The 59,985-nt window shown below is 38.8% G+C and overlaps 1 protein-coding gene across 3 annotated transcripts; it reads left to right on the top strand.

Annotated features, from left to right (window-relative positions):
* The first annotated feature begins 2,018 nt into the window (after positions 1-2,018).
* Positions 2,019-55,131, top strand: SPECC1L (sperm antigen with calponin homology and coiled-coil domains 1 like). Of its 3 annotated transcripts, none has more exons than XM_041488559.1 (16): positions 2,019-2,038; positions 5,604-5,793; positions 11,091-11,250; positions 11,973-13,606; positions 15,056-15,263; positions 20,966-21,039; positions 21,516-21,691; positions 22,904-23,070; positions 24,701-24,792; positions 29,473-29,563; positions 31,461-31,544; positions 32,728-32,884; positions 36,254-36,356; positions 45,578-45,694; positions 46,228-46,287; positions 48,017-55,131. In XM_041488559.1, the coding sequence occupies exons 2-16, from the start codon at positions 5,641-5,643 to the stop codon at positions 48,104-48,106; spliced, it is 3,366 nt and encodes a 1,121-aa protein (XP_041344493.1). In that variant the 5' UTR covers positions 2,019-2,038; positions 5,604-5,640; the 3' UTR covers positions 48,107-55,131. The 3 variants fall into 3 exon arrangements, with proteins under 3 accessions (XP_041344493.1, XP_041344494.1, XP_041344492.1); XM_041488560.1 differs by lacking the exon at positions 2,019-2,038 and adding an exon at positions 3,178-3,246; XM_041488558.1 differs by lacking the exon at positions 2,019-2,038 and adding an exon at positions 4,625-4,713.
* The last annotated feature ends 4,854 nt before the right edge of the window (positions 55,132-59,985 follow it).

Raw genomic sequence — 59,985 nt, 5'->3', positions numbered from 1 at the left:
CTGCAATGCACAGTTGTGTATTTTTTGCAGCACAACAATGTAGCAGACACTGCCCACACTGGCACAGGGATCCAGCCCACCTGGAGCTCCATCCCACCTGCAGCTGTGGGCAGATGCCTTAGGAAAGAACCCAAACCCAAATTCTTCCCTCCTACCCTAACTGCTCTCCCACCTTGTAATTAGTTTTGGCTCAGAGGGGTTTCTGAGCCCTTTGTGCTCAGATATTTAACAGCCATTAGGAAATTTCTGTACCTTGTTCGTGGCCAATCTCCCCATCTCTTCACACAATATACATTAAACATACAGCTCACTTTTTTTTTTTTTTAATTTAGAATCTGGCTTTAAATTAATTTGCTGGTCTTTAGTTTTAGTTTTTTACTGGAAGAGATGATTAACAGCCACTCCCAGTTCTGCCTTCTCGATGCCATTCTAGATTTGATAGGCTTTTGTCATGTTCCTTGTGAGATGTCTCATGGGAGCTATTATATACCTTTGATCTTATTTTTGCCTCTTGCTTGATCATTTTAAGATCTGTAAGATTTTTTTTTGAGGTTGAGAAAAGAACTGCACATAGCAATTAAAGTGTGGGTAGATGGGCAAAAAATTGATTTGTTGAGTGTGATATTAGTGTTTTGTGGTTCATCCTCTGTTCCTTTTTTAATAATTTCTGGAATTGCTTTGCTTTTTTACTTTTATTCCAAACGCTGCACTGGTAGTTTAATGAAGCTGTGAATCAGAGTGCTGTATTCTTGCTGAGCAGTAATGATACACTGAGAGCACATTTATATTTGAAGCTGAGCTTGCTTTCCCTCAAGAGATAGATGTGTTTGTGTTTACCTATATTTAATTTGTTTGCCGTTTTTATTGTCCACTTAGTCTCATAAGGGTCCTTGTGATTCCATGGACTCTCTTGTTATCCTTGGTGTCTTAAATTACCCAGTAGCATCAGCAAACTTTCAAGTCACTAAAACTGATGTCTTGATCTTAAGCAATAAAAGAAATGTACTATTTGCTCTGGGCTGTTGGAATCCAGTGGTTTATATATCATGTTTTTGGAATTATTGAGCAAGAGACATTGTTGTAGAGCGCTTGTGCAGCTTGCAGGCTGAAAGTTCTAGATATAGAGAGCTGTGTCTCTTTCTAGGTAGCTTATTTCATATTCCAGATATGAAGCTTTTTGGTGTCTGTGCTGTCTTGTCTGCAGAGACTTGGGAAAATTCTGTATCTGTGTTTTACAGGGGGTTGATGAGGCTGTATTTTATAATCTCTTTGCTTTTCTGCCTTTTGGGACTGTGTAAGTGACCTGAAAACGTCATTCCCTAATTATTTGGGCAAAGTTGTCAGCCTAAATACATCAAAACCAAAGAATTTGCACAAATAGAGGGTGAAAGTGTACTGACTCTATGGCTCTTAGATGTGAGCAATTTCTTCTGTAACTTGGGTATTCGATTTTCCAAAAGTGCTCCTCAGATTTGAGGGATTGCTTGCTTTTTTTTTTTTTTTTTCCCTCTTAAAAGATAATTCTAAGATTATTTATAATTTTCTTAATAATTAATGATTTTTAGTAGGTAGCATTGCTTAATGCCTCTCAAAAATACTTTTGTTGCTTAACCCTCTGTTGTCTTCCAGGCACAAGAAACTATATTCTGTATTCTTGTAACTACTACTCTTTACTTTTGTGACAGCAATATTAGCATAAACAAGCATATTAAATAATGGATGAGATTAAAATAATCACAGTAAGGAATCATCCCCTCCCTGCCCTGCTTCAGTGCTCAGGGTTCTGAAGAGTAATGCTGAAAGCATTGCATGTTGGCTGGCTGGATGTATCATATCAGTTTACAGTCAGGAGCAGAGCCATGCTATTGGGCAAAACAGTTTTAAATTATTATTTATGCAGTTGTGTTTGCAGCTGGTATAAAGTGCAGGACTGGTTTCACATGCCTCCACCAGAGCAGGGAGAGCACTGCTGAGCAAGTTCTCCTGTTTCCTGGACTATGTGTGCTGTGGAAAGAGAGACGCCTGGGAAAGGATACAGGTTAGAGGGAATAGTTACAGTTTAGTTTAGGAATGCAGTCTTTCTATCTGATATTTTGGTGTTGTTTTGGCTTTTTTCCATTTTGATTAATTGATACTGTTTGTGCTATCATTAATCAAATGTTTTCCAGTAATGTCTTCTGCCTGTTGATGAGTGTTTTCTTTAGTAGTGGCTTTTTTTCCTTCTTTTTTTTTTTTTTTTTTTGAGGAAGTGTGTGTAAAGGGAAAGGAAGTCTTCAGTAATTCTTCCTTTCTCCCTAGGGCAAAATATAAAATACAGTCCTATATGCAGTATTTTCTTTTTAAAACAATAGTGAAATAATATTTTAGTTCTCGTTTGAGTTGTTAATGCTGTATGTTACTCTTCAGAAAGCTTCCTTTGGTTAGAGAGTGTTTTATTTCTTATTTTAAAATTTCTTGTTAAATTTTCTTGTTAAAAAGAAAGACAAGATTATTGTTGAGTCTTAATGCTGTTTCTTTCTAAGGAATGTAGTTGTGTTCTTCAGAAGCACAAAAGTAGTTTTTGTCTGCCATACCTGCCTTTTGAGAAACTGGGTGAAACAAGGCTTTTTCTACTTCCAGTCACACAATATTGATGTCTTCTGTCTTCAGTGCTGAAGCCCCATCTTCTTTTTACTTCCTGCAGAAAGCAGGAGGGGAGAAAGTGGCACAGAGAGGCCATAAATTCACTTTAGGAGTCTTAGTAAGCAGTTGCTTTTAGAACCTGTAATGCTGATTGATGTCTTGTTCTTACTTTGTGTGACCCATTTGTATATTTTTCTCAGTTTTTAAACTCTAATGATGTAAACTTCTTTAATTAGGAAAGTAACTACTGAGGTTTAGTTTCTTTGGAATTAAAACAGGAACAGTGGTCTCTAAGCCTTCTTGTCCTGTATGTATCTTTAAAATTTGTGGAAATGTGGTTCTACCTTTGAATTTCAGTGAATTAAAAATACTGGTCTTAAGTGTCAAATATATGGATATTTTAAAGTAATGCTGTGATGAAACATGAAGATTATACTTAACTGACATTGTTGAGTTTTGCTTGCTTCCATCACTGCTTTGCAGTTGCTGTTCTTCAAGCAAGCACTGTGGCGTGTTTTCAGGAACACTTCTCATGGATGAGAAACATTTGAGTTCACAGAATCTTGTCACTGCTAACCCCCTGAAATACCTTGATACCAGTAAAAATGGTTTGTTCTGTCAAAGGTAGTGTTAGCCTGCATCTCTTTGAGGCCATCCATCTATTGGGTTATGTTATTCTTACTTGCTGTAATAAACAGATTCAGCTGTGTTTACTGTGCATGCAAAGCTCGTGTGTGCTGTGTCTGGCTTTGCAAGGTGTGTCAGGCCTGATGAATGTGCTCTGCAGACGTGAAAAATGTGCACTGCAAGCAGCCAGTGCTGGGTGTCTCCATGCCAGCCACTGCTTAATCTGCATTGCCAGCCGAGGTTGTCAGGCTTTGCCCAAATGTATCACAGTCATTTCACTGGCAGTGCCCTAACCCTCCTGGGAGCACTGCCTTCTCACTCTGTGAGCTGTCAAAAAGGGATGGTTCTGACTAATGGATTTATCACAGGTGTGTAGTTTTCCTTTGGGATAATTTTTTAAATGCAGTCAGCTTCGCTACAAACTGCACTCTGAAAATTGATTTGGTTATTCCTCTGGTGTGCTATGGGCAATTTATTTATGTCTGTAAAACATCAGAAATACCACTCAATAATAAAGATGCCAGTTCTACTAAAGAACTCTATCCTCTTTAGTATTTTTCAGTTTTAGTTTTCAGTTGAATAAAATCAAAAGCACAAGTAAGTGACTCATAAACATGAAAAAGGCAAGAAATAGAAGTGTGTCAACTTAGATGGTAACCACTGTCACTATCTGCTTCTGGAATCTAGTAGGCAATTGTAGCACTTAATATTACGTGTGTATAGCAAACATATTATCTTCACGGGGCTTCTCTAGTTTGGCTTTTGGTTTTTTAAGGAGCCTCTCATTTCAAATTATCTCAGTTATTTAGTCTACTGTGAAAGTGTTCTGATTACTTGTAGCTATGTGGCAGGACTGGTGCATTTTTGACATTGTGATGATGAAACTGCAACAGCAAACAAAGTTTTCTGTGTCTGTTCATGGCAGCTTTCAGAGCTAAAGGGAATCTGGAAGCTATAAACAAATATTTTCAGTGTTTTAAGATGAAGCTTCCTGTTGCTTCTGTTAACAGTACTTAGGGATCTGAGGAGGCAAAACTCCTGCAGTTTTACTGACTTTTATCAAAGTGAGAATTGAAATATACTTGTGTGCAGCTGATGTGGTGCTCAGAAGGAAGGAGTGTGTGTAAGGGTATGGTGTTAATTTTGTTAGCTAAAATTATTTAGTACTTTTGATCACTGTGTTGTTATGTCAAATGTCTCATGCACACAGTCATCAGTCTGCTTTTTGTGCCTTTGAAATGCTTCAGTTTTTAAGAGATGGAAATGACTGGACGTGTTTCATGTTTCCAGTCAGCTGTGAGATATTTGGCTCACATAAACCTGATCACTTACTTCCACCTGGATTCCCTGATACTGACAGTGGAGTGGAGATGTCCTCTTAATCTTCCATCCCATGACATCTGACTCAGGGGTGATGAGGAAAACAGCTGCCAACTCTCACTCTTGCAGGAGGAGAAGATCCTGGTGTGTCTAGTCTTTCTGGTAGTCCATGCTTCAAGTTATGGCTGTTCTGTGGCTGTTCTGTTAGTCTGTGCTTCCTTGGAATCAGCTGCTGTTGTAATACCTACAGTTTTCTGCTGTGGCTGCTCCTCGTTTGGATAAAGCCAGCTTTGTTTTCTGGGCTTTCATCTGTGCTTGTGGTGGAATGGCAGTGCTGGCAGTTCTCTGCTGTCAGAGACAGCAGGCTGGGCCAGGCTGCAGGAGCGTCCTCACTGCGGGCCATGGAACCCAGGCAGCTGCTTCTGGTTCCTTCCTGCAGATAATCCTCAGAATCACACGACTCTTGTTAAATTTTGTAAAGTTTCATGTGTTTATTATTGTGATTTTTAATAACTGGTTTGAGGGAATATGAATTTTTCAACTACTTTGGATATTTTGTACAGTAAGTTTTTCTCCACAACCGCTGTTTTACCAAGCTGGTGGTAATCTTTTCTCAGATCCAGTATTGTTGATGGTTAAGCTGTTGCTTGAATACTCCCACAGTGTTTTCCTTCCCACAGTCAGAAATAAAGGACATTGCTCCCTAATAAGCCTTTCTTTTGCTGGCTAACAAGTGAACTCAGCAACATGGGTCACTTATAAAATATCCTCAGTTCAATGCCATTTGTGGAACAAGAAAAAAAAATTTAAAAAAAATTACAGTTTGGAGTGGAGCTGTAGCAAGTGCTTAGTCCTTAGCAAAAATCTCTTTTAAAAAAAGTCAAAAACCATTGGTCAGTCACATGATTTTGTTTGGCTCTAATTTGTGGTCTTTGCTGCTCTTCTGGATTTCTGGTCTTAAATAGAGCATTATAAAAAAGACATTGCTTTTCATCTGTATTTTATGTTTAAAGTCTCTTTCTTTCTGCTTGTAGATTTGTTTGTAAATGCATCATAAACAGACAGCCCAGAATGAAGAAAGCAAGCAGGAGTGTTGGCTCAGTGCCCAAAGTGCCTGGAGTAAATAAAGCTCAAACCAGTGAAAAAGCCAAACCAGAAAACGGCTCCTCAGTGTCTGCAGTAACAAAACTCTCCAAAACTGGGACATCAGCATCTCTTTTGAAGGTAATAACCAGTAGAACGTTCTGATTATTTGTATTTTTTGCACTAAAGCTTTAAAAGGGGTAGAATTTACAGGCTTGTCTTTAGTGCAGCTTAGACTGGAGGTTGCATGGTAGCAGGAGGGAATCTGGGTAGTTACAGAGCACTGGGCAGGGTGACAGGATCTGGTGTGTCATTCATGCTGTACTTTCATTCTGGAGCAGGATATGGAGAGCAATGTGCTGTGCAGGGCTTGGCTGTTGTGCAGAAGGAGCAGAGTGGAAGTTGTGTTCTGACCAATGTTATTTGTTTGGTGTTATGCTTGAATGGTGTCAGTGGCTAATAGGATTTGATAAGAGTTATTTACTAATTCTGAAAAAATAACTAATAACTACTTCTCATTTGAATGAGAAGTATCTGTCATGAGAACTTTTTTTACATCAGTGATCTGTGTCGGGTCAGTGCAGCTGAGTTCTTCTGGCTGTTTTGGCCTTTGCTTTGTGTTGAAGTACTGCTTGAGCTGAATTTTCACAAGTTGATTCTTGCTCCCAGAACAAGTTCAAAGGTAGAGGTTTTCTCTTACAGTAGAAAAACAGGGCAGTATATGGAGGAGTATATGGCTTCCAACAAACAATCAGACACACTGAGGTGTGCTGCTGTGGAGTTTTCACCTGGGAGCAACCACATCTGGGCTGGATGGATGGAATGAGTCTGCCTGGTCTGCTTCCTTTTCCTGGCACGGAGTCGTGGCTGGATCCAGCTCCTTTTGCTCTCTGCAGCCCAGTGTGCAGTGCTGTGCTGCTGCTGCCCTGGAACAAATGAACAAAGCAAGGAACAGGGTGTCCAGCAGGGACCTGAACCACTGTCACTGACACACAGGAAGCCACAAAGGCCATTTAAGTAACTGGCAAATAAAGATCCGAAATTAAAGAAGTGTAAGAGTTGAGGTTTCTCTGTAATAGCCCTGCAGGGTTACTGAAGTCAAAAGGTGTGTTCTCTTTCTCTTCTTCCTTTTCTTGTATGGAAGAATGGTTAGTACTTTTGCTGATGAACTTGCAAGCCAAGTTTCATGGAGGTTTTCTCCCACTCCCCCTCCTTTCTTCCATCACCCAATGCATCTTGCAGTTTTCTCAGCTTTAAATAATCTTTTGATGCTTGTTGACACTACATACTTTATATTTCTAGAAACCTCTCAAAGCAACTAAAGTCCTTTGTAGTTTACTTATCAAGTTTCTTATGTCATACCTTCCAGGGAGATAAAGGAGGAGGATGATGTAACACTGAACATATTTGACCCAGTATGCTTTCACAATTTTACTTATATTAGTAACACTTCTGGCTATGTTTTGTTGTGGGATTAGAATTCATGACAATTTATGAGTTTCATGCACAATGAAAATTTTCTTTTGATTACTAAGGCTTATCTCAGGTTTATGTTCAACCAGGCTTACTCATACAGTTGGATGTCTTTTACTTGTTATGGTGCTGTTGTGCCAACTGTGTGACTTAATGGTAGTGAAGAATCTTATTTGAGTGTTCTGTACTTCCATAAGAAAGTTAGTTGTTTGTGGTTTTTTTTTGTTTACTGGTACTGACAAATCATATGATTTCTCTATTGAAGTATCAATAGAAGTTGCATTTTTAAAAATATTTTTAATATTATTTTATATTGTTGATGAAACATTTGGCATATTGTTTTCCTCAGAGGTTGTGGGATAATCTCTTAGAGTTGAATTGGTGTGTGTGTGTGTGTGTGTGTGTGTGTGTGTGTTCTGAATTTCTTTGAATATTCTTTGACCAAAAAAAAAGCTGGCATTAAATAACTTTATTGCAGTGTTTACTAATTTATTCAGTCCTTTGAGTTGGATGTTGAGTGAAAGACCTCTATTAAGGAGTAGAAATACAGTACTACAACAATCTTGGTTCAGTCAGTAATAATGCTGCAAAATGGAAAATTATTTTGTAGTTATAGCATCCCCTTCATGATATAACTATAGGCCAGCATTCAGCTTTGGGAGGGCTTCTTTAACTGCATTGTTCCATACATTTGTCCTTTCTTGTGGAGTTTTCAAAACGTGTGGACAATGAGCACAGGAAGAAACTGTGGGCCCCACCCTTCAGCAGAACTGAGCCTGTCCCAGGGTCTTTCCCAATGCCCTTGGTTGGTTCCTTCTCTGTGGTTTGTCTCCCACTTTGCCCAGCATTTGTGTAAATGTTCAGCACCCCACACACTTTATTACTACAGAAATTTAACTCCCAACCACTTTTAATCTATCAAAAAATACTCTACAAATAATGTATTCTTATTTTTAAGATCATTATTTTTTGGCTTCTTCAGTTAATGAGCTTGTGATCGTGCTAGCACTCCCAGCTGTAACTAGACAGCAGCTGTACTTCAGACGAATTGCAAAATCCAGTGTCCCTGAAAAGCCAGGACTTGGAAACCAATATTTGAATATTAAAAATTAGAGTGTGTTTTCAGTATTCATGTGTCTAGGCTTCTATTCTGTTTGCAAAATGCAGTAACTTAATTACAGATTGTTGTGAAGTTTGATGTTTGAAAAACTCAAATACAATCAAAGAAAATCTTAGGTAGGAATAATTATATATATATAAAGGGATTTGAATGAGATGCAGTAAATAGGGTATACCTGTTGAGAAACTAAGATGAAATTAGTTGATGAAATTGGTCATTATTCAAGTTTCGTTGCACTGAAAGAAGGTGGTGAGAGGAAAACAGAATATGAATTGTATAATTATAAAGTGGTTTTTTATACAGAAAAACAAAATAGGTCTGGATGAGCATTTCTAATTATGGGATTTTCTAATTTTTTATATTTTAATGTAGGAGTTTTTATGCTAAGCAGGATGGCACAGCTCTTAGTAAATGGGAAAAAGCTGTTTGATAAATACACACTATTGCTTTTGCTTCAATTAAAAAGATATGCTACAAAAATACTTTAAAAGTTCTGAACGGTTGCCATTGTGGAACATTAAAAAGAGAGCTGCTGGTTTGTAATTTTTCCAAAGCTTTGCTAAATAGTTGTCTTTGCCAAGAGTATAATGTTACAACTTTGAGAAACTGTTTACTAATTGGCTGCAGAGGAGGCAGTGCCTTCCAACCTAGACCAGAAATAGTTTATGGTAAGTCAGAAGAAGAATGGCTGTCTTAAATTCCTTTGTTCAGCAAGGACTGCAGATGAGTAATGTCTGAACGTGTGTATTTTACTTAGAGTTTTTTTCCTTCAAGCTGAGTCACATTTTGACCTATTTGGCTTGATAACATGTGCTTGTACTCTTAAGTGTCTAAAAGCTTAATCTAATTTCCCCGGTCTTTCAGCAGGGTAAAGATGCTGACAGCTCATAGTCTGTTTGAACGATCACGTTTGCAGGAGGGTGGGCAGATCCAGCAGCAAAGCAGAAAATCACTATTCTATGCCTTTTTGTGGTACCTTGGTTTAGGCAATAGTTGCACAGGGTTGTTTCCCACCCCCTGTGCCCCCATGCCCCCAGAATGAGCTTCAATTAGATACAAAATCTAATCAGATCACAGGTATACCAGGATTGTTGTACACCAGTAGTTTGTCCTCCCCGTATGAGTTGGGTGGGCTTTATGGCTTTGGTAGCCCTCTGATATTTTTGCTTTCCTATTTATATTTCCATTACCTGTGCCTGTTTGCATGGCTGTGTGACATGGCAGATCAAGGAGCTGGTCTGACTCCTGGGAGGAAGGAGCCCTTGGAAAAGCTTTGTTTGCACAGCAAACAACAATGGCATTTTCAAAGCAGAAAAGTCAGCTTTAGATGCACATCAGACTAGATCCTTGGAGTGATGTGTTTTCTTCCAGCCTTTTATAAACTTTCTCAGAAGGCTACACCATTTCTTTTTACATGATTCAATAAAAACATGCTTGTCCTAGAGGATTTTACACTTAAAAATATCTGTAAATATTCTATTCTATCTGTAAATTTTCTATATTTCTATCAATTGCACGCAGCAAATGTGTTCTCCTCCCAAAGATCCCATTTGTATTGTAGCTGTTCTTTGTAAATGGCACAGATCCCATCCAGGCTCTTCCCACAGTGCTGTGATCAGTGTTCCTAGCTGTTCTGGAATTGGCATTTGCAAAAAGAGACTGTAGAGAATAGTGTGACGTGCAACTATTTTTTTAATTAAGCAAGTGTACCTTTATTCTAACTGTATAGAATTGTAATGCCTGCAATATAGTTTTTAACATGGATGTGTGTGGGAGCTGTAAGTTACAAACTTGCAGACATGATAGAAAGCAACTGGTTAACTCCTAAGCAGTACCTTTTAGCTGGGATGTTGGAGGAGGGTTCAAATGTGTTATCCAGCTGAATAATACACTTGCTCAAGGAATGCTGCTACCACAGCTGTTTCCTTTTAATTTTGTTTCTCCTATAAAGGGAAAAATGTTGAGCACATTTTGATTTTCACCATTTGAAAAATTGTATTTTAAAGAGTATAAAGTGTGCCAATTAATGCTTAAGAGCTTAGTATTTCTAGACTTTGCTTTATTCTGAAAGATGTATTCTCTGTTTGGGAGTCTGGCTGTTGAGAATCCTGTGCTTGCTGCCTTGTCACATTCCAGGCAGCTTTTGTGGCTAGCAGTAGTTTCAGGAACAATCATATGAGGTTAGACAAAAAGTCCATCAAACAAATACCCCATGTCTTAAAATTCCCTAGAAAAGAGCTTGAAAGCAAGGCAAGGATATATGGTGAGGGTGGCTTTTCCCCTGCCTCTGTCCTAGTTTTTAGTGGTCTGTAGCTTAGTATTTTGATCTAGAAATTGTATTTTGATAATGTTGGATTGATTTTTGTTCTCTTTTGATTTGAGCTTTTTGTTGTGAATTTGTTCACCAGAAAATATTTTATCACACTCTATTGAAGGATATTATACTAACTTCCTGGTATTTGGTGTTTTAATTATCTAAGAATTGCCTTAATTTTTATGCATAAGCAACCTTCCAGTCAAAATTGAAAAGTTTTACACTGTGATGTTTTACTGTGCTTTAAATGAATTTTTTTTTTTTTATTCCTTGGTACTGAAAGATTAAGAATTTTTGAGGGCAGAGAGAGGTTTCAATGCTTATTTTCCTTATATGTAAGGAGTTACAGTTCCATTTCAGTTTACTGACTCTGCACAGTGCAGTGTGCTTACACTTTTCAGCATTCTTGCATAGACACATGACTTGTCAAATATGTACTTTTTAAACTGAAGGAATCTTTAACAGTAGAAATGTTGGCTGTGCAGACTTCTGGGCCAGCTGTTTTAAAGCTGCTTCTTCCCTTTCTTTCAGACTAAGAGTAACGATGACCTCTTAGCAGGGATGGCTGGTGGCGGCGGAGTGACAATGACCAATGGTGTCAAGGCCAAGAAGAACTCTTGTGTATCAACAGCATCTTCAGCTCCAGGGACAACCATGAGCAGTCTGGAAAACAAACCCAAAACTATTGCAGGTAAATGAATATATTGATTCTTAAAGGTTGGAGGCTTTTTATGTTCATTTAAAGTATTGCGGAGCCAGGCTGCCTACTGAAGTGCTCAGTAATGCCATGGTCAAATCACACACTTTCTGAACTATTTTCCTGTTTTTAATAATGTGATTGCTTCTTTGGAGGGTGTTCCTTTTAGTTTTTTTTTCAGTACTGACTATGCAACTATTATATAAGATGAAATAATATAATTAATTTAGAGAATCATAGATTTTTCTAAACTTGTCTGTTTAAAAAACCCATTACACAAGCACTAAATCTCTAAGATGAATTGTTACAATGAACATTTTGGATGTTTTGTATTGCTTTATAGAAATAAAGTGAGAGGGCTTTCAGAAACTGTTCAAAAAAGTGAAATCATTTAGCGTGTTATCGATATGGATTGATATGGAAATAGGTCTTGCCTTCCATTGCTGTGTTTTGATTCAGTAATGCTTGCAAAGCTGTAAAGCATCTGGAAATAAAGGAGTAATGATCTATCTTTATTTTTATGCAATGAGATGAAAATGCAGAAAATAGAAAATGCTGAATGTTGGGTTAATGCTTACTTCCAGTATTTTCCATTAAATGTATTTAGCAGAGTGTGATTCAGAAAATCAGCCACTGTTGCTGATGCAAAGCACACAGCCTGCTGTGACAGATACAGTATTTTAAATTCATGTTCCTAACTTTCCAAAAACATACAGGTACAAGTTCCACAGCTAAGCGTAGCACTTCATCTGGAAATAAAGAGTCAAGCTCTTCTAGAGAGAGGATCCGGGACCGTTCCCGTTTGAGCCAGAGCAAGAAGCTGCCTCTGGCAGGGCAGGGGCCCAGTGACGCGGTGCTGGCAAAGCGCTCCCGCAGCCGCACCAATCCCGAGTCCGATATCCGCATGAGCAAGTCCAAGTCAGACAACCAGATCAGTGACAGAGCTGCTCTGGAAGCAAAGGTGAATGATCTTCTGACATTAGCAAAAACTAAAGATGTGGAAATCTTGCATCTGAGAAATGAATTGAGGGACATGCGTGCTCAGCTGGGACTCAACGAAGATCATCTTGAGGGGGATGAAAAATCTGAAGAGAAAGAAGCCATTGTTGTCCATCAGCCAACTGATGTAGAGTCTACACTGCTCCAGTTACAGGAACAAAACACTGCCATCAGAGAAGAGCTCAACCAGCTGAAGAATGAGAATCGAATGTTAAAAGACAGACTAAATGCTTTAGGCTTTTCTTTGGAACAAAGGCTGGACAACTCTGAAAAGCTCTTTGGCTATCAGTCTTTGAGTCCAGAGATTACAGCTGGCAACCACAGCGATGGTGGGGGCACTCTGACATCTTCAGTGGAAGGTTCTGCTCCTGGATCAATGGAAGACTTGTTAAGTCAGGATGAAAACACTCTCATGGACAACCAACACAGTAATTCCATGGATAATTTAGACAGCGAGTGCAGTGAAGTTTATCAGCCACTGACATCAAGTGATGATGCCTTAGATGCTCCATCGTCTTCAGAATCTGAAGGAGTACCAAGTATAGAAAGATCTAGGAAGGGAAGCAGTGGCAATGCAAGTGAAGTGTCCGTAGCTTGCCTGACAGAACGGATACATCAGATGGAAGAGAATCAGCACAGTACAGCTGAGGAGCTCCAAGCCACACTTCAAGAGCTTGCAGATCTGCAACAAATAACACAAGAGCTGAACAGTGAGAATGAAAGACTTGGAGAGGAAAAAGTAATCCTGATGGAGTCTTTGTGCCAGCAGAGTGACAAGCTGGAACACTTCAGCCGTCAGATCGAGTATTTCCGGTCCCTTTTGGATGAGCACCATATTTCCTATGGAATTGATGAGGACATGAAGAGTGGGCGCTACATGGAGCTGGAGCAGCGCTACATGGAGCTGGCGGAGAACGCGCGCTTCGAGCGGGAGCAGCTGCTGGGGGTTCAGCAGCACTTGAGCAACACTTTGAAAATGGCAGAACAAGACAACAAGGAGGCCCAAGAAATGATAGGGGCGTTAAAAGAAAGGAATCACCACATGGAACGGATTATTGAGTCAGAGCAGAAAAGCAAAACAGCTCTGGCATCTACCTTAGAGGAGTACAAGGCCACAGTAGCCAGTGACCAGATTGAGATGAACAGGCTGAAAGCTCAGCTGGAGCATGAAAAGCAGAGAGTGGCTGAGTTGTATTCCATACACAACTCTGGAGATAAATCAGATATACAAGACCTGCTGGAGAGTGTCAGGCTGGATAAGGAAAAAGCAGAGACCTTGGCCAGTGGTCTGCAGGAAGAGCTGGCACACACCCGCAATGATGCCAATCGATTGCAAGATGCCATTGCTAAGGTAGTGCTTAAAATACCAATTCTAACATCCCAGGTGCACAATGACCTATTGGCCTCTGTAGTTCTTTCAGAAGTAAAAGATTAATTATGAGTTTAATTGGATTGCAGTAGTGTTAGGACTGATTACTTTCTCTTGACTTTTGTTATGAAAATGATGTCAGCATTTGAAAAAATTAGATGGTTTCACTGAGCTACAGGGTGACTGCATTTAAACTCCACAACATATTTCAGTGTCCAAACTTAAACAGTATTTAAGATACTGTACTAATTTAGTGATTAAATTGCACACCTTCTGCAAGACTTTACGTGCTGATTACGTTTCGGATCAAAATGTTTATTTCCAGTTCTGTTTTGACCAAAATATTTCTAATTCATGCAGTATGAATGAATAGCTATGTCCAGTAAAAGTATTTACCATAATTTAATATAAAAGCAAGAATCACACAATTTATTTACTCACTTTATATATGCATTTAAAGGTATATCTTCCCGAAGAGACGATTTCTGCCAAATGTAATGTGTGAACTATATATTAGCTGCAAATCAACATGTTAGTCATGATCACAAGCCTGTTAGAATCAACCTTAATTTGGGGTGAAAAATATACTAAGCTGTTTTTAATAATTAAAGTTGGAGAGTACTATTAAAATAAAAACCACTGAAGCAGATGACTTAAAAGTGCAGGGTATTTTGTCTATTAAACTTGGTGCCTGCCAGCATTGCCCACCCTAAGCCACAACCTATTTTCTCTTGTTTTTCTGATGCCCTGTTTTTGCTGTTGGGTTAATGTTCCTGTGCCACTGTTTCCAGCCTGTTACTTATGTTTCAGTTTTATGAGGCAGGATAAAAAAGCCTCTTCCCCTGCTTCTGAAAGAGAGAAGTCAACCACTTCTTCCCTTCACTGTTTTGTTTTGTTTTTTTTTTTTTTTGAATTAATTCTTTGACAAACTCCTGAGAACTGCTTCAACTCACTAACACGCCTCACACACAAATGTCACACTTGCTTAAGGAAATCACTCTTCACACAGGTCCAGCAAGCACTAAAACTGATGCACAAGAGACCAGGCTTTTTCTCTTTTGGCAAGAGAAATGAAGGGTTTAACACTGAAATTAAGTTTTAACATTTCCCCTCCACCCTGTCCCTTTTTTATGGCAGCTGGATGTTAAATTGGATCAGCTGCTCATGAAACCTCAGCCTTGGTACAATGGTGGTGTTGCTTCACTTGTATGCAGGGCATTGCTCCGAGAGTAGCTGGGAATGCTCATATATCCAACTTGGGAATAAAAGAAGTTTAACTTTGCCCCAGGAAAAGAGTTGCACTAGAACCATGTATAGTCAAAGGCTTACATTTTGTGCTGCATTTTTCTGGTTGCAGAAATAGATTGTAAGCGTGGTAGTTACAAAACAAAAAATATGTTTAATATGCAACAGAGATATACTCTTCTTTAGGTTGAAGATGAATATCGAGTGTTCCAAGAAGAAGCCAAGAAACAAATTGAGGATCTCAATGTGACTCTAGAAAAGCTTCGGACAGAACTGGATGAAAAAGAGACTGAGAGGAGTGACATGAAAGAAACCATCTTTGAGCTGGAGGATGAAGTGGAGCAGCACCGTGCTGTGAAGCTTCATGACAATCTTATCATATCTGATTTGGAGAGTAAGTATTATGCATTTCTCTTGAGAGAAAGGATAATTTAAGGAAAACTCAAGTAGAACACTGTAATATTGAAAGTATTTTTACTTGTCTTTTGTATGTCTGAATTCAAGTCAGACTAGATTTTGCAGAATCCTTACACACAGGGGAAGAAAAAAATCAAGTTGGCTTAGCTTTTCCAGACCCACTTAGTAGTTGGTGTGGGAATAAAACTGTGAATAGAGAACAAATATGAAATCTACTAATACTGTTTTCAAGTTGTTCTTCAAAGTAGAAAAACATGTGGTGGAAAACATGTTTACTGTCTGCCTGTCTAGCTGTCTGTGCCTTAGTTCCCTCTCTGATCTTGGAGACCTGCTCAGACATTCCTACCACGGGCTGGAATTCTGCAATTAGTCTCCAGCTCATTAAGAACACGGGCAACTCTACCCTGGCAAGGTGTATTTGCACAGTGCTACTTAGAGGATTCAAATACCTGTTAGTCTTCCATGTTATTCAAAGATGAAACAAGATAGCAGAAAAACCAAAGCATGATTCCTTCTAACAACAAGGGAAATATTCACAGAAAGGGTTTTTAATTGGTCTGCTATCAAGAAAAGTTGATATCTTAAGCAAGCTAAATTGTTTATTCAAGCTCAGTATCTTCAGACATGGTTGTGAATGTTGTTTCCCTAAGCAACCCTTTTTTATCTTGAAAGGCAATCACTACTTCTCTTTACAAAATATAATATAATTCTAATTTTTTTTCCCTTTCTATGATAAAAGACAGTAATTTTGGAGCAAAAACTCAAAAAGGTTGAACAGTTTTGTTTTGTGCATTAACTGAAATACACTCCTGCAGGGAACAGCACTGTGGTCAAGTAGATATTTGGTATCTGCCTAGCAATACCTCATTACAAGGTGGCTCTGATTTTTAGATACTTCCGCTTTGTGGGTACAAACCAGCTGTCAGATATTTAATTTCGACTGGTGAAAATTCAGGCAGACAACCCTCTGCCAGGGGAAAAATTCTCAACAAAAATTTTAATAGTCTTTATTATTCATTGGTCTTGGAAAATTCCTGTGGACCAGCCAATGTCCTGACGTGATCCTTTGGGGGAAGCAAACTGTTGTTCTAGTTATATGCTGGAAGCAGAGTGGCATCTAGTGGCAGTAAGAGAGGATGGCACCCCAAGAGTTGTATAAACTTGAAAAAGTGCATTTTTACTGACAACTTGAAAACTCTTGATTTTGGGTTCATAGTTAAACCTCTTACAGAAATTTTTTCGTGGTAGTCTCTAAGTAGTGACAGCAGAAAACTTTGTGAAAAATCTCGGACTTAGAGGTAGTGCATTTAAAAGATAGAATAGTGCAGCATTTAAAAGATAGAATTTTAAATACAAAATGGAAAATTATAATTTAAAAATTTTACTAAAGACAGACTTTACACTTAGGAGAAAGATGCCTCATAGATGAGGTGGTGAGTGTTCATTCCATTTAATGATTAATCAACACAAATAGTAATGTAGAAATGGGAAACACTCTAAGCACTTAGGGCATGCTTCACTGTGGGCCTTTCAAACACCAAAAAGAGGCACAAGGAACGTACAATGGATCATTTTTCACAGTAATCTGAGTACTGAACTGTCACATTTGAGCTGTTAATATGTCTGCCTGCAGAAACAGGGATCTCTTTGATGTGTGCAGCAGGATGCAAATTGCATTGATGAAAAGCACACAGTGTGTTGCTGACATGCATCCAGATGTGGTGAGAGCTGCAGTCACTGCAGCTGAGCTGGTTTCTGCTGGGATGAGGAGTTTTAAGCACAGTGCTTAAAGGGCCTGGAGGGGAAACCTAGTGGGGAGCAGCTGAGGGCATCTGGTTTCTTCAGCTGGAGGATGCTGAGGGGAGACCTCACTGTGGTCTTCAGTCCCTGCTCTCTGTGACTGGTGACAGGACTTGAGGAAATGGCTGGAGCTAAGTCAGGGCAGGTTTAGGTTGGATAGCAGGAAAAGTTTCTTCACCCTGAGAGTGGTTGGACCTCGGAACAGGATCCCAGGACAGTGGTCACAACCCCAAGGCTGCCAGAGCTCAAGGAGTGTTTGGACAATGCCCTCAGGCACAGGGTGGGATTGTTGGGGTGACCTGTGCAGGGCGGGATTGTGATTGACTTCATGATCCTGATAGATCCCTTCCAACTGAGGATATTCTATGATTCTATTGCATGTAAAAAGTCTAAAAATTATTAAAACAATCTGTGTTTTATATCCTCCCTGCTGTGCTGAGCTGAAACAGGCAGTGGGGAAGGAAGGACAGTGGGGAAGGCTGACACTGCACTAGATGGCGTGTTCCCTCTGGGTTTTACTTCTGACTCCCAAAAACTTGCAGTAGTCAGGTAGCCCAGCTGTCACATTAGTCATCTGCAGTAACTAATTGGGAAACAGAAACCTGTTATTCTCCCAAGCAGTTAATAAGAGTTTGTGGGGAATTTTTTTCCAGAAAAGTTTGACTCCTGATGTGCAGAAAATGCGTATCTGTAGGTTAGCTTACCGCTTCTCAAAGGTTTCTTCTGAAGCACAAAAGTAATCATTGCTTGTTCTCAGCACAGGTACATGTAGGTTCTCCTAGTCTGTAACTAAAGTCAGTAAATTTTTAGGACGAGTGTAGGTGAGTTAGAAGGTGGATATTTTTAATGTTCAGTGAATAGTTCTTTTATGGAGCTGACAGTGTTAGTTTTAATTCTGCTATATTTCATTTGAAAAGGATCTTGACAGCAGTTATGAAATGAAATGTTTGCTTTACCATATTTAGGCCTTTTCTAACAAAGTGTTGGAAAAGTCAATGGGATGTTCATTTTTTGTACTTTTTTTTTTTTTTTTTTTTTTTACATTTTTAGTTGGGGTTTTTTTGTGGCTAATGGTGGACCCTTAAAAAGTCACCTTTCTTGCTGTGTAGCTATATTGTCTGACATGATAAGTTCAAAAACAAGATTGGTCTGCAAATTACCTGAGCTTCGGTATTTGTACCCAGTGCCTCTTCCTTACAGAAGGAAGCTGTAGATCTTATACCACTCTGTGTATTTGCGGTTGTGTTGGGATAGCCATTTCTATGCTAGAATCAAGATGCTCTCCCAGTATAAGGCATGCCTGTGTAACCAGTACAAAAACTGTAAGAGTGTCCATTGTGGAACTGCCTGTGTCAGAATGACTTGATTTAGTGTCCCTTCCCAGGAATTGTCATGTCATTTATTCTGAAATTACTGCACGTGTCTGAATATTGTTAGTATTTTTCCCCAGAAACTGTTGAAATTATACAATTGGATGTTGGTACTCATTTTTGTTTCATAGTGATAAATTCTAACTGCTAGTTATATTATAAGTAAAAATTGCAGATACAGAACATGGTGATACCTTTTCTCTGGTAGCCTTACAAAAGTCTTCCTCTCACCCCCAGCCCTAGCTGTAAAGGTTTTCTTTATCATTTGTAGTCTGCACGTTCCATAATTTATTTTTTTTCTGCCTCTTAGGTAGAGGCAAGGCCTTGTCAAACTCTGGCTTAAATCAATATAATTTTCTGAAATGTAGATGTACTTGATCCTGCAGTCAAACACGAGTTTGCTGATTTGCCATTTTTAATTATCCTGTTCATTCATCAGAAGAGTCTCCTTGTTCTTCATTTACCCTAACGTGTAGTTACTTTTTCTTTTACCTCAGTCTTCTTTGTTGTCTGTGATCATTACAGAAGGAGGCTGGATAATGGTAGAAGTACCTGTCCTACCATACGGAAAATTCAGGCAGTGAAGGTGGAAAGGGTTTATGTGTGTTAGAGAAGAATGTGGAGTTTGCAGGGATGCAGAAAGGAAAGGTGCTGCATGGCAGCCTCTACCTATTTTGACCACTTGAATTTTCAGGCTGTAGTTGGTGGGAGAGGTGAAATCACTTATTTTAGTCATAATTTCTCACTGCATTTCAAATGCAGTTGCAGTTTGGTGGGGGGTATTTTTAGTCTCCTTGGTTGATTGGGGAGGAGAGAGAGAGCACTGTTTCCAACAACTGCTGTAAACTGCTCTGTATTATTTATGTACCTGCAGAATATTCAGACCATTGTGTTTTACTTCAAAGCATAAATACACTAAAATTTAATGGTGCGTTTCATAACTCACAGAAGCTCAAAACAATGGCACTACACAAGCTTTAACTGTGGGTGCTTTTATGGTTTCTGGTTTGTGGTTATTTTTAGATAGCTTGCTTTTAGTAGTACTGCAAATTCTGGTTTTAAAAACATTTTTTCTTTGAACTGTTTTAAAAGTGAAAATGAACATCAGCTTGATTTGTTCCAAAATGTATTTAAAGGAAAAGGTGAGGGGAGCAAGTTTTATAACTTTGGCCTAAAGCTGGCCTCCTAGTCCTGAATTTAGATCAAACAAGTTGTGTATTAAGAGACAAGCTAAAAATTGGAGGGCTTTGCTTAAGTATTATGGTAGCACGAGATTTGAGTGGCCCACCCTGCAGGCTTATCTTCAAAGCTTAAAGATCAGCTGGGTGCAACTTAAAATGGGCAGTCTTACAAGGAGGAGATAAATACAGAAGTATTTGTCTATTTTTTATATTCCAGCTTTTCCAAGTTTGAAAGGTTATCATGTTTTCAGCCCAGATGGGGTTTATATGATTCTTGTTAAGAAATTAACTGTGACTTAAAAAGTCCTTGTACCTGGGGCTGTTGAGGAAGGTTTTGTGTATTGAACAGCCTAAATGTATTAGGCACCTTCAGTCATGTTGTGGAAAGAGCATTGCTAATATACAGGAAAAATGTTTGTTTCCAGCAGGTGTTGGGATAATGAACCTGAACAAAAAAATGCATTTAATCAGTTTCTCCATCATTTTTACAGTTTTTACAGCCACACAATGCTGTAGAAATAAAACATCCTAGAATCCAAGGATTGGTGAAGTGACACACTGATTGGAAATTTATGCTGCTTCATTAGTTGCTTAGTTTTAAGAATGGAGTAATCAATCACATTGTCCTTGTGTATTGAATAAAGTCACAAATGAGTAATAATTGCAGTAGCCAGTCTGTCAGACGCCACACACACTGCTGCTGGTCGGGCTGTGCACCCTGCTGTGTTCCTGCTGACAGATTTAGGCACCCTCTCTCTCCTAACACGAGCTCACAGGCTGTTTGGCCTTTTGCTGTAAATATAGTTTGCTTTGACCTCAAATAGTAGCTTGGTAGACAAGAATGTCAGATCTTGGGGACATGAGTTCAGTTTTATCCCTGTGGAAGGCAGGGCTGAGAGTGTTATGTCAGCTGCTTAGTGGCAGGAATGAAACTGTGAATCAAAAGACTTCCTGTAGCTGCAGCTTATGTCTGAGGAGGAGAAACCCCCAGACATCCATGTTTTTAGGGTCCTTTCATGTTAAATTGTCTACCTTGTTTACTTGCTCTTTGTTATTGCTTTGTCGTTTTAGTATTGTGATTTGGGATTTGTATAAGAATTGAGTTTGCTTATGGTGCTCCCCTTGCCAGTCACAGAGGAGAGTGTACCTATTAACATCCTCTGGCAAGTTATTCCTTCTCATACTATATTTTTTCAGATGTCTTTGGTTATAAAAATGTCTTCTCTGAGTAAGTCTTCAAAAACATTTGCAGGTCTTTTCAGTTACTCATTTTTAAGTAAATAAATCCCCGACTAAGATATTACGGGAAAATTAACTTTTTTTTCCAGATACAGTTAAAAAACTTCAGGATCAAAAGCATGACATGGAAAGAGAGATCAAGAATCTTCACAGGAGACTCCGGGTAGGTAAAAACCGAAAAAGTCAATAAATTGTCAGCTTAGAATGTCATAAGACCAGCTTATGAAATTGTGAAAAGATAATATCATTAGATACAATGCCAATAAAATAATTATTTCTGAAATACAGGCATCATGGGAATATATATTTACTAACCTACAGACACTAAACAATACTAAAAATTTCTCAGTGTCACAAAGCTATTATGTTGGACTTAGGAGAAAATATCCCTGTGTATTTTGATGTGGAGTTTAATATTTTTCTCCTCCACTTTCAACATTTTATTTGTCTCCAGAAAAGAAATTCATGACTTCCAATGTCTAGTTATTTCCAGCAAAACCTCTTCAATTTATCTTGTGAGTTAGGTTGTGCCTAACAAATGCCTCTGTCGTTTCTGTAAATCGTTTCCTTTAACAGCATAGGACAACTATGAATAATAAGGATAACTTTTATTTTTAACTTCCAAATTCGTGCTTCCAGGAGGAGTCAGCAGAATGGCGTCAGTTCCAGGCAGACCTGCAGACTGCAGTGGTCATCGCCAACGATATCAAGTCCGAGGCCCAGGAGGAGATTGGGGACCTGAAGCGCAGATTGCACGAGGCGCAGGAGAAAAATGAGAAGCTCACTAAGGAGCTGGAGGAGATCAAGTCACGCAAGTATGTCAGTGACAGCAGGGATATGTGGTCTCTTTTGCAGGGGAGGTGCAGTTTTGGAAATACAGTTTCTTATTTATTGAGGCTCCAGAAGTTTGTAAATCCTCTCACTGTGGGGATCTGTGTTTCAGCAAGCTGCTTTATGCTGCTTTCGGCATTTTACAACAGCAATATTTGTTTCTTTATACTGTATACTTAATCCACCCAGGGTCTTACAAAACCAAGTTGAAGTGGAGGATTTTTCCAGTTTAACAGCTAAAAATGATTTGGCTTCCCACAGTGTGAAAAACAAGCAATGTTGGCTTTTCTGTACCATCATTAATATTTCTTTATTAGCAGTCAAGGCTTTTGGTGTGGTTAAAAATACAGCTGGGTTTTACCTGAGAAGGAACCTTCATCTAGTTCCACATGTAACTTATACTGTTTTCTTTCCACTGATAATTAAAGGTGCTTTCTACATAAAAACAAAAATAATCCAAATTGTGTTGTGTTGTGGCTTGAATGAGGTGCTCCAGATATTTAGAAGCTGAGTTATATGTCTTTCAGAAGTAATAAAGTCCTCAAATAGGAACATCTTGGACAGCACCATTTGAATCCTGACTACATTGTCTCTAGGTCAGATCTGTATATAGCTTACAGTAATAATGCTTGTGATGTGTATATATAAAACAATTGTTTTCTGCATGGATGGGAATTTGGTGAGATTTACATTGCATTTAGCCCAGCATCTAGTAGGATAGGAGATCCTTTCACAGACTGGGAAACATGGGGAAAAGCTAATGCTCCCTAGAGATGTGTACCAGAAACATATTCTTACCTCCGTAGTATTAAATTGTTTTCCATTTATTCAGGTGGAAAAATATTCTCCCCTCTGAGATGATTATTTTCATGTGGAATGATGAAATCCTTAAGTTTCAATTTTTTCCATCCATGTGTGTGAGATAGGAGTAGGAATTAAGCCTGGTACCAAATACTGATTTGACAGACTTTTTTTACCAGATGCTGAGCTCTGTTGTTGACAAGCTGTAAGAAATTACAGTGAAAATTTGGGTTGATAACCTATTTCTGAATTACAGTGGAAAGAAAACTAGTTTAATGTAATGACCCATTTGGACCATAGATTTTAATTCAACTTCCATTTGTGTTGATTTTTTTAAGCCTTCACATCTTAAAATGTTTTTTAAATACCCTAAATGAGCAGCACATTGACTTCAGGCAGGAAGAAGAACGCGGTCGAGTGTACAATTACATGAATGCAGTAGAGAGAGATTTGGCAGCTCTGAGACAAGGCATGGGCCTGAGTCGCAGATCCTCCACCTCCTCAGAGCCAACTCCCACTGTGAAAACACTCATCAAGTCCTTTGACAGTGCCTCCTCCCAAGGTGAGTCCCAGCAGCCAGGGCAGCAGCTGCACCAGGCTGCCCCTCTGCCTCTGGTCATCTGATGGCTCAGAGGCAAACTGCTTTATCCTGTCCTGACCTCCGAGTGATGGCTGAAACAAACCAACCCAAACTGGATTGCAGAACAGATTGTTCATTGCAGTTAAGTGCAAGCATCCTTTTTTGTCTTGTCTTTATTTTTCTCTTTGCTGTCGCATTGCCAGTGACTCATATGCTGGATGCTTTGATTCAGTGCTCCTGTATATTAGAAATACATAAACACATATGACACACGTAATTATAGCTGGGAGCACAGCTGATTTCAGCCTGATTATTAAAATGTGAACTTAATGTTCCAAATTAAGCATTTTAAAAGCCATGTAATAGCTAGAGCTGAGTTTATTTCTTTTAATAACTTATATCTTATACTCAGAGCTCTGATGACAGTTAAAAGTAAGATCCAGCCAGTATCACCTATTGAAATATATGAGAGATATTTTCTAAAATAAAAGGAGTCTCACTCTTGATACAATGGACTTTGCTATGATTCTGATTGTGGGAAGAAGTGGTGTTCTTCTTAGTAGGTGGCCAGAATAAGGAGTCCGAGTAATTATTCTGAAATGTGAAACACTTGGGTTTCACCTTTAACTGCATATGAAACCTTGTGTGGATTAAAGTACTTCCCTTGCCAGGTCTTTGGGTTTTGACTTTCATGTCCAACATAGTCACAGTAAGTTTCATGTAAAAAGGCTTGGTCTGAAGCAGACTAAGTTAGCAGAGCCAGTACAGTACTGTGCACAGCAAAGCTGCTTTCCACTGCTTAGAACCAGGAAGTTTAAGACACAGAACCATCTCTGTTATTTAACCATTCTGTAAATGCTTCTATTTCCACGCTTGCTCGTTTTCTTCACAGGTATTTACAGTTTTTTACTTTTCTAGTGTTAATTTAGAAGGTTTTTTTAGTATGTTACTGTAGGAAGGTACTTTCTTGCCAGAGTTAGTTTAGTTAAATGATAAAACCCCTCTCCCTTCTTTGGAATCTTTTATTTCAAGCTAATATCTGCCTTGTACCTCAGCATTCATGTCTAATCATGTTGTTAAATCATCAGATCACTGATTCACCAGTTTAGAATTTTTCTGTTTTCATACATTTGTAAAAGTGTTACTTGTTTAATCCCAAAATTTAAGATGTATAATAATCTAGTGCTCGTGGACTTGGATTAGAAGCAAGAAAGGAGAAGCAGGTGATGTAGCTTATCTTTCTTGTGTTACTAGCAGTGCCAGGAGCCTGCTGCTATCTCTTTAATTGTCTGAAGATCAGAGAACAAGTAATGCCATGATTTACATCTGCCAAGGTAATAGTATCCTGCACCTTAGCCTTGTCCACCCCCAGCCAACTCAGGCTTTTACCATGGATGATAGAAAGACAGCAAATGAAGGTAATTGCAGGGGAGTAAATGTGTAGGCATACTTTCAAATGACTTTTCAGTCAATTGCTAATTGAAATTCTGAGAGTGTGATCTGGTAAAACTGGTAATGTAAAGTACAAGGTGAGGGTTGGCTTTAGCAGTCTCCTGTTGCACTGCAGAGCAATGTCATGCTCACCATGGCTTCCTCTCCATGTTCCTCCTAGTTCCAAGCCCTGCTGCTGCCACAATTCCTCGCACTCCCCTGAGCCCAAGTCCCATGAAAACTCCCCCAGCTGCTGCTGTATCCCCTATGCAGGTGGGTGTTTTATGACTGCACTTAATCCTTTTCTCTGAAGATTGTGTGAAACTACAGGTGGTAACATAGAAATATTGGCTGACTTGCTGGGGAAATAATGATAAAATGTTGCCTTAAGTAAGTAATTACTAAACTGTTCAGTCTAACAAGTCTTTCACTGAGAACCACGTTGGAAACTTAGAAATTCTTGTTAAAGATTCGCAATCATTGCTATTCCTGTGCTATTAAAAAGCGTGAGAGGAAGACTTTATTTGCATTCCTTCATTTTAGAGTTCAGTTTGTCAGTTCTTAGTCCTGTGCCTGGCAGGGAAAGAGCAGTAATCCCCTATGGCAGTGGACTAAGGACTGTGCAGAATCTCTCATCAATCAGCAGTGTAAATGGATCTTTCAAAAATGCAGGCCTTACAGGGAGGATTGAAATAATTGCAAATTGTGCTCTTTGTTAATTTTGCACTGGAAGAGTTTGGCCAGTGGGTGATGGTGCTGTGTGTTTTGTGCTGTCCCTTCTGAAGCTTTGTCCTTTTGCTCAGTTGGTGCAGCAGCCTGGGTGCACTGAGATGGGATTGTCAGGACTCTGTTGTTCAGCTTTGTAGATCTTTGCTGGTTTTATTCTCTCGCTATGTGAAGTGAGATTTTGGCAGAAGGCAACAAGTTTAAGGACAAAGCAGATGGGACCAGATTCATAAAGACAAGTAAAAGAATGTATGTTGTTTTACTCCTTTAATATCCATAATTCTCCTGTTGCCCTCAGGATATTGCTATCCAAAAGTTCCAAAACTTGATTTTCACTGTAGGTCAGTGTAATGATTTGGTAATACATTCTCTCTGCCTGAACTGAGGACTCTATAGCTATATTAGCTTTTAATCCTCAAGGAACAATACCTGGAACAGACTGACTGTTCTCCCGTTCTCAGGCTAGTGCAGCTTTTATTCATTTAAGAGTGAATTTCATGAAACAAATAGATAGCCTTAAAGTAAAGGGAAAGAATTAAATGGTTTCTTGGGAGAGCTTCTGCTTCTTGTGGTTCAGTCACTCTTGACAGCAGTTTTCTAAATTAGTTAAATGTGACGAGTTCGCTGACAGATGCTTTGTTCTTATTGATCTGGCTTTATATTTCTGTTTATTTCTGCACTCTTTTAGGAAGAGGCAGACTTAATCTCGTGTTCCAATGGGCTGAACCAGACCTTTGGCAGACAGAAGACTTTTTGGTTGAAGCCTAAGGCTTATCTCACTTTGTTTACCTGTAAATTAACCATGAACCAAAGTAATCTCGTAGAATGCTGCAAAGCTGCTCAGGTTTACAGCTCTTGTTTGATGTTCTTGATCTGCCAGAATTACTTGAATTTTGAATTCAGCTTCTGGTACAGACCCAAGTCATTAACAGCTGGATACTCATTAGTGGGAAACATTGCCTGAAAAACAAAGGGAAGGGTGTGTAAATGAAAACAGCTTCTATTGTCTTTCTGAAGATAGGTGGTTTTCTTCAAAGTGCTTGTAATTATCCAGAAGGCAGTTGGGTTTCATGACCTCAGTTATGTGAATACTTTCTGCTCAAGAGAGAAGGGGCTTGAGTTTTCTTTATTTTCATATTGCTGCCTCATTTTCTACTGTTGCATTCTATGTAATTTTTTTAAACATCTTTTGTTTATTCTCTCTTGCAGTTGAAAGGCAAGATTTTAATAACTAATCACTATTAATTACTGACCTATTGAGTTCCCACCTGAGCTAACCTATTGGCTCCCACCTTATGAAAGTCATCTATGGTTTAAGGTCTTCGAGGAAAGGTGGATCTCTGTATGGGTGATGGAGTGTTTATTATCATTAATTTCAGTTGCTCTTAAATGTTATCATAGGGGAAATGCTTACATGGGCACCTACTAAGAAACTGGCACAGTGTTGATACTTCCATAGGATGGATTGGTTGCAAAAAACATTGTCCAAGTACAGATGCATCAGTCATGTGCTTTGTCTTTGGACTATCAAATGAATTTCCTCAGTCTTGAAGAGTTTTTGTTTGCTTAATTTGTTTTTCTTTACAGCTGTGTGTATATATAATGAGATAGATTCTTGGATCTATTTTGCAACTCAAAACAAACAAACAAACAAAACCCTTTCTGGCTTCAGGTCCAAGCCTGCAGTGGAACATAGCTGTGTTTTACTATGGCTCTTAGAAGTACTGCAAAGCAATTTGGGAGGAGAGGTATGAAGAGAATCCTCTTCAGAATGTGAAAACAGCCCTGCTGGGCTAGCCCAGAGCTTAGCTGGTCTGGTATGCCACTGGGAGTGACCAAAGCAGATGCCTAGGGAGGACTATAAGGACAAGAGAGTATATCTTCTGCTCTTCCTGGGTACTTCCATTTTCTGTTTTGTAGCTGGAGGAGTCGCTGAAACAGGCGTGGTTTCAGATTTACAGGTTACCTTTGAATGTCCTGTTTTGCTTTGAGCATATAAACTTCCAGGGTCCAAGCAATTTAGTGTCAAAGCCTTCCTATATCTTAACTGGTCAATATGTGAAGAACTGTTTGTTCTGCAATTGCCACTGCAATTCATGCAGGTGCACTGGCATGAAGTGCAAAGTGATCAGGAAGAGGTACCTGGATAGTGGTGATGGTCACATTTCCTTCCATAGCTGACAACAGACACAAGGATGACAAGTCAGAAGCTTGAAGTGATTAGTTCATCCTGCCATAGTTCTGTTTCTAATTTAAAGCATATCCCAGACACCTGTGCACTGCTACATAGATGAAGGCAGGTGAAAATAGATAAGCATCAGTTGGTCCATGTTCCTCTGGTTTGCAGTGCATCAGTCCCTGTGTTACTGCTTATAGCTGTGAGATTTGGAATTAGGAACTAAACAGTGCAAGGGAGCCCTGTCTGCAGTGCCAACAGGAGCAAAGAGACAGCCAGTTTGTTTTATTGCAAAGAGACAAGACCAATATACAGCAAGTTATCAGCTTTCTGACAATACAGCCACCTTCTGACAATTCCCACAAAGGATGTTTGCTTTTAAGGGATAAAGGTATATGGTTATCCAGCTCTGTACATACCTGTGTTTCTTGGCTGAAACTCTGTACTCCTCTGTGTCTGTAGTGCCAGTCCCAAAGCTAACCAAAATTAAATATTTTTATTTTAGCCTCATATTTTAGCTGTTTCCTGGGGTGGGAGATGCAATGAAATGGCTCACTTTGGTACAGTTCATGTCCTTTAGTTAGGAAATGTTTGGACGTTTTTTAAGTAGGTGATGTAAGTGTGAAATGGCAGCTCTTAGGGGAAGCTGTTATGGGCATTTCTGTGCATGGTTCACAGTCACTTTCACCTGCACATTTAAAGGTATAATCTTTGTGTGTGTGTGCAGGACATTGGGTATACGAAGTGATGAACTTCTTCATGCTGTACTTTGACAGTTGTTCTCTCCATTTGATTTCTAGCAGAAAAGCATAACTCTAGTTTGACTCTAGCTGATGAATACGTAGCCCTGTAATCCTGCCTGTGCTATGGGGTGCTGTAAAGTATATACTGTTAACTTATTTTAATCACAATTCTGCATTTGTCTGTCTTGCCTACATAATTTGGCGTGAGAAACATCTGACCTTTAGTATTTTGTGAAGATAAGACTCATTTAACCTTGGGCCAGATGGAGAAAGAGTTTTCAGGATAAACACATTAGTGGACTGATTATGATTAAATATTGGAATCTAATAGAAAGGACAGGGTGAATAAAGAATGAACTATAATTTGCAATAGGCTCTTTGAAATGATTAATTTGAAATAATTGTGGGTGATCCTCCATGAGCCTTCAACAACTGAATCTGTTTCAGTAACTATGAGGGTAATTATTGCTTTGTACAATTCACTGTGTGAGACTAAAGTGCTTATTTTAGTCCTTTTCAGTGCTTACTGCATTGTGTGTACAAGTCTGAACACAGCTGTGATCGTGTGCTTGCTAAAAGCCATATATTGCTAAATATTTATATAAAACTTGAAAACTAAATGCTCAATTCATAGCTCTTTAGAGGAGAACAAAAATTGAAGTGACTTGAGAAGGAAAAAAAAATTGTGTTTTATTCTATCTTTGACAAATAGTAAAATATGTCTCTCTGTTCCCAGAGCATCTCAGTTAAATATGTGGGAACAAAAGCACTTGACATTCTGAGTAAACCCAATTTTTTTAGTGGTGTTTTTCTTAGCAAAGAGTGCTTTGGGTCACTGTACCCATTGCACCATTCTCCCAACTTTCCAGGAAGAGGCACAAAGCTATAAAGGCTTATGCTAATAACACAGATCATGCACTAAAACCTTGGCTTTGTATAGGGGGTTCTGTTGGTTTAAATAAACACATCAAGTTTAACCAGAACAGGGTTGTTCAAACAAAATATAAATGAAGGTGAGAATTAATACAAAAACTGCAGCAGCATTCACAGCCTTAATTTTTAACATTGGTCTGAGGAACAGGTCTCAGCTTAAAGAAGTAAATGTTACAGGATCAAGGCATAGTCAGATTGGCAAAAGTGAAGGTTTTTAAAGTAAAGAAGGAAAATTTTTCAAAGGTTTCTTTATTTTTGTAGTTCTTTAAAATTACTAATAATATCATATCTGAATTTCTAAAGCTTATTCTGTAATTCCACATTTGATTTTTTTACCTTCTTGTTTTGTCTGACACAAGTATTTTTCCATTTCAGAGGCATTCCATAAGTGGACCAATCTCAGCTTCAAAACCCCTTGCTACACTGACAGACAAAAGACCAAGCTATGCAGAAATTCCTGTTCAAGGTACTGATTCAAGTTCATTTAAATTTTGGTTTTAGCACTGCTATTAATAGTTTTTAAAAAATATTTAGTATCCAAAGTATTATCATGTTACATACTTTTTATTATCTAAATATCTTAGTAGATTCATAGGCTATCTCATGTTTAAGTTCTTTCTACTTGTGTTTCATCACATGTGGTGATATAACATAAAGATGCTTTTTTGAATTTCCAACAGAACCACAATTGCATGCTGATAACTTGGTACTATTCTGACAAGTTTTAGTGTGTGCATAAACTAAGATCACTTGTAAAATCAAGATAAGATAATTTCAGGGACGTATCTTGCAGCTGTCCCAGATATTAAAAAAAACCCAACCTCTGGGGTTACAGGTTTTTTAACCCCCCAAAATGAAACAAAGGTGATGGTTGGCATTGTATTGCATATGAACAATAAAATAAACTTATTACATATTGAACCATCAGGAGTCAGATGAAAAATTGAATGGAATTGAGTGTTGATTTATCTATTTCCCAATATTCCCCTGTTCTGTGAACTTTGTTTTGTCTCTCAAAACACTGTTCACAATGTGCTCTTCCTGTGAGAATGAATGGCTATCATGTGTTGGGTGTAGTTCTCTGATTTATGCCTGCTTTAGGGGCTTTTTGTGTGTAGATGTTTCTCAAGATAATCCCCATATGACTCCAGGCTGAATATTTCCTCTCAATTGGTATTCCTGAGGTCTGCTGTTTTCTAAAGGGTTGGGGTTTTTTTTTTTTTTCTGTTGCACTTCATAATAGTCTGTATGTGCCAGATTTCCTTCTTGCTTTTGTTGAATCCATATTGAGGCTATTTGTACAATGCAGCTGCAGTTTTAATTTTAGAAACTTTGATATTTTTAGGAATATTGAAATGCCTTTCCAAGAAGATAATACAGATTATTTAATTGTTACAGAGTTCAGGGTAAGACATAAGGGTTAGACATAAGCTTAAACACAAAATGAATGGTATGTTTTACATGGCTTTGGTGTTTTTTTTCAAATCAGTGAATGCAGGAGCAGGACTGTGTTCCAGGAGTGAGGGTGCCAGACACAATTCCTGTTTACAGCCATACAGATATATTTTTAATGTATCTCCAGCAATGTATGAAAATGTCACATTTTCAGTTAATAAATGGGTTTCACTTTTCTTAATTCTTGTTTCCATGAGGTTTTATATTCAAATTACTGTCATCTAAGTGTTTCTATGTAGGAGTATGTAAACCTTTTGTTTGCAGTTTTTACTTGAAGGAATATTTCATAATGGGAAATAGCTTTGATTTGTTGCTATAGAAAATTAATTTTGTCATAATTTTTTTTACTCATTTGCATTAGACAGAGCTGATCTTTCAATACAATATGTAAAGGCACATTTTAGACTTTACTGCATGGAGGAAGAAAGGAAAAAATGTGTAGTTTTATCTAATAATAAAATGAAAAAAACCCCCAAAACCCAAAAAATGTCAGTCCAACAAACCAGAGAGGAGGAAAAAAGAAGTCACCTGAGGGGTAAAGCAGTCCACTGGAAAAAAGAAAAAAGCTTTACCACTGAACATTGTGAAAGACATATTGAATATTTTTGGCCATGTCTGAATGGGGATTCCTTTCTCAGCCTTTTGGTGTAAGGATGTTTTTATGACCAGGGCAAGTGGATTAGCAAGAGGCTTTAGGGCAAAAGGATCAAGGTGCTCATGGTGCTCCTGGTGCACTTCATTGGCAGTAGGCAATTTTAGGGCTCTTCTATCTTCCAGATAGAATCACCTGCCTTCCCTAAAAGAGCCAAACTCAGGCACTGGTGGGCAATATTGGTGACTCAGACCTGACTGTTTACACTTGACTGGAACCCCCAGTAAGGATGACTCCCTCCCTTCTCTTTGTCCAGAGCATTTGTTGAGAACATCCTCCACCAGCCGGCCGGCGTCTCTGCCCAGAGTCCCTGCCATGGAAAGCGCCAAATCCATTTCAGGTAACACCACGGCTTTGGGTGCTCAGGAACATGAGGAGCTCTCATTTCAGTCATGTACTTACAGGTCTGCTTTGTGCCTGGCATAACCCACAAATACTCTTCAGTATTACTGATGGTAGTTGCTGGACATTTGATGTTAACTTTGGATTTAAAAAATGCCAGACTTGCTAAATAGAAGTTTATGCAGAGTGTTAGTTTACTATCAAGCTGTATATACTGATGTCTCAGTATCAGCAGGGGCTTCTAAAACCAAATCTTTATGAATTATAGTACAAATAGTGTGATACTGTGAAAATGATGCTTTGTATAATCTGGGCAGAATTTATTTTAGATCAATATTTTTTTTAAACCCCTATATTTGAGTAAATGCTTACAAGTTTTAGATAGTTTTTGTTTGCATAAGAACCCAAACTTCTTGTGTCTGGTATTTATAAAATAATGTACTTTCCCCCAGGTCATTAGAAAATATGTCCCTGATTGATGTAGAGAGTTGAATCTTAGATTTGCACAAACATGAACAATGGAGACTATTTAAGTGTAAAGGCAAACATCATACTTTTAACTGGAAACTCTTCCATGTAGAGAATATGTAACAATTCCAAATTTGGTTTTACAGAGTACAATGCTTGTGCTTTCATTTGAAAGAAAAATCATTTCCTTTGATAAAATGAGCAAGCTCTGTGGAATGTGGCTGATTGGTCTCAGGTCAACATTTGATATTCTTGTTGATGATATTTAATTAATGTCCAGAGCATCACATACATGCCAATTCTTCATTAAAATTAAATGGAAATAAAACAGCTGTCATCCCTAAACTGATTTGGTTTTCTTTTTCCTTAACTACTTGAAGCTTTGCAGTGTAATTATATGGGCTAGAGGAAAATAAATGTTTTGATGTTGAAATTCCTTCTCATTCATTAAATCCTTCAAATGGAAGTAGTCATATTCCATTAAGATGCATCCATCAAACTTTCTTTGCTTCAAAATACAGGCTTGATCATAAATGTTTCTAGTGCAGTCTAAATCCTTCATATTTCCAAAGTGGAAAGCATCAAGAATAATGTTAACACCTACTATTAGATATAGGTTTCTGTGCTTGGTTTTTGAACTAATGCTTGTCTGAGAGCAAGTTTGAAAGTTGTATGTTTGCAAATGATAAATGCCTGGGTGATTCCCTCCTTAGTGTCTCGAAGAAGTAGTGAGGAAATCAAGCGGGACATCAGCGCACCCGATGGAGCATCCCCAGCATCCCTCATGGCAATGGGCACCACCTCACCACAGCTGTCCCTCTCATCTTCTCCTACAGCATCAGTCACCCCTACAACCAGAAGCAGAATAAGGTAACAATGCTTTATTGGGGTTAATTCCACAGCTCTCTGCCTGCATACCTCTAGTATATAATATTGCTGCTGAGACTGCAGACCCCACACAGTAATGATCTTCAGTAATCTGTAAGAGCTTCAGAAAGGTTTTTCTGCAGCTCAGTGTTTGTTTTAAAAGTTAGACTAAAAGTTAAGCTTTTTAAAGCTTATGAGTTAATAGCAGACTTCATACTCCACTAGAAAAGCAAGCTTAAGTCATGTCACTAAATAATAATAGCAGTTCAAAATACCACGAAGCCAAATTCAGGAAGTGAGCTTGCAGCACATGGAGCAGATCATGCAGACTGGCTTGGACCCAGGGAGACCATGATAAATCTTAACTTTTGTAATCCCAGTTGAAGACAAAAAGCAGCATGCCCAGATCTTAATCCCAGACACTGGCAGGTCTTTTTAATAACCATGAGTGAATGGACCTGGGTTTTTTTGTCCCACAGATGGAGTCATAGTGCAAGTCTGAGCAACAAATGGCCAGAGAACCTCCTTTGATTAGTAAGACAAAAGATAAGTCTGTGGTAAATATAAAACTTTTCCTCTCTGTTGTGTTATCAGTCAGAGGACTTCAAAGTATTTAATCCTCATGTTATCCAAGTGAAGTATGTCCTCAGCTCTGCTTCATAGATTGGGAAATTTTCAGACAAAGGTTAAATAACTCTGTCAAGACCATTTCTCACAGAGCTTCCTGATAAGGCTTTTGTACAGCAGAAGTATTAAACCCTTAATGGTCAGACACACTTGCAATATGTATAAAATTCTAAGGTGTTCACAGCTGTGGGTGCTTTTGAAAGTGATTTTTCTGAAATCAGCTGAGACAGGCCTCAGTGCCACCCTCCTTTTATTGTGCAGAAATTAAACTGAGTTTAATTGTGGGTACTTTACTATCAGCAATTAATGTGTATGTTAGCACCTAAATTTAAACTGAGTACATCCAGAAATAAGTTTTAAAAAAACCCGAAAAGCATCTGTGTATGAACTTAGAACTGGTAACATTGAGCTGTATTGGTGTCAGTCTGCAGACTGGGGCAAATAGTGTGGCATTCCAGGGTGAAAGTGTAGTTATAATTATGAAATCATTACTGTGCTCCCAACCATTGCCTGCAGTGTTCAGTGCTACAAAAGACTTAATGGGCTGTGCAGCACTGGGTGTGTGGTGATGAGTGTGGCTTTGGAGATCAGATTCCTCTGTTCCCCTACCTTTTTCTGAAAGTTATTGGAAGATAAACAGTTATTGGTGTACCTCACTAGAACAAATACTTACAGTTTACTGTTCTCTGTTCTAATTGAAACTTCATTAGCTCTTTGATTTGGAATGCAGTTGACCTAATATGTGAACATGTAAGATTTGTATGTTAAACCATTTCTCGTTGTCTCCATACAACTTAATTCTAATTTATTTTTTTCAGCAGTGTTTTCATAACTGTGAGAACCTGATATAAACCATGTGCTCTTGCTGGAATTTGAGAACAGGCTGTACAGCTCCCTCATGGCTAAACAGTATGTTTAGCGTAAAGAGAGAGGGATATTTTTATTTGAGTTCTATTGTTGCCCCAGATCTCTGTTCTTCAGTTCTCATAGTGTTGCATAACCCTCATTATAGATTGAATATGCAATCCCATTGTTACTTATTTCAATCACCAAAGAAGAAAATCACCAGTGTAAGTTGTTGATATTTGTACTGATTTAAGAACTGAAATACAGAATTTCTTGAAGCATCATTCTGGCTATGTGGTGCCTATGAAGTTCTGGTACAGTGACCTATTCAGATAATTTATTTCATATTTTAAATGCACAATTATTGACTTCTTTGTCATGTTAAATCAAGATGAGCAGTGAGGTTTGAAGGCTCAGCATCAAGGATAGCAGTTACTGTTTTGTGTTTACTGTCCTGCTGGGCATAAATTTTCATGGCTATTTCAACTGTTATCTCTAAGTAACTTGGAGATCCTGCCCATCCATATGTCAGTGAAGACTGGCCAAGAAAACTGCAATACATGTACTTAAGATCAGTGCCTTGAAACATTTGCTTGTGTGTTGGGCCACGTTCTCTCTTGTGCATTGACCAAGAGATGCTGGTACATGGAACAGTCTCTGGTGTTCTGTTTATAGCACGCACACAGGAAGATACTCACATTCCAAGGATGCTTTCTTTTCCCTTAGCAGGAGCTGGAGAGTTGCTACCTGTAAATCTGCAGCAGAGAATCCACTGGTGCTATTATTTACTTACACATTCCACCCCTCTGTCCAGTCATCATATAGGCTGTAAAGAACAAAGAGTTGAAGATTTGAGAGTGAATGTATACAATCCCAATGTCTTTTGGGAAATATTCAGAAAGAGTAACTTAGGGTATAATTTTGATGAATTTTGTGAAAACTTTGCTTACATCTGATAGAACTCTTTAAAAATGGCAGATGGGGAAGTCTTTGAAGTTCACTGATAGCTGTCTTGTTTTAATTTTCCAAATGGAGATTATTAAAAACAAGAACAATCGCTGTCACACTTCCGGTGTGGTAACTAGTATCCATAATGGTGGTACTTGCTCCTTTTGTCAAAGACTGTTCATTATAATATCTATAGAAATACTAAGTCATGTAACCAGGCCACTAAAGAAGTATTAGCCTCTATAATATATATTTTTTAATCTAAGAATTAATTTTTGAAGTCTGGTAAAGAGATACTTGTAATGTAAGACTCATGAAAAAATGGCCAATTTAGTTAGGTTGTTCTTTTCTTTCCCAATCTTTTCTTTAGGAAAAAATTACTTAAGATAGCTTGACAAACTGGAATTGAAATTAATTGACTGCTTTTATTGTGCTAATACATCAAATGGCAGATCAGCCTACATAGATCTCCCCCTTCTTTTTTGAGAACTCCAGGTCTCAGGCAAACGTTCTGTTAATAACACCATGCTGCTCATATGCAAACTTGTTGTTTCAAGGTGACATTTGTAATCAGCCATGAGATGCAAAAGAGATAGCATCAGTTTATATTCTTTCTAAATAAGAAATAAAGTCACTTGAGTTAGCTTAATGGTTCAGGCTGGAACTTACTATGTTGTGAGTTTAATTTTTCAAACTCTTAGAAAGAAATATATCATTGAGGTGGAAAGATCTAGTAAAAAAGCTTAAAGGAAAAAGAAGGATTATTTTTTAATGAAAGAATTACTCCAAACTAACTCAAAAGTCTTTTGCAGGTATTCCTGGGTGTTCTGTTTTTCAGTTATAAGTGTCGTATCCTGCTACTTCCAGCGTGCCAAGAATTTGTCCTTCTATTTGAGCCTTTATAAATACCTATTTCTGTTGTGTTATAAGCTCTTCTGGCCTTGTTCCTAGGGAAGAGAGGAAAGATCCCTTGTCTGCCCTTGCAAGAGAATATGGAGGCTCCAAGAGGAACGCCCTGCTGAAGTGGTGCCAGAAGAAAACAGAGGGCTACCAGGTACCTGCATTGCTGGCTGACTGTGTGCAGTGGTGCCAGGCTGCTCCACACCTGACTGCATGGACTGAGTGCCCTGGCATGCCCTGTTCCCTCCCCCTGGAACGTGTGCTCCTGGTGCTGCTCCAGCACCAGCAGCTCCTCAGTCACTTGGCTCCACAGCTTTTTCTTAAGGGGGCAGCTGCCCTCCCACTGGGGTGCTTGAAATCAGCCTTTCACAGGTTGCACTTGTGAAACTGGAGCTGAAACTTTATCAACTTAATGTTTAAGTTAATGTTTCCCAAATGCAGCTAGAGTACGATTTCTCAGATTTCAGAGATTTCTTTTTTATAGGTAATTATCATAGGGTTTTCTTTGGGTCTTTGAATGCACTCCCATTTGCCCTCTTAGGGACAGTTTGTTTTGTGAAGGTGGCATTGTCTTGCCTTTTGAACTTGGCTTTCCACTGTGGTTGCAGACTTTTTTTTTTTTTTCACTTGGTCCAAATGTTATCAGAAGCCAAAAAAACTAACAAGATAACTGTCCAGAGTTCTCCTGATTACATTATTTTTTCAAAAGAATAGTGGCTTCAGCAAACTAAACCAGGATGTTAATAGTCTGACCATGATGTATTTGTTTGGTTAACTTGTATTGAAAGTGTTTGGAGTTCCCAACACAATCCTCAGTTTAAGAACTTTACTCTTTCCATGACTTGATCCTCACAATGCAGGAGGAAGTTGAGAGCCACATAACAGGATGGTGGCCCATCCATAGGAAAAGTCCTCCTCCAGCACAATGGACAGGCTGGGATATAACCCTCCCCCTCTTCCTGTGGCACGTCTGATACTCAACTGTGCTATTTCTGAGGAGAAGCAGCTTTGTGGAAAGAGCCTTTCTCCTTCCCCACATTTTAAAAAAGGCAGGATGTTACATTGCTTTATAAATCCTAGAACTAAGTGCAAAAATATTTTCCCATATTGTCTTGACATGAAAGATGAATTTGACAGCTTCGTTAATCTGGTTAGGAAAAGTGATAGAAATTATTCCAAACTTCACTCTGTAGTTGTGTGCACATTCAAGAATACCCTTCTGATTCTACAGATTGCTGCTTCTAATTCCTGGAGTTTTATAAACACTGCTAAAAGGATAGCTTTTGAAACTTTCTGTACTTGGTTCAGAACCTGCAGCATGGTACTGAGAAAGCACAGAGCATCTGCAGAGCCACTGCAATGCCTTCATTGAAATGGTAAGATAGTATCAGCAGGTTATATTAAGTAGTTCTGGGAGAAGAATGGCTTTTGCTTTAGGCACACTCATTTTTCATTTCTTTGTTGTGCAGAATTTGATTATTTTCAGCATCCCCTGAAATTCAGTTCTGGTTGAACGCTGTGTTGGTGGTATTCTAATGTTTTAAACATACCCAGCGCTGTATTCATTGTGAACAGTGCTTATCCAGATTGCTGGCATCTCACTGTTATCAATAACAGATAAGGATCTTTTTTTATTTTCAATGAATCTCTGCTTCATTTATTTTAAAACTATGTGTGTTCAAAACTGACAAACAGGAGACAAGCATCAGGTTAATGAACATCTCCCTTCCTCATTCAGTCTTGCTGAAGGTACTCAGCTCTTCTTCCTTCCCTGTCATCCAAGCATGGACAGGGTACCCCCTTTACCTCCAGCTCTTCCTGGTGTCTCACACTCTGCCACTGCTCCCTTTTCTCCCCTGACAGCATTTCCTGTCATCAGAACCCCTACTTTTCCTCTGTACCACTGTTGTTTTGTTTGCTTTAGCACCTGGGTGAGAGCCAGCACAAGCTTTCTGAGCTGCAGGTACATGCTGGCTGCCCAGCCCTCCTCTGTCTCTGAGCTGCTGCAGGAGCCTCACAGAACACAAGTCCTAAATATCCCAACTTTTTCCTTTAGGAAGGGCAGTAGGTCACCTTTATCCAGTCACCAATTTCTATCCAATATTAGCTGTAAATAAGGCAGGCTAAAGGAAGGATATGAGATGGAGTCTGTAACAAGTTCTAAAATCACCTGAACGATTGTAACCATCATTTGGAAACAAGCAAAAGAAAAGAAAGACCTTTTGTTTCAGAATAATTATTTTCTTAATTTTGTCCTATTCATTTTAAACTACCAATACTTAGGTAAAACCCTGTAAGCCAGTATTTTTCAAGATGTGTTTAAATCACAACTAATTCATCCACTGCCAACAGTAATCACTTTTTTTGTCTTGTTTTCTCCCTCTCACCTGGAGGTGATGTCTCACAGCTGCAGGTCTTTATGCATAAATGCATGTAAGGTATTTATAGAAAATTATTTCAGCTGTTGGTGTTTCACAGGGAAGATGGAGCCATGCACCTTGAGTTAAAGCTCCTTTTATAACAGAGACATGTTTGCTCCTGGTATTGTTTTGTCTTTCATCTCTGGTGTTATATTTCACACTGGATAGTGGAAAGTAGCTAACAAATACTAAAAAACAGTAATCACACAAATAAGATACAAATTTTAATTTCTAGAATTTTTTTGAAGGTGTATAGAGTTCTAGGTGAGCTGCCAGTGGTTTAGCCTGTTAAACACCAGGTGTGAGGTGTGGTGGAGTTGGTTTGTCCTTTTCAGCAGGGTAAAATACTGCTGATATTTATTTTATTTAATAAAATAAATTTCTTTAAATAGAAAAAATAAATCCAAAAAAACCCACACCAAAGTCTGTCCTGTTTCAAAGAGAGAAGGTTTTCTTTACTCACAAGATACTTGTGGAGAACACAGCCCTAAAGAATTGTCTGGTATAACTGGTATGGTGTTTTTGTCAGCTCAAGTAAAATGGAAGAGAAATACCTCCTGCTTTCCTATCCCTTCTAGAAAATTGCTTTCAAGCTTTTGATTAAAAGTCTTAGGTACTTATTTCTGCCTTAGAAGCTTGAAACTTTGTGAATGCTAAATAATTAAAATATGATAGTGTGGTGAAGCTCTTCATTTCAGTCCATTATAGTGGAATAAACCCTGTTAAAAAACACTGTAAATAACTTCATTGTATACTTTTCTTGATCTATTCAAGCGAATTTGGAGGGGAATAAATAAATAGTCACCGTTAAATGTAGTTGTTAATATTTAACTGTGTTCCAAATGTTTCTTCAAGACCGCAGTAAAAAAATCAGGTTGATACAGCCAATGAAAATAAGAGAAGTTTCTGGTGTAAAAACCTGAATTACTTCATCTCTTACTATATTGTAGCTTTTGACATGCTGCCCGAGTGTTGTTTGCAGGCAGATTTCTCCTTGGAGCTCAGGTTTGGAGGATGGTGATCTGCAGAAGGTCAGTGCAGGACTAGCAGAGGCAGGTTCTCTATTAACTTCCACCCAGAGCCTCCAGTCCTGACACAATTGCACACACAAGTTACTGAGCTGCATTGAATTCTGGGCTGAGCAGATCTCTAAGCCATGAGAGAGGAGAGCTGCTCCCAAGATAAGCATTTAGATAAAAGAGGAACAAATCACCTTTAGTTTTCAGATCAACAGGCACAAAATAGTTGAAATTTCATCATGTGTTAGCTTTGCTCAGGATCTGACACTGCTGCAGAGTACAGAGCCAAGTGCTGCATTTTTCAGAGGAGAGATTCCTCCTGGCTCCTCTAAAATATGTGCTGTGTCATAAAACTGTCATAAATTCCAGATATCTTCAAAGCATAAAGTAATCCCATCCAGCTGTTACGGAGCATTTACCCTGGCTGGAGCACAGCGACTTTCATTTTGAGTACACAGCTAATAAAAGTCCCAAAAAGGATGTGAGCATGCATGTTTCATGTTAAAAGAGGACCAACAAACAGGATACACACATCCTTACCCATTCTTATCTCTACCAGTATTTCAATTTATTTTCCATTTTTGTCAGCATTCTGAAAGATAATTCACTTCCAGAAGTCTGACACCAAAAAAGCAATTGTCACAAAACTGCAACAAGAATAGACTATTTTTTTTTTTCAATTTTCTTTAAGATTTACACTTTCTAGCTACAGATACACTTAGTGTAGCCATGTCCTCTTGTACTCTATTTCATGCAATGCTGCTTTCTGGAAAGACTTCTGCTGCAAAGACCTAATTTTTACCTCCTGTACAGATCAAAGCTACATGTCTTGCAAAAAATTGAATGCTATGCTCAATGCTCCTTGGAATCAAGCAATGCTTTCATTTGTGCTTGGCCAATAAGTGTGGAATAACAAAACTAGAAGTAAAAAATTGTTCAGGTTCCTTTTTTTTTTAGACTTATTAACACTGAGCTAGGCCATATTCTATTGAAAGTACTATATTGATTTTAAAAATGCACAAGAAAAGGACACGACTGTGCTTATGCAAGCCTGTGTTCAAATACTGACTGCAGGGTGTGCATTCTGTGCTCTCTGGTTGATTCATCAGAACAGTCAGGATGCCAAAAACACTTCTCTCCTTGGTTTAAGTTGATGCTTTAGCCAAAAATGGTTGAGTTATGGAAAGACATGCTTCCTTTTTGTGTTTGGATTGGATTCTGATAATAGAAAAATGTCAACTTGTTAGACTTAATTATGACAAAATTTAGAATAAATTATGAAGCTGTCTGTACCTCTAAGTGTTTTAGACACTAATGTCTGAAGCTATTACTGGATTTTGTGAGAATGACTGCTTCTTTTATGGTTCTTCTTTGTGCCCAAAGTGAAAAATAACATGTGTTTGGTATGGAAAGAAACATTACCAGTCAGTGTTTAAGGATTTTGTTGGTCTGTATTTGCCACTTACTGCCTTTCCAGAAGCTGGGATTGAGGAGGCAGTAGTTGGGACTGCTGCTAAGTCTATTCCAGAAATACTTTCATGTTCTCACCCACTGCCAGAAGCAGATAGCCACAGCTTTATTCCATGATTTGAGAGTCAGTGAATCCTGATTCAATGGAGCATGGATGGCAGTTGTGTTGTAGTTAACCTTTGTAATCTTCTGTAATGGATACTCTTTTCTTTTGTGCACGTAGCTTTAAAACCTTTTAAAAGCATTTTACTAGTAATTTTCTGCCATGGGAAGAAGCCTGCTAAGGTCTGCACACTAAAACTTCAAATCTTGTTTTAAGACTTTAATATATTATAGCACAGAATCATATTAATGGTTTTGCTTTCTCAACCCACTTATTTAATTAACTAATACAAGAGAGACACAGACACATGCTTTTATTTTCTTCATGTCCTGACTCTTTTGAGAGCCAAACCAAGTTTGGATATGGGAGTGTCTCCTCCTTGTGCAGAACAAGGGGTGGAGAAATAGCTGCTGTGCAGGATGCTCCTCTGCTGGAGTTCTGGTGTCCACAATTCAGGGAGATTGAAGATGGGGATGTGTCTTAAAAAGTCATTAAAATTGCTTTGTTCTTAACTTGTAACTGCAAGTTAGAAACTGTGTTTTCTGTAGTTGGGTTTCTTGATGTTTGTGGGGTTTTTTAGCTGCGAAAGTTTTCTGGGGGGATAAAAAAAAATTAAGGAGTTACTGGGTTATAATAGTTAACATCTGTTTCTTGGTTTTCAAAGAAAAAAGTATTTTCACTGACTTTAGATCCTCTATTAATTTAGAATTATTGCAAAAATCAATAGGAGAAAATTTTAAAATTAGCAGTATGGTGGTTAAAACCATTCTAAAATGGTAAGTTTTAGAATAGCCATAGGTTTGCAGAGATTGATAGACTGATGTTATGCAGAGCCCAGTCTGTTAAGCAGTGTAGATAGCTTCATGGGATATACTGGTTTTGGTATTTTTTGTCTATGTGAGCTCAAGGGAATCCTCATTTTGTGGTGGCTGCTCCTACTCTGCAGTTTCCTGTTCAGCAGGGGCTGGAGTCATGCTTGAAATGCTGCTTGGTTGTGGATCTACCAAGTTGTTCTAATACCATCTATTTTTCACTTTATATTTTTATATTCTGTCTTCAGAAAGTCTTACAAATTTTTAACTCTGTTGTTTACTCCTGGCTGGAAAGTGTCTTCCTTTTTTTGACAATGGTCTGTTACTTAACTTTTGTAAAAATCACCTTTTTAAAAACCACCTACCCCAAATACAGAGGTGACTTCACTCCCATCCTGTCTATTAATCATTAATAGACAAGGGATGATAAATGCCCTTCTAGTTCATTTATCTCCAGAAAAGCTTTTTCCTCATTTGACAATTTATCTGAAAGTATGTCCTTCAGTTGCTTTAATACTTTGTGGTCTGAAGAATAATTCTGGAAGAATAATTCTAGATTAGATTCCAGCAGAATTCTCTTAATAGAGCCAATTACTTAATAAAAGCAATAACAAAGAAGAAATTATGGCAGAGATTTTAGGCTGATGTTCTGTTTACCATCAATTCTTTGAGAAATAAGAGTTTAATGCAAGATTGATTTCATTATACTGACCAAGCTTTTTCAAAAAAACCACAAGTAGTTAAAAGCATTTAGGAAATAAAATTTGCTGTATTTAAATGTGCCAGTTATGTGCTCAAAGCCCTACATGAAAAATTAAATTTTCAGTTTAAATGACAATCTGTCCCATTTCTACATTTGTTTTTACTGTCTGACCAATATTATACTTCTTTTAGTCTGAGAGGTAATAATAATTCATAATGCTTAGAGCAATTGGAAACAGAAACCAGTCCCTTTTAATTGTTTCCTTCCGTTGTATTTAATTCAGCTTCTCTGGATACATTAAAATTCTTGGATGATAGGTTTGTTTTCTTCTTGTTGTCTTAATAATAAAAGCTGGACCCTACAAGATGATTTAGAAAAATGGGATATGGTGAGTTTGGTTTTGTTTGAGAACCAACCAAACTTGTAGGTGTACTTTGAGTGGCCCTTTCCCCCCACAGTGTTTATATTAAAAATTCAGCATTCTATGAATACTTACTAGTATTAAAGTGAAGATTTCAGTTTGTACAATTGTAATGTTGAAGAGAAGAAGACTTTTGCTTGTTGTAATTTCATTCTGGCAATGCCAGTGTACATCTTTCTGCTCCCCTTCCCACATCACTTGGTCATCTCAGGGAAGGAGGGAGAACGTTTCAGCCAAGAGGTGAAAACCAGGTTTGAGTTTTTCTCCCTCGGTGGATTGTATAGCAAAGCACACGTGATCATTCACACCTGATTTTTACAGCCAGCGTGCCACACACAAAGTCTGTGGCAGGAAAAGCCCCTCTCCCTACCTTTATCCATCTTACTGACAAACACGTGAGCCTGAGGCCTTGTTGGGTACAGGGCAGGAGGAGAGAACTTTCCAAAAAGTGACTTCTGTAAATGGACACATGTAGAAATTTATTGGCTTTAACAGTCTGACATTTTTCCCTTTTTTCCTTAAAACCTCATCCTATGTGTTGCATATGTTTCCTTAATTTAAGTAACATTGAGAAAGCTTTAACCAGGCATTAATTTAAATCCAATTTCCTGTCTCTCTTGAGGAAAAAAGAGAGAGAGGGTTTTTTTTTCTCTCCCTTCATTTTTTTCCCCTTGCTGGTGAGTTTTCCCAGCCTGTGGCTGGAGGAAGCTGAGAGCAGAGCAGTTCCCACAGCCCGGGGGTCTCGGGCGCCGTTTCCGCGTGCGCGGCTCCGGCCGCGGGCCCCGTGAGCCCCGGCACGTACACTGACCCCAGAGCCGGCCTGCACGGGGCCACTTCACAGCACAAGTGCTGGAGCTGAGCAGGAAACCAAGATTTCCCTCACATTCTTCTAGAAATTGCCCAGAGTTCTGTTTTTTTCCTCTGTCGAGGAGGTTGTGGCTGTTGTTCGTGTGAAGTCCAAGCGGCCTGGGCTAACTGGCACTGAGCACTGGCTCTGGGTGGGGTTCTCTGCCTTAGCAATAACCAGCTCTAGTGTCTTGTCCAGGACAGCTGATGGTGACTAAATTGCTGTCAGGTGAAAGGTTGGCTCAGCTGATTGTGATCCTGCGCTTCTGTCACTGCAGGTTTTAGTTCCTTCTGTTCCTGTTTGAAAACTAAATAAGCTTCTGCTTGAGCCCAGTTAAGTGGGTTAGATATTAAAGCATATTTCTATTTCTCCATGAAAGTGTAAAAGATATATGATATATTGTTGTTACTGGTTGTTTCCTAATTAAAGTTTAAACTGACTGCTATCCACTTAGCCTCTCTAACATTGTTTGACTGCCAACAGCCAAATACACACTCATTTAAAAGGTCACTGAGGCATCTTGTTCATAACTCTTTTGGACTGGGCTGACTCTACAATAATTTATACAGTCTCAGGAGATGCATTTACCAGTGCCACTGAGTTTCCTACGGGAACTAAAAGATCAAGAGTGCAAGACAGCAGTTTTCAATTTCAGTTTCAATCCCAAAGATTCTCTGCTACTGTCAGCACTAAATCTGCTTGAACATCTTTACTTCCAAATAAAAGTTAACTTTTGTTTGCGATCTTGGTCACATCAGTTTCTATAGAGAAACGGTTTGTTTAAAAAAGAAAATACTTTTCCTCATCATTTAGAAGTTTTGCCTGGATATGAATTTGGTAGAAGCAGAAAATAGAATGAAGATGAACAGATAGGAGCACGTTGTCTGATCAGAGATTTGGGGTACACGTCTTTGCCTTGTTTGCTGTTCTGTCTTGGGGCTGTGCTGTAGAACATCAGGGTTACTCATGGCCAGCTGGGGCCAGGCTGGGCAACAAGGTGGAGCTGTGGGACATCCTGATCCATGTACAGCTGTGTCATCCTCTGGATGCTGTGGATGGAAACATTTCCATAGGTGTTACTCTAGATTTGGTTTTCAGTTGGTTTTGTTTAATCCAGTTTGATTTGGCTATTTGTTTCAATAGAAACACTAATTTAGTATCTCCAGTGTGAATTTCTGGCTCTCTCAAAAATGTCTTATTCCCATGCCTCTGAAAAACTGAGTGAAAATTTCACTTTTAAATTTGTGTTTGTGGTACAGTTGCACCAAATCCATTATCTTCTCTAGCACAACATTTTACAGCTTTTAACACACACTCAAGCCCACATTTTGCACTTTTTTTTGAGGGAGGACTTAAAATTATCTGAGATTAATATATAAAATAACTGACTTTCTTATCACTGTATTATTTTGTTTTCCTCTGTTAGTAGTGCAGTTCTTACCACAGAACTTTGGTATTGGGCTGTCCATTTTCTCTGCCAATTTCTTTGAAGGTATTAAAAAGAAGTATTGATGAATTGGCAGCATGTAATAATTGTTAGATTACTGTTTTAATATTGCTTTTATTTTTTTCCCTTCAAGAATATTGACATCACAAACTTCAGCAGCAGCTGGAATGATGGCCTGGCTTTCTGTGCAGTTCTCCACACTTACCTCCCAGCCCATATTCCCTATCAAGAACTGAACAGCCAGGACAAGGTAAGACATTAAAAATCCCATTCCCAGGACTGCAGTGCTTTAGCTGACTTGAGTTAATTAAGACCAGTGAACTAATTTCAGTTCTAAAAACCCCAGTGTTACTAGGATTTCCAAATCATCTCTTTGTATTCTGGTCTGCCACAATTCCTACCTACTGGTTGGCCCACGATGTACAATCAATGATAACAGATCCTGAAAACAAAATATAATTTCATTAATGCATTAAGAGATTTTATTTATTTATTCTTTTCAGAGAATAAATAATCTCTTTTTTAGTCTTTTATAACTCAGTTCTTTGCTGACAATGATATTCAGCATTATCTTCTGAACAGGCAATTAATAAAAAATTTTATACATTTTTGGATGATATTAAAACACATTCATTCCTACGGCTTTTTAAAATTGCTGTAGTCATATTATATACTCCATTTGAAATTTAAGTAGTAGCATTATTATGAACATTCTTAAGACCATTTTGTTGAAATTAAAATAGTATTTCCTTGTTTTCTAACATGTTTTCATGTTTCATGCAGAGAAGAAATTTCACTTTGGCTTTTCAGGCAGCTGAAAGTGTTGGCATCAAATCTACTCTGGTAAGATTTAATTGTATATTGGATGAATTATGACCCACTTATAAAAATCAAAATTACTCTCTTTTATATTCTCAAAAGATCTCGATGTTTATACTTAAAAATAGCAGCAGATGAGCTCAGCTAGAGGTTATTGCACTAAATAGTGACTGAAATGCAGACTGGTTAAGCTTTAAAAAGAAGGTTCACTTATCCCCCAATATGAAAATAAATATTAATAATGATAGTGGATTTTTTTGAGAATAATTTGAGAATAAGATTTCAAGAATCCATTAAATCTGTCCTGTCTCTGACCTACTTCTAAATAATTCAGGATTTTTTGAACTCTGGAGCTACAAATCAAGCAATGTAATTTGTTCCTTTTTCTCAGTGTAGTGTGAGAGTTGAGATTTGCCTCTTAAGTTTAGACTTTAATTTGCCATCGTTGCAAATAGTTGTAAGGTTTTATTCAGTGATTGTTTAAAAGTTGCCTTACACAAATTTCACAAGACTTAGTTTTCAGTATAGAGTGTTTACTAGAACAGGAGCATTTCTGAAGGTGTGGAGTTGGGAGTATCCCAAACCCTTGTGAGTGACCACAAAAGCTCAGCTGAAATGGCCATTATCAGAAAGGAGATTTAAGTGATACTTTTGCAACCTAAGTTCTAACAAAGCTGCCATAGTTAGCAGCTAACAGTACAACAGAGTTTTTAAAAATAACACTTTCCTTGATCCTTATCAGTGCTTTTACCCCCCAGCATTGTGTTTGCTGACAATGGCAGTGCAACTCCTGGGCTTTCGTACTTTGACTTTGGCACTGATTTCAGATGTGGAAGTTTTCTACCAAGTGCTGATGTAAGAATGAGATAGTGGAAAATAACTACAGAAATTCTTGCTTAACTCAGCCTTGGTCCAAATGGTTGCTGTCTGCCCTTCCTTTTTGTGATGTACTTCATTAAAGATACTCCAAACAGGCAAATTGAATGGAATTCAGTTTAAGTGCAAATTGCATCCGTCTGAAGAAGTTAGTAGCTATTTGCATACCTACATCCACACTGTGTGTGATGTGGAGGTTTGTGCATTTTTTTTCTCATCCATATTACATGAGTGAGGGGCTAAGATTGGTGTGAAACCTGCTGTGTGTAACCAGGAGTGGAATGCAAGTAGAAGTTATTCATTCTCTGGTGTTCAGCTAAAAGAACTCACAACTTCTTTTTTGAGTTCTGGAGATTCCTGCATCCAAAGCTTTCAAACAGAGCCTTACAGTAAAGAGAAATTACTAGGAACTGCATCACACTGTTATGCTTTGTACATGTGCTGAAGAGGGTAGATGGGAGTCAGTTATTATTGATGCTTAACCTGATGGGAATTTTGAACTTTAATTAATATCTGGGCCTTGATTGCGTGGCTCACGGTTCCTGGGTAGGTTGTGTTGATTTGCAAGGCTGGTGCAGGGTTCTGTGAACACTAAAGTCTGACTGTTGTACCAGCTGTGCTCAGTGGGGCACAGTTTGAGCATGCACAGCATCAGGCATTTCAGTCCTAAGTCAACAAAAGAACTGTCTACAGATATGCTATTCATTACATTTTGTAAGTCATACAAGATATATGGAAGAAACCAGAGCTTTCTTCATCAGTGCTTTAAATTGTGGAAACTTGACAAGTTTACCATTCCCAGGAATGTGTGAAAACACTGCCACATTGCTCTCAGGGTTTTCATTCCTGATTTTGACCAATTTGTTTTCTGTGACAGGACATCAATGAAATGGTGCGAACTGAGCGTCCAGACTGGCAGAATGTCATGCTGTATGTTACAGCAATTTACAAATACTTTGAAACCTGAACCCCAATCATTCAACAGATCCATGGGACACAACCAACGTGAGCTACCAGATGGAAATCTTACTGCAATGCTAATCCCCATTTCACTGAAAACTGGCAACATTTGAGTCCCCTCAAACTTCAGTGACACTATCATGGATTGCCTCAGATTGCTTCAGCTACTAAGCATGGGAACAACTGTTTAAAAGTAAGAACTTGTTGCCACAGTGCTTGGAATAACCCAAGTTATTAAGCTATTCAGATTAATTATGTAGCCTAAAGAGCCTGAACTACTTCTGTGCTGCCTTTCCAGTCAGACTTCCTGAAACTTTCTTTGCTGGGAGAGTGAGATGAATGCTTCCTCTGGCATATAGGAGACTGAATGTACAGATCAAGCTTTGAGAAGGAAAAGAATAACATGGCATCATATTACTGAACTTTCTGTAGCATCCCGATTTCACAGACTCTGAATATTCTACCCACAGCATATGGCAGCCCCATACAGTAGAGTTCTTAATGGTAACTTAGTTACTGCCTATACAGCTATTTTTCATCCTTTAAAATGTGCACAATATTCTAGGAAAACAAGCTTTGATTCCATAATGACAAATTGAGGGGAAAAGTGCTCTTGATACCTCGAAAAATCTGGCACAGAAGAAGTCTTCATTCTAAAGCTTCATTATAAGCCTACCTCTGTCACAGTGATGTGGCTTTCATCTTTATCTTATGGATTGTAAAGACTAGCACATGCAGCTCCTGGCTTTCAGGGTACACTACACTTCAAGGAACCTGTGCAAAGTCCCTGTGCTTCCAGTATAAGAGAAATGAATCCGTGATCACCCCTTGTCTGGCTTGTTCTTTGCTCTCTTCCTGCTTTGCCTGTGCAGCACACGCAGCCACCCCGGGCTTTCCTCTCCAGCAATACGAGCACACGTCGTGGATGTCTGTGGTGGAAGTTTGGAACTGGGATAGCCTTTCTTCTGCTGAGAAGATACTCTCAATAAGATGTAATAATGAAGTAGTTTGTCTCAAAATCCAGCTTTGCCATTTTTTTCTGTGTTTTTTGTTGGTCTTGCACATCTGAGTGACAGAAGGTGAGATGTTCTCTGGGAAGGACTGTGGAGGAACTGATGTAATGTGTGTCCACCCAGTCATCTCAAATATTGTGTGGAAATGACTCACTGTCACAAGGAAGGAATTGAGAAACTTTAGTCTGCTCAACTTCTTTTTCTTTCTGAAAATGTACCTGAATTCATTTAGCAGCTCTTGGGCAAAAGAGTTTAAGTGCCTTAGCTATCATTGAGTTGATATGTCCTGGCACTTCAGGGCCTGCTGTGGAATGTTAATGGCTCCCAATGGTTTCATGGCTCCATTTGTCACGAGCTGTTTGTTGTAATCTTGTTTGTCAAATCCAGGGGAAACTTCACTCTGTCATTGCTTCTGCCTCTTGCTTTTCTGAACACTTAGCAGCAGTTCAGCCATGGAACATCTCATTAATATTAAGCAGAAGCCAACTTGAGCAGTGAGTTCTGTAACAGCTGCTATTTATAAGCACAGGCTCTTTCAGCAGTAACCCCATTGTAAAGAAAATAAATCTGCTCTATGGTGCTCTTACGACTGTTAAGGACAGTTTGAATGTCATAGATGTTAACCCAGTGAATGCAACTGTGCTTGGCATCTGTGAAACTTCTTCATGGTAAAAAAGCACAGATTTAACTCAAAAGTATTGCCAAATCCAAAACCCCATCATCTGAAGAACATAGCCCATGTGAAGAGTAATAATTCAGTATGTCTCTAGCACTGTATAAGAATACACATTTATACTGATATGTGCCTGTGAGAATTATGGAACTTTGCAAAATAACTACTTAACCTGTGCTGAGGGCCTTTGGAGAAGTTTTCAGAGCAGAAGTGTCTCATTCTTGCAGCTCTTTAGAACTAGAAGTAGAGACCCTCAGATTATTAATTGGTGTATTTGAAGAGCCAGCATAATCTAAAGTCAATTGTTGCAAACGAGGTTTCAAGTGAAAGATCTTCATTAATAGATTTTAATAAAAGTCTGAAATGCATTTTCCTCTCCTCTATATTTCTTCAATTTTTTTTTTTCTTCATTAGTTTCAATAAGATTAGTCTTAGTGGAAATACACATTACTACTCTCTTGCTTTCTATCTCCTATTATTAAATTCCAGATTTTGCCAATCAGTGTTTTAAAACCCTTCTGTTTATCCTCTGAACTGATATCCTTATCTATGATTGTCTTATTCATTGCCTTAGAGTTAAAAAATAATATTTTTCTAATGAAAAGGATAGCATTTCTTGATCTAAATTCACTCATCACCTGTTTTGGTGAGGTAATTTGAGCTTTGAGCTGATTTTTTTTTCTGTCCAATGGTCATCTTCATTTACCTGGAATGTTGTCAGAGTCCTTAACTGCAATAACCCTGAGAGTGTCATCATTTGTCAAAGGAGAAATCATGTTTGCCAGATCCCTTCTGTTAAAACATGAACTGCTGGTTTTCAGAAAGGAAGAGAGAGAAAAGCTAGCAGTAATTATAATAGGCATCGTGTTATGAGCTTCAGAGCTCTGTGAACTTCTTCTTGGTGTGATCTGTCTGATAAAACTCTGTGAATTCAGCCCAGGAGCCCTGGGCTTCAGAAAGAGATTTCTGTGTCCTGATGTGTCTGAGCCTTTACGTGTGAGGTGCTGCACAGCTGCCCAGGGGAAGGAATGAAGCCATGGAGGAGCTAAAGCAAACACAGTGCCCTGCTGCACTCTGCAGTGTGGCTCTCTCTCAAGGTTCAAACCACATTCAGTTGCTCAAGAGGAAAAATAGCAGTAGCCCTTCTGGATGTGGAATAAATATACTGTTGTGTTTTGTTTCTGTTCATAGTTAATCCTGAAACAGCCTGGTTTTTTGTTTGTGTCAAGTGCAAGTTTATGTTGACTTACTTCTCTTTTAATCCAGAAGGTATTTCTGAATGTACTGAAAATATGTTGTCATCCATTTATATTTTACTATGTGCCTTGCAAAAGCCTGTGCTGTAGAACATCAGGGTTACTCATGGCCAGCTGGGGCCAGGCTGGGCAACAAGGTGGAGCTGTGGGACATCCTGATCCATGTACAGCTGTGTCATCCCCTGTGGAAACACTCCTATAGGTGTTACACTAGTTTTGTTTTTCAGCTGGTTTTGTTTAATCCAGTTTGATTTGGCTATTTGTTTCAATAGAAACACTAATTTAGTATCTCCAGTGTGAATCTCTGGCCCTTACAAAAATGTCTTATTCCCATGCCTCTGAAAAACTGAGTGAAAATTTCACTTTTAAATTTGTGTTTGTGGATAGTTTGTCCAGAATATAGTATATAATTGTGACATACTCTGATTTAAAGGTAGATTTTTGCTCTCTTTTGCATAAAATGTATTATTCGAGTTACACGTAGCGTTTCTGATAATTTTTTGTCTCCAATTTTATGAAATATTTCCACTGTTTGTGTTTTTCTGTAATGTCCATCATTGTGTCTTAGAAGGCCCTTAATTTGCCAGAGCTAAATGAACTCTGCTTTAATTTATTGGTGTAAACTCCTGTTCATGTCTCTGGCAGAGATGCTCTGGTTTTAGGTGCATGAAGAGAAATAAATTGGAGCCCTCCTGTCATGGTGCAGTGGTTTGAGCTGCTGAGGATCTGCCTTGTGAATAGTGTGGCTGTGACATTGGAGTCTCATTTCTCTTACTGATCTCCCTGTTAAGTTCTTAGCTATTTTTTCAGTTTCAGCACTCCAGACATTTGGGTTCATTTGCATCACCAGAAGATTACTTTCACTCAGTTCTATTTCTGTACAGGTTTGGCCCAGGGCACAGCTTTTATTCCAGCCTAGTTTTAACCAAGATTATTTGGGAAGCTGGAGATTTGGAGAACTTGTGGGTGTTTTTCTTCCTACCTGTGCCTGGTCTGGGGACACTGCCTGGTGTTCTGGTGGTGTGTGACCGTTCCTTCCAAAGGCTGAAGTGAAAGTTACACCTTTAAACTGTGTTCCTGTGGTGGCTTCACTTCTTGTTTGCCTCTTGCAACTAACACAGCCCCAAGCAGGAGCTCCTAAGGGGCGAAATTCTTCTGGGAAGGAATCCAGCTGTACATCTTCGTGCTACTTTTTGCCTAGAAATGAGTTATGCTGAGGTGGTCTAGAAAGAGAACCTTAAAACAGTCATGTTCATGGATGGACTGAGTTAACTGTGTGGTTGGTTTGTGGTCCTTCCCTAGGCTTGGTAAATATTTATTTCTGTTTGGTTTTTATGTTCTGTGAGCTCTATTTCTGGAACTCCTTCCTTTAAGCTACCATTAGTGTATCCCCTTCTTCAGGCTAATATTAACCAGTTTGAGACATTACTTGGTGAGAAGGGCTATTAAAGTGTCTTTGTCAGCCACCAGTGCTGGACGTGCCGTTGTGCTTTCCCAAGTTAGTGTGTGTTGACTGGCAAAACACAGACAGCTCTTAATACATTCAATTGTTCCTATTTAGAAAGGTATTTTTAACAGTATTTCTGCTTTACGGGAGAGGGGCTGGATGGGTTTTAAATTACTGTGTGGCTTGCTGTGTCCCTCCTTCATCTAAGGTTCCTCTGTTGTGTTCCCTGATTTCAGAATCAGCTTTGTAGTACACTCTATAATTATCTAACCCAAGATGTTAAGCATCTGGAATATGTAGCAAGTATGCTGTGGATAATTAGTGCTAAATAACTTAAAAGGTTGAGGTTTGTACAGTTCTGATTTCTGTTAATTGATACAAGTTGTTTTTCCTTATGTTTTTGCTACACTTGTCAGTTGTTTAGATGCAACACCTGTTGCATCTCTGTTGAACTCTGTTTGACAAAGCCACTGTCCTGATCTCCTGGAGCTAATTCATTCTGGGATATTACAATTATTTCCTCCCAATGAAGCTTTAGTAAAACCTATGAATACCAGATGACTTCCTTCCAGGTGACATTAGCTTTTGCTTGGAATATTCCTTACCCAAAGGCCACTGTCTGCCTCAGAGTTGCACGTAAGCTTCCCATCAGTCCCAGCAGGACCTGGGGATGCAGAGCAGGAGGGTAAACTTCTGGCAGAACATAACAGCAGCCTGATGCAATTAAGCTGGTTTCATTTTAATCCCCTATTTTCAGGGGGTTTCATTTTAGGCAAAATCATTTACTGAAAGCTGAAATGTGGCCTGTTAGTTCTCCACTGGGAAGTATGCTTCTGTTTAATAATATTTTTATGAGATTGTATTTATGGAAATGGAAAGAAAAATGTCATAAAGCTAGTTTTGTTGCACTTTTCTAAGGCTTTTGTATTTTGCATAGTTCTAGAATATGAGGAAGCTGCTTGGGGAAGTCAAGGCTTGGAACCTGCTCTGCCCCAGCACAGGAATGTGTGATGTGCATTTTCACCTAATGATCCATGTATTATTTTAATTGCATGTAACTGGTGTATTTATATGGTAGTGAGGGAGCCCAGCAGACATTTCCTGCTGCACAGGAGCCATTGGCAGTCCCAGTTCCACAGTTCATGAACTGACCTGTTCTGACTGTGGACTGCACTTGCAATAATGGAATACTCCATTTGTGATTCTGAACTCTTTCAACAAATGAGGGAAAAGGGGCTCTTCTTTTTTTTTTTTTCTTCTTTCATATTTTTTTGTTTTGTTTTGTTTTTTGTTTTGTTTTTTGTTGAAATTTCTCTGGAGGCTCTTAATGGTTTCCAATTATTGCATATGCTTAGTTAGGATGGTTACTTGGAAATCAGTTCATCTAGGAGGGCACAAATACATGTAACATTCTCAAGTAATTAATCCTTGTAACTTTTACAACATTTCAGTGTGATAGAAACTTTTGGTTTTATGTGTATTGTAAGGTTAATTTTTCTGTCTATAAGTAGCACTTTTATATGTATCTGAAGGGTTTTTTTGAACAGAAATGTGTTTTTTCTGTATATTGTCTAATGGGAAGAAAGTATAACACTACTAAACAAGGCATAGGCTAGTTTGCCTCCAGACTATAAGTTCACTTTAGGTCAGTAATGATCAGGAGTTGTTCAGTGTCTCTGAAGTAATTCAGTGATCCCATTTAATACTGGACAACTCTCCTGATCAAACCCAGAAGGGCATTATTTGGTACCCTCCACCTCTTGGAGGGTACTGCCAGTTCAGGTGTGAGGCAGAACTGACAGAAGTGGGAGGAATTTTGGACTTGGTGGAAGAACAGAATTTTATTGATGGCTCAGTCTGACTTCACAGCACTGTACTGGATAAGGACTAACCTTGTTTGAGATGACACTGCAGCCAGTAATGTATCTCCTAAACAGCTAATTTAAAGCTCACTTTCCATGGCCTTTAAAGATGGTATAAAACCCAGTGATTCTAAAAGCTCTTCTCATCCTTCCAGCTTTTCTGATTTGTATAGGTTTTACTCTTCCCTGGAACACAGCTGTTGTGTGTCAGTCTGTGTATGGGTTTAGAAATTCCTCCAGACAAGTGCAAGTACTTTGCTTTTTGAATAGTTTACACATATCTTACATAGAGAGAGGCTTTGCATAAATGTACAGATGTACCCACATGTATAAATGTGTGTACAGATATGTGCTCCTGCAGGTTCTGAATAACATGGAACGTGTTTCAACAAGTGCTTATGTCTTGAATACTTAGGCTGGTGTATTAGTGTATATATTTAAATGGCAAGGAGGAAAAAACATGTTGTTTGCTTCTGGTTAGAGCTGAGAAATGCAGCTCTGAGGAAAATTTGAATGAGTGTTCCAGTTGTATTTCACCCTGTTTGTGGTTTGAAAGCCCCAAGTTGGTAATGATTGGAACTTGAGAAGTCAGCAAGCCTATGTTAAGCTAAACCTTTTGGAGGACCCAATATGCTTTCAGTTTGCAAGGACCACTAAAGACCTGGGCATTTACTTTCTCCATGATGTATTCTGTATGAGTATTTAGTATGTATGCCTTCAATTTGCCAATGTTGCCATGTTTTCTTCTTAATTATTCATGAAATAAAGGTTGCAAATAGGAGAATGTGTGTTTGTTTTCTTGGGTGAAGGCCTGCACAAGGGGCTGTTCTCAGGCTGGCTCTGGCACTGTTTGTTCAGGAGTGTTGCAGGAAGCACTGGTGGAGCTGAGGAGTGTGTGCCGAGGGCTTGTGTGCATGTAACCTCAGGAATTTTTTGGAAATCCTATCTCTCTTGGGATACCAGCAGCCTCTACCCCCAAAGGGTTTTAAGTGATAAGACAGTGAATACCCCAGATAAGAGGGACATGTTTAAGGCATCTGCTTAGCCTGTGTTGTTCTAGAGAAGGAAATTGCAGAGAATATGTTCAGTTCAGGCAACTTCTGTAATACATTGCAGGATTACAGTTACTTAAATGTAATTTAGCCCAACCCCAGTAAGGCAATTGTGTGCTCCCCCCCTCTGTCTCTAAAGGAGTTGGGCTGGAGAGAGGTTGGGGGCTTAATCTCTAGAATAGTTCAGACTGTTTAAAGCAGAAGCCTAAACACACATTTTTTCCAGGTGAAAATAAAGCTTAGAACACCTTAAACCTGGTTTGGTCTCAAATTATCCTGAATGGTAACTGTTTCCAAATGCTGGTTTAATTTCAAGTGTTCTGGAATAAATTGGATCCAGAGGTTTGGATTGAGCTCCTAATTATTGTAAATGTTGTTCTGAAAGGCACTGGCTAGTATAGGTATTTTAATTTTACCTTTTTTTTTTTTTTTTTTTGATACTTTGTGTGGTTTTCTGACTTCAGCCATCCAGAAAAGTCTTTGTCTCAGTAATGTAATACTGCATTTCTCCTTTCTTGAGGTGAAATATTCTCCCTGAGAGCTCCTTGCAGTCCTGCCTGCAGTGTCTGGAGCTGCTGGAGGTGTGTGGTTTAAGAACATGCCTGATTTAAGAAAACATTTTACTACTTAAAATTAATTTATATCCTGTTTTTAGTACTTCTCTTGCAAATAAATGTTTCAGAAGTGTATTGCAGTACACTCACGTCAGAAAACAGATATTCTTCTTTTCTATAAGAGGCACGTGGCAGCCCCATGGGAGGGACTGCTCCACGTGCAGTGGGCATCTGGAGGGAAAGACTGGGCCAGGCTTCAGGGTCTGCCCAGTCTGTAGAGCTGCAACTTTTCTTTCCCATATCCACTGAAATAATATTCCCTCACCAGAGTATTTTCATGGATTGCCTTCCAAGCTGTCACTAAAAAAATTTGTTAAAAATGTGAAACCAGCTCCATAAATGTGTCTAAGTTGAATATAATAAAATTGGTTCATTAATTTTTAAGATCTTACTGTAACGAAAAGTTGCAGCTATATTGAATAGTGAAATAAACACCTCAGAAACAACAGCAATATAATATTCCATTGTTGAATCACAGAATCTGATATTGGAATCATGGGTTTTCTGCCGTTAAATTCTGTGGAGGATCTAGGTTAGTAATAGAGACCTTCTGCTGAAATTGTTAAATTCTGTGGATAGCAACACAGACCTGCTGAAAAAGTGCTAAAGGGTTTCACAATGGCTTTGATGGACAGAAGAGACTTGGATTAAATCATGTCTGTTGCAGAGAGTTCTACAAAGGGCAGAGATCAGAGGAGCTCACAAGATGTGCATTATCACCACAGAATTATTTTAGAGGAAACCCTTATCATTGAAAGTTAACTCCTTTCTAAACTTCCTTATGAACTAGGAAGCTATTTACAGCCAGTAGCTACAGAAGAACTTAAAAAACCGACAAAAAGGGAGCTGGGTTCTGTGCCCCTCTCAGCTCCCTCACTCAGGGCTTTGTCTGTGGTGTTTTTTCAGCACTACCTTTCCTTGAGCCCAGCATTTCATGTTGAGATGTTCTCATATCTCAAGCTGGTTTTCTTTTTCATCCTCACTACTAAAGATTGAGTGAATTCTCCTTTGAATTTGCTCGGGAAGCTGTGTTGGCATTGAGGAAGCCCCAGTACCTTCTCTGAATTCCTGCTTGGTGCTGCAGCCCAGCACCTTCAATGGGCAGGTTGGCCAATTAGTGTCTCTGTTCCTGGCAGCTCAAGATTAGAAAAGCATTTATGTCTAATTAAATATTTTTATTAGTTTCATTTCTATTAGAAGAGTTGAATTGAAACTTCTCCAGTGCAAGTCTTTGTTGAGAAAAAAACATTGTCTACGAATTTTTAAAGAAGCAGATGAGGGAGTGGTGCCACCAATTCTAATCCAGGTTAAGGCTTTTATGAGCCTTTGTCTGCTATTTCCTCTGTGTCACCATGTTTAACCCTTTCTGTAGGACTGAATTTCTGTGTGTTAAATGCCCTATTTGAAAAATATTATGTTGACTTTTCTTAAATGGTCTTTGTCTTTCGGGATTTTTAGTTCTTTGAAACCTTCTTAATCTCATTGTGAAAATTGGGTTGGACACAGTGGTGTCTCATCACAGTACTTTTGCTCTTGGACATCTGCATTCATTCTATAGTGTGGGGCACTATTTGTGCTTCTCTCCAGTGCTGTGCATAGCTCACTCCCTTGTTTATGTCCTTTCTTAAACCATTTTGGGCTCTTTCCCCACGCCAGAAGCCTAAAAGTTAAGCTCTTAAAAATGAAAGAAACTTGAGAAGGAGACATAACAGTCTGGAGACAACTTCACTGAGCTGTTGACAATATCATATTTTTCAAAAATAAATATCCCACAGAGCACCAAAATGCCACTGTGTTGAGTTAAGGCTGTGTCTCCGTGGGGCCACACTCAGAGTCCATGGGCTGCACCAGGGCACAGCCTGCACTGGGCATAGCCAGGGCTGTCTCTGCAAAATCACAGCTTTGCATTGTCAGCTTTGCAGTTCAGGAGCTGCAAAAAATCTCCCCCCTGCAAAAAAAAGAAACGGCTGCTCCGAGAAATTAATACAGCTGGACTTTGGTCTGGGCAGAGACAAAACGTCACAGGAGGGTTTGGTGCTGTTCTGCTCTTGGCCAGAGGTACAGCTGGCATTGAAATGGGCAGCTAAAACATGAGCTCAACTCTCTAAACCTCTGAAGTTGTGTCATTTTGCACCAAGGTGTCCAGCACACGCTCTGCCCTAGCAGGGTCAGCAGCCACTTTTTGTGTCCAATTTGTGTTGTGACAAAACTGGGTTATACACAATGTGTGTTTTCTAGAGTTGAGTAGGGGTTGCCCTCTCGTTGCTCCTCAATAAAATGCGAATAGTTCAAGTGAAGAAGAATCAAGTGACTTCTGCTGGGCCTTTCAACTCCAACAGTTCATTTATTGTGTAAAGGTAAGTTATATTTTAGCTGTTGCTCTGCAGCTCCCACATGATGATTCATGCTACCAGTTTTTCTTCTATTAATAGTTTACAGAGAGTGCTTAAATTTAGATTGAATTCCATCTCATAGTCTGTCATGCTGGATAGCATTGAGAGGAATAAAGCCACAGTCTGTTTGGGCAGTGTCTTTTATGGAGAGTAGTCAACTCCTGACATGAAATTACTGAAAATCCTTCCTTTGTTCCTGACCCAGACTGGACTCAGACTGTTGGGGATATGCTTTGCATTTCCCTGTGAGGGCAAATCTTACCTTGACTTCAGCTTCCTTTCCTTAAGCCTTTGGTAAAAGCTGAATTACTCCTGTGCTGGAATTGAACAGTTGGTGCAAAAGGCTTCAGTCTCTGACACAGGAGTGTCCTTCATCATGATTTTAGCCATGGGTATTGCCAGCACAATTCTGCATGTGTAACTTTGTTAAAGGAGGCACTCTTCAGAAAAATCGAGCTTCTCCCAATGTTGATTTTAAAAATGCTATGAAATATTTAATATTTAACAATGTGTGTGAAATAATCACATATATGCAAACACACATACAGATTTGTATTTTATTTACATATATATATATATATATATCTGTCTTTAATGTTGAAGGATTTGCTGGTGTATCCAAAGGACCTCAAGTAACTGTGCCCTCATCCCTTGTTTTAGACTAACACAGGTGTCTTTCATTGCTTTTGAGGAGATTCAGGCAGTATTTGTGGGAATAGGATATGTACAAGTCAGAACACACCATTTTAAATGTCTTGTTTGACAACATTGAACACGTGTGCTAATGCAACACTCAGTTTGATGTTCTTGGCAAAATATGCATCCATTAAATGTAATTTTGCACATATTAAATAATTCAGTCTGGTTAGAAAGAAAAATTTCATGACAGAGAAGAGCCTCAAAACTGATAAATCATTAATCTCTTTGTAAAGACAGAAATAATTTTTTCTGTTTGAAATAAGATTAATTCTTCCAGAATCTGTCCTAGGCAAACTGATCATTTTCAGTCTTCCACGTGGAAGCCTCAGTACCTGGGTACAATTTTCTGCTTCCCAGGGTGGCAGGCTGTGTGTGGTTATGAGTCTGTTTTGTGTTCCAGGGGTATCCTTGATGTCCCCAAGGTGTCACTCGGGCAGTGCCAGCAGAGAGAAGGGTGAGATTCTCAATGGGTCTCGAGCATAAGGTTTCATTTACTTTACTCTCACCATTTTGGAGTAAGCATTTCAAGGGTTGTTCTACACAAGCTCTCTAGAGTTTACTGCTTGAGCTGAGTTGCTAAATCTGAGGAGTGCAAATATTCTTATCACCCTTTTTCAGCTGCCCAAAACTCAGGAGTTTGGCTTGTTCAGTGAGGCAGTGAGCAGGATGTCACTGCAGCTCTGCTTTCCAGGAATGAGAACGCCTGTCTTGGCTGCACGTGACAGAATCAGAAAATTTAATTCCTGTCCTTGCAGTTCTGGACTCCTTTCAGCTCAGAGCTGGCTCTGAACGTGTGGCAGCCCCCCCATGGCTGTGGGGGCTGCTGGAAGCTCTTTTGTTTCCAGGAGGTTTCAGCCTGTCTCTTCATGTCATCCCT

This window comes from Pyrgilauda ruficollis, unplaced genomic scaffold (assembly GCF_017590135.1).
Source record: "Pyrgilauda ruficollis isolate IOZ18807 unplaced genomic scaffold, ASM1759013v1 scaffold9, whole genome shotgun sequence".
NCBI lineage: Eukaryota > Metazoa > Chordata > Aves > Passeriformes > Passeridae > Pyrgilauda > Pyrgilauda ruficollis.
The sequence above is the reverse complement of the archived record's forward strand: the minus strand, read 5'-3'. Positions and strand labels throughout refer to the sequence as shown.

Coding starts and splice junctions, on each gene's coding strand:
- SPECC1L (XM_041488559.1), top strand. CDS start 5,641: ATGAAGAAAGCAAGCAGGAGTGTTGGCTCAGTGCCCAAAGTGCCTGGA. Junction 11,251..11,972: donor CAAACCCAAAACTATTGCAG/GTAAATGAATAT, acceptor AAAAACATACAG/GTACAAGTTCCACAGCTAAG. Junction 32,885..36,253: donor ACAACCAGAAGCAGAATAAG/GTAACAATGCTT, acceptor CCTTGTTCCTAG/GGAAGAGAGGAAAGATCCCT.